We start from the raw sequence: 72089 nt of genomic DNA on the forward strand, positions 1-72089 counted from the left end.
CAATGGACATTAGACCAGTGGAAATTTGTCCTTTGGTCTGGAGTCCAAATTTGAGATTTTTGGTTCCAACCGCTGTGTCTTTGTGTGACGCGGTCTGGGTGAACGGATGATAGATGTATTTCCTACCGTGAAGCATGGAGGAGGAGGTGTGATGATGCCTTGCTGGTGACACTGTCTGTGATTTATTTAGAATTCAAGACACACTTAACCAGCATGGCTACCACAGCATTCTGCAGCGATACACCATCCCGTCTGGTTTGCGCTTAGTGGGACTATCATTTGTCATTTTCAACAGGACAATGACCCAACACACCTCCAGGCTGTGTAAGGGCTATTTTACCAAGAAGGAGAGTGATGGAGTGCTGCATCTGACCTGGCCTCCACAATACCCCGACCTCAAACGAATTGAGATGGTTTGGGATGAGTCGGCCCGCAGTTAAGGAAAAGCAACTAACAAGTGCTCAACATATGTGGGAACTCCTTCAAGACTGTTAGAAAAGCATTCCAGGTGAAGCTGGTTAAGAGAATGCCAAGAGTGTGCAAAGCTGTCATCCAGGAAAAGGGTGGCTATTTGAAGAATCTCAAATATAAAATATTGTTTAACACTTTTTTGTTACTAGTGATTCCTTATGTGTTATTTCATAGTTTTGATACCTTCACTATTTTTTAACAATGTAGAAAATAGTAAAAATGAAGAAAAATCCTTGAATGAGTAGGTGTTCTAAAACGTTTGACCGGTAGTGTACATATGACGAATGAGATAACCCATTTCTTATCAAGACAGTAGATATTGTTTTCATTCTTATTTCATTCTTTGGATAAAAAGATTGGCATACATATCTGTTACAGGTCAAACTTTATCCCTTTACAACAAGTTAAATATCTGTTATGGGTCATACTTATGGGTCACGTGATGTATTGTTGTCTCTACCTTATTGCCTTTTGTGCTGTTGTCCGTTGCCCAATAATGTTTGTGCCATGTTGTGCTGCTACCATGTTGTGCTGCTACCATGTTAATGTCATGTTGTGTTGCTACCATGCTGTGTTGTCATGTGTTGCTGCCTTGCTATGTTGCTGTGGTGTCTCACTTGTCATAATGTAAGTTTTGTCCTATATATATTTTTTTTTTTTTCCTTTTTAATTCCAGCCGACTTTTGCCACCATTGTAAATACTTTGTCCTTTTACAAGTCAAATATCAAAATCCTGAATGCACACACACACACACACACATACACATGCACGCACACGCACACACACACCACACACACAAACACACACACATGGGCGTCTCCTGGATAGTATACATTTTAACGTGCCATTACAGAAGGAAATCTTAAATCCACTGTTGTGGTATCGTATCTCAGATAGGACTGTAATACATGAAGTAAACAAGAGAGAGTAATACCAGCTCTCCCTGTCCAAGTTCAACCATTAACTATATTAGGATGAAATAAGTTGAACAATACCAGGTCTCTCCCTCCATGGCCAACCATTAACTATATTAGGATGAAAGAAGCTGATTAACTAAAGACTATGAACTGTCTGTGACACCGTGTGTCAGCGTGCGTGCTTGCTTGCATGTGTGAGGATGTTTTCAACTTTGACACTGTAATCCAAAGTTCTCCCGGCCAGTTCAGTCAACATGTCTGACACATATTTTGGGATGGGACAACATCATGTAGTGTGGATCAAACTAAAGACAATTCTACAACAATCATAACACCTCCTCTGTCTCCTTATTCAATTAGACAAGACAAAGCTGCCCTTCCTCCCGGGGAAGTCCTGCCCACTCCGAGACCGTTGACAACTCCACGGTGTCACGGACTTCTCCACGGTGTCTCCCACCCACAGTGCAAAGAACTTTGCCGTGACCCTGGACAACACCCTGTTGTTCTCCACAAACATCAAAGCAGTGACTCACTCCTGCAGGTTAATGCTCTACAACATCCGTAGAGTACGACCCTACCTCACACAAGAAGAGAAACATCTGTAGATTACCACCCTACCTCACACAGGAAGAGGAACATCCGTAGAGTACGACCCTACCTCACACAGGAAGAGGAACATCCGTAGAGTACGACCCTACCTCACACAGGAAGAGGAACATCCGTAGAGTACGACCCTACCTCACACAGGAAGAGGAACATCCGTAGAGTACGACCCTACCTCACACAGGAAGAGGAACATCTGTAGAGTACGACCCTACCTCACACAGGAAGAGGAACATCCATAGAGTACGACCCTACCTCACACAGGAAGAGGAGCATCCATAGAGTACGACCCTACCTCACACAGGAAGAGGAGCATCCATAGAGTACGACCCTACCTCACACAGGAAGAGGAGCATCCATAGAGTACGACCCTACCTCACACAGGAAGAGGAACATCCGTAGAGAACGACCCTACCTCACACAGGAAGAGGAACATCCATAGAGTACGACCCTACCTCACACAGGAAGAGGAACATCCATAGAGTACGACCCTACCTCACACAGGAAGAGGAACATCCATAGAGTACGACCCTACCTCACACAGGAAGTGGAACATCCGTAGAGTACGACCCTACCTCACACAGGAAGAGGAGCATCCATAGAGTACGACCCTACCTCACACAGGAAGAGGAACATCCATAGAGTACGACCCTCCCTCACACAGGAAGAGGAACATCCATAGAGTACGACCCTTCCTCACACAGGAAGTGGATCAGGTCCTAATCCAGGCACTTGTCCTCTTCCATCTGGACTACTGCAACTCACTGTTGGCTGGGCTCCCCGCTTGTGCCATCAAACCCCTGCAACCCTCCCACCCAAAGGGAGGGCAGCTCCCATTCAGCACAAAAGTTCAAAGTTGTTCTCCGTCCTGGCAGCCCAGTAGGGAAACCAACTTCCCCCTGAAGCTAGGACAGCAGAGTCCCTGTCCATCTTCCCCCTGATGCTAGGACAGCAGAGTCCCTGCCCATCTTCCCCCCTGAAGATAGAACAGCAGAGTCCCTGTCCATCTTCCCCCTGAAGCTAGGACAGCAGAGTCCCTGTCCATCTTCCCCCCTGAAGTTAGGACAGCAGAGTCCCTGTCCATCTCCCCCCTGATGCTAGGACAGCAGAGTCCCTGTCCATCTTCCCCCTGAAGCTAGGACAGCAGGGTCCCTGTCCATCTTCCCCCCTGAAGTTAGGACAGCAGAGTCCCTGTCCATCTCCCCCTGATGCTAGGACAGCAGAGTCCCTGTCCATCTCCCCCCTGATGCTAGGACAGCAGAGTCCCTGTCCATCTTCCCCCTGAAGCTAGGACAGCAGAGTCCCTGCCCATCTTCCCCCTGAAGCTAGGACAGCAGAGTCCCTGCCCATCTTCCCCCTGAAGCTAGGACAGCAGAGTCCTTGTCCATCCTCCCTCTGATACTAGGACAGCAGAGTCCCTGCCCATCTTCCCCCTGAAGCTAGGACAGCAGAGTCCCTGCCCATCTTCCCCCTGAAGCTAGGACAGCAGAGTCCCTGCCCATCTTCCCCCTGAAGCTAGGACAGCAGAGTCCCTGCCCATCTTCCCCCTGAAGCTAGGACAGCAGAGTCCCTGCCCATCTTCCCCCTGAAGCTAGGACAGCAGAGTCTCTGCCCATCTTCTGAAAACATCGAAAATCAAATCACATTTTGTTTGTCACGTGCTTGTTGTTGGGGGTTTTAGGCTGGGTTTCTGTACAGCACTTTGAGATATGAGCTGATGTAAGAAGGGCTATATAAATACATTTAAATACAAAACAATAAAACCACAAAATGAACAGTCCTGGACGGTGAAACAAAACACAGAACAGAAAATAAGCACCCACAACTCAAAAGTGAAAACAGGCTGCCTAAGTATGGTTCTCAATCAGGGACAACGATTGACAGCTGCCTCTGATTGAGAACCATACCAGGCCAAACACAGAAATCCCAAATCATAGAAAAAAGAACATAGACAACCCACTCAACTCACGCCCTGACCATACTTAAAACAAAGACATAACAAAAGAACTAAGGTCAGAATGTGACAATGTCAAATCTTTTCAATCATTCAAATGTATTTATAAAGCCCTTTTTACATTAGCAATTGTCACAAAGTGCTTATACAGAACCAAACTTAAAACCCCAGAAAGCAAGCAATGCAGATGTAGAAGCACGGTGGCTAGGAAACACAAACGTATATATTTTCGACAGATACGATCTAAACCATGCAAGAACTTGTCTGTGTCGGCCAATTAGGGTTTCCAATCTCTCCAAAAGAATGTGGTGCTCTATGGTGTCAAAAGCAGAACTAAGGCCTAGAAGAACAGATGCAGAGCCTTGGTCTGACACCATTAAAAGGTCATTTACCACCTTCATGAGTGCAGTCTCAGTTCTCGGATGGGGTCTAAAACCAGACTGAAGCGCTTTGTATACATTATTTGACCTCGGGAAGGCAGTGAGTTACTGAACAACAGCTGTTTCAAAACATTTAGAGAGGAATGGGAGATTCGATATAGGCCAATTCATGTTTTTTATTTTTTATTTGGGGTCAAGGTTTGGCTTTTTCAGGAGAGGCTTTATTACTGCCACTTTTCAGCCTCCTGAGAGGGAAGAGGCGTTGTCGTGCTCTTTTCACAACTGTGTTGGTTTGTTTGGACCATGATAGATCCTTGGTGATGTGGACACCGAGGAAGCTCACAACCTTCTCCACTTCAGCCCGTCAATGTGAATGGTGGCGTGCTCGGCCCTCCGTTTCTTGTAGGCCATGATCAGCAGCTTTGTCTTGCTCATGTTGAAGGACAGGTTGTTGTCCTGGCACCACACTGTCAGGTCTCTGACCTCCTCTCTATGGGCAGTCTCATAAATCATAATCTGGGTCAGGTGGGCATCATTTCAAAGTTTACTATATTGCCAATATACCCAGCTAAGTTATAAAACATGATATTACAGTGTTAGGATTTCACAATGCAATTCAGAGAAACAGATGGTAATTCTTATGCGCATAGAAAGCAGTCATGAGGCTTTCAGGCAAATGCTCTTTCACAATAAACAACCATTCTGTCCAGGGTAACCCAGGGTACGACGTCATGTCATCTTGTAGCTGTACATCTAACATCGTGATCATAAACGTCGACACTGAATATGGCAGTTTTTACCCCCAAGCCATATGACTCCTGAACAGGTAACCCAGACTATTTGCATTGTGTGCCCCCCATCCCAACCCCTATTTTACACTGCTGCTTACTCTCTGTTTATCATATATGCATAGTCACTTTAGCTATACATTCATACTACCTCAATTAGCCAGACTAACGGGTAACCCCGCACATTGGCTACCCGGATTATCTGCATTGTGTCCCACCACCAACCACCCGCCAACCCCTTTTACACTAATGCTACTCTCTGTATATCATATATGCATAGTCACTTTAACCATATCTACATGTACATACTACTTCAATCAGCCTGACTAACCGGTGTCTGTAGTACAATCACATTGAGGTGCTTAATTGTTACTCAGAAGTGATTTGATGTTGAGATAAAAACGGCTGCATTGGACCTTTAACTTTGAGCTCATTCTTGTTCTATTGTTTAACTCCGCCTATAGACCCTTTAACCCCGCCTATAGGCTCGATCACAGACCTTCCCTCCCTTGTCTTGTCTGTCGCTTATTGGTTGAATCCTTTCCCTCCGACCCCAGCGGACTTCGAGCAGTTAACAGCACAGATGATGAAAACATATCGACATACTACAATGTATATACGGCATACAAGGCAATGTAGATCGCGTTCAGGATTCCAATAATTTAACTTGACATTTGAGTGAATGACATCATTTGGTCTGGTAAATCCTCGCCGTGCAATCGGAAGCAGCATGTTTCGATTAGTTTATCTGACTTCTGAGTGTTTCATGGATTCTTTGCGGGAATTTTGTTCAGTAGTCTACTCAGAATAAAGAGGTAAGTTGACGTTTTGTAACTGAAGTTTATTTGTTATTAGTCTGACCGACTTTGCACCGCTAATGATTATTTGAAGATGATTGATCATGTCAATCACGATATTAGAATGTGGATTTCTTTTCACAGGTCACGATTGCTTAGAGAATATTTTGTTGAACTTCAGTGACCCATTGGTGCACGCAGCCACGTGAAAAGTAACGCTGATACTTTGTATCGATGGATGCAATCATGAAACTGTCGCAACAACTGCCGCGTTCAAAATAACTGGGAACTCGGAAAACTCCGACTTCAGTTTTTAAGACAAATGAGAAATTGCACAAAATGAGCTCCCACTGGGAAAATTAATTTTGTACGGTCATCCAACTCGGAATTCCACGATGGGAACTCGGCATCTTTCTGTGGCTCTGACTTTCCGAACAGAAGATCACTAACGTTATGATTTTTCCAGCGGTCTTGGAAGCGCCAAACGTCCACTAGAGCACGTTTTGCATGGCCTGGTGCCCGGGTGGATGGAGATTTCACTTCATGACCAATGGAATGGTCTAAATAATTTAATTCCGCCCCTCCGGTGCACCGGGCCATGCAAAATCGATCCGCCCATTGTAGCGCGTTGAATCACCTCGCCAGACACTGTTCACATGCTAGTTGGAACAACGAAACTCAGACATTTCCGACTTGCTAATTGGTTGTAGTTATACACTCGCTGCGTTCAACCAGTTAGCAAGTCAGATACAAACTTGTAAGCAAATATGTTACTCAATTGCATTGATATAAATGTATTTCAAGTCCATCTCAGAAAGCCATACTAGTTTCAGATTCCCAGAGCCCTGACACAGTAGGCTTACCCCATTACCACAATGGTGTTAAAGTTTTCCTGAAAATGTATGGGGGCTCCGAGTCCAATAGTGGGCTACAGGAGCCTAACGTTCTTCCTTATAGTCTAAGGATCTTACATATTCTAGTTAAAGGAGAATTGGCTCTGGAAACCAAAACGGCTAAATACTCCATCTAAACATGAATCGATTCTCAAAGGTGGTGTGGTTTTAGAAACATAACTTCCTCTACTTTCATATCACATCAAAATAATGTCACGAATGCAAAATACATTTACTGCTCCCAGTTTTAACCTGGTTTAACAGTTGCAGCCGACAGTTTTTTCAGTGACAACAGGTGTGTGGTGTCTGTCTTCCCTTTACACACAGGTGTTCAGAGACGCAGATGGCTAATTAGCACAGGTAGTCAGTTCTGTCTTCCGTAATCAAGCGCTGTAAAATGGAAATATGTCCGTGTGGGAACGTTAACCCTATAAAGGTCTGTATCAATTTAACTTTTTAAAATGTATTTTGTATTATTTCTTGCTGTTATGAAAGATAATGTCCGTATGCTTTCCAAACCACAAACTCTGTCTGTTAATGTTTAGGCCGAGCGTTGCGCTCTTTAACAAAACTTCCCTGTACAGAAGACTCCTTCATCCAAACACTAATGGAATGCAACTCAGAATCATGATCACGGGTTAGGGAGCTTCAGGATGGCTGCATCAGTTGGTTGAATCTTATAAACCTGTGCATGGTTTTACATAGTGGCATTTGCATACTTTCCCTAAGAGGCTATTCATGCAAACAGCTATTAGACTATTCTGTGTCAAAGGTAGCCTACGTATTTGCAAATGCATCAACTTAATTTGCTTTAGAAAGTTGAGCTTCTTTGCAAACCTTTCTTTGTTGCAGCAGGAGGTATGACAATGACATGTCAGAGGCTAGACATGTAAATTCACTATCTCGACTCCATTGGCACGTCTAGCATATACAGTATGTGTGTATATATACATATGTACAGTACCAGTCAAAAGATTGGAAACCTACTCATTCAAGGGTTTTTCTTTATTTTTACTATTATCTACATTGTAGAGTAGTGAAGACGTCAAAACTATGAAATAATATACAGTTGAAGTCAGAGTTTATATTCACTTAGGTTGGAGTCATTAAAACTAGTTTTTCAACCACTCCACAAATTTATTGTGAACACACTATAGTTTTGGCAAGTCGGTTAGGACATCTACTTTGTGCATGATGCAAGTAATTTTTCCAACAATTGTTTACAAACATATTATTTCACTTATAATTCACTATCACAATTTCAGTGGGTCAGAGGTTTACATAAACTAAGTTGACTGTGCCTTTAAACAGCTTGAAAAATTCCAGATAATAATTTCATGGCTTTAGAAGCTTCTGACATCATTTGAGTCAATTGGAGGTGTACCTTTGGATGTATTTCAAGGCCTACCTTCAAACTCAGTGCCTCTTTGCTTGACATCATGGGAAAATCAAAAGAAATTAGCCAAGACCTCAGAAAAGAAATTGTAGACCTCCACAAGTTTGATTCATCCTTGGGAGCAATTTCCAAACGAGGTACCACGTTCATCTGTACAAAATTGTCTGTACAAACAATAGTATGCAAGTATAAACGCCATGGGACCACGCAGCTGTCATACCACTCAGGAAGGAGACGCGTTCTGTCTCCTAGAGATGAACGCACTTAGGTGTGAAAATCCCAGAACAGCAAAGGACCTTGTGAAGATGCTGGAGGAAACGAGTACAAAAGTATTTATATCCACAGTAAAACGAGTCCTATATCGACATAACCTGAAAGGCCGCTCAGCAAGGACGAAGCCACTGCTCCAAATCCGCCATAAAAAAAGCCAGACTACGGTTTGCAACTGCACATGGGGACAAAGATTGTACTTTTTGGAGAAATGTCCTCTGGTCTGATGAAACAAAAATAGAACTGTTTGGCCAGAATCACCATCGTTATGTTTGGCGGAAAAAGGGGGATGCTTGCAGGCCAAAGAACACCATCCCAACCGTGAAGCATGGGGGTGGCAGCATCATGTTGTGGAGTCAATCACCACCTTCCGGAGACACCTGAAACCCCACCTCTTCAAGGAATACCTAGGATAGGATAAAGTAATCCTTCTCCCCCCCTTAAATGATTTAGATGCACTATTGTAAAGTGGCTGTTCCACTGGATGTCAGAAGGTGAATTCACCAATTTGTAAGTCGCTCTGGATGAGAGCGTCTGCTAAATGACTTAAATGTAAATGTAAATGTGCTTTGCTGCAGGAGGGACTGGTGCACTTCACAAAATAGATGGCATCATGAGGATGGAAAATTATGTGGATATATTGAAGCAATATCTCAAGACATCAGTCAGGAAGTTAAAGCTTGGTCCCAAATGAGTCTTCCGAATAGACAATGACCCCAAGCATACTTCCAAAGTTGTGGCAAAATTGCTTAAGGGGCAAGGTATTGGAGTGGCCATCACAAAGCACTGACCTCAATCCTATAGAAAATGTGTGGGCAGAACTGAAAAGCATGTGCGAGCAAGGAGGCCTACAAACCTGACTCAGTTACAACAGCTCTGTCAGGAGGAATGGGCCACAATTCACTCAACTTATTGTGGGAAGCTTGTGTAAGGCTACCCAAAACATTTGACCCAAGTTAAACAATTTAAAGGCAATGCTACCAAATACTAATTGAGTGTATATAAACTTCTGACCCACTGGGAATGTGATGAAAGAAATAAAAGCTATCTAGTATTATTACTATCATTTCAATTCTTTAAAAAAGTGGTGATCCTAACCGACCTAAAACAGGGATTGTTTACTAGGATTAAATGTCAGGAATTGTGAAATACTGAGTTTAAATGTATTTGGCTAAGGTGTATGTAAACTTCTGACTTCAACTGTCTATATTAGTCATGAATCAATTGGACATTTTTAATAAGAAAGGAAGATGTTCCTAACCAAATACAGTTTGTTTTGTTTCCTCAGATGTATAAACTGAAGGTAGAAGCCTAAGTATTATTGTTTATTAGTTTACTCCAATTGGGGGAAGGGTTGTTGGGGAATATTTTTACCCCAAAAAGATGACAGCTTTGCACACTATTGGCATTCTCTCAACCATCTTCACCTGGAATGCTTTTCCAACAGCATTGAAGGAATTCCCACATGCTGAGCACTTGTTGGCTGCTTTTCGTTCACTCTGCGGTCCAAGTCATCCCAAACCATCTCAATTGGTTTGACGGCGGGTGATTGTGGAGGCCAGGTCATCTGACGCAGCACTCCATCACTCTCCTACTTGGTCAAGTAGCCCTTACACAGCCTGGAGGTGTGTTGGTCATTGTCCTGTTGAAAAGCGCAAACCAGATGGGATGGCGTATTGCTGCAGAATGCTATGGTAGCCATGCTAGTTGTGTGCCTTGAATTCTAAATAAATCACAATGTCACCAACAAAGAACCCCCCACAACATCACACCAACTCCTCCATGCTTCACGGTTGGAATCACACATGTTGAGACCATCCATTCACCTACTCTGTGTCTCACAAAGACATGGTGGTTGGAACCAAAAATCTCACATTTGTCCATTACTCGTGTTTCTTGGCCCAAGCAAGTCTCTTCTTATTATTGGTGTCCTTTAGTAGTGGTTTCTTTGCAGCAATTTGACCATGAACGTCTGATTCACAGTCTCCTCTGAACAGTTGATGTTGAGATGTGTCTGTTACTTGAACTCGGTGAAGCATTTATTTGGGCTGCAATTTCTGAAGCTGGTAACTCTAATGAACTTATCCTCTGCAGAAGAGGTAACTCTGGGTCTTCCTTTCCATGAGAGCCAGTTTCATCATAGCGCTTGATTTTACAAAAGTAATAATGGACTATTGTTTCTCTTTGCTTATTTGAGCTTTTCTTGCCATAATATGGACTTGGTCTTTTACCAAATAATCTTCTGTATATCACTACTACCTTGTCACAACACAACTGATTGGCTCCAACGTCTTACGAAGGAAAGAAATTCCACAAATTAACTCTAACATCTACTTGATCCGTGTGTGTCCCCTCTAACTGCACTGTCCAATTTACAGTGAAAGAATACCATGATACTGTTTGAGGAGAGTGCACAGTTATGAACTTTAAATGTATTAATAAACCAATTAGGCACATTTGGGCAGTCTTGATACAACATTTTGAAGAGATGTGCAATGGTTGATTGGATCAGGGGCGGCAGGGTAGCCTAGTGGTTAGAGCGTTGGACTAGTAACCGGAAGGTTGCAAGTTCAAATCCCCAAGCTGACAAGGTACAAATCTGACAAAGACACAGTGAACTCTAAGGTCCACCCCTGAACTCACTGCAGGAAGGATAATTATTAATTGGTCACGCTGGTCAGACTGACCCTGAACCTGCTTTTCTACGTGTCAATAAGTAATATGTCATGAATCATAAGCCAACATCTCTCTTCAGTTGGTGTGTGTGTGTACATCTATTCTCCTGACGTGTGGCTAGCTAACCACCCGTCCCTCCTACCTGAGGTGTTGGAGAGATGAGACTGTAGAGCGCCTCAGCGTGGGCTGTAGAGCGCGTGGTATGTAGAGCGCCTCAGCTTGGTATGTAGAGCGCGTGGTATGTAGAGCGCCTCAGCGTGGTATGTAGAGCGCGTGGTATGTAGAGTGTAGAGCGCCTCAGCGTGGTATGTAGAGCGCGTGGTATGTAGAGTGTAGAGCGCCTCAGCGTGGGCTGTAGAGCGCCTCGGCGGCGTGGGCTGTAGAGCGCCTCGGCGGCGTGGGCTGTAGAATACCCCTATGCATTAGATGGGGCGACCTGTCTACGTCTCTGGTTAGCTTGTGGCCCACATGAGTTAAATGTAGGTGACTGTTTACTTCACCATGAAGGTATTTCCATGTCCTCTTCAAAGAGGTTGATAACACATCTCAGTATTACAGTATTACTGACAAAGTGGTGTTTCCTTGAGAAGGTTTGAAATACATTCTTCAGTTTACTCCCCCTCAATATGTTCTGAAGTTACAGTTCTGTGGTGAAGGGGGATTTAATCACGTTTGTGTGAAGCAGAGATGACAGAGGGCAGAACACATGTGGAGTCTCCATTCCAACCTCACCACAGTAAATGGCGTGAGTCATACGTGTTGCCTATTGCCTTATATAGCAAAACACAAGACAGGAATGGGCTGGAGACTTACAGCACTGTTTGGAGATGTAGAAGGTGGCCCTTTAAACAGAGGCGGCTTTAAACTACTGTACTTTACTTCTTGTCCAGCTATTTTGGAACAAATGCTATTTTATGGTGATCTGTTTTTTTCTTCCTGACAAGCTCCCAAGGCCTTGTGATGTTGTACTTGTCTTCTCTCTGAACAGGAAGAGGTGGATGCTTGTATTTTCAACAGATGTACTTATTCTTGTTGACTGTGAGTTGAGATGTTTTGTTGTTGCTCGTAAGTGAACAGAGGTAGCCTGGTTCCTAGTCTGTTTGTGATAATATTCCACTCCTGTTTGACATATGACACGGAGTGGAATGTTAGCACAAAACAGGTCTGGATTTCAGGCTAGATCAGAAGAACTAAAACGTTGAACTTTTGACCTGAGTGACCTCATGTCTGAGACCTCTTTTTAACAGAAACACTCTATATTATTGTGTTTTTTGCTTGTGTTTGAAAGACATGAACATTGATATTCATCATATTTGTAACCATAGAGCTGATCAAATGGGGACAGAGGAGCGAGTAACTCACTAGAACTTCAACTTTTTAAATAATTTGAACCGAACGACCTCATATCTGTTAAGCACTTTGAACAGCATTTGTAGTGAGAAATGTGCTGTATAAACATCTATTCTCTCCTGTGTCTCAGATCCTGGTCTATTATCGGACCACCACAGAGTCAACACATGATGAGCAACAGCAGTAAACTAGTCCAGCCAAGCTTCACTGTCACCCCGGTGGTCCAGAGCAAGATGCCCCGGCTGGAAGGGCCCATCATTGGTAGCGTGGCGTCTACAGAGGCAGGGGGCTCTCTAAACCAGCCAGCCTGGCTCACTACCCCTCTGCCTCCCACCACACACCCCAGACCCATGCTCTGCAGAACAGGGCCTACTTCACCTATGACCTCGGGGGTCACGACCTCTCTGACCCTGACCTCCGACCTTCCTGGAGCCCCTCTGAGGGGTGGCTGCTGAACAGGAGGAATGTGGGGGTTTCCCCTCAGAGCACGGAGGAGGGGTCGTTACGAAACCACATAGTTTACAGCAGGGCAGAGGCTTTTTCTACTGAGACTAGTAGTGTTAGTGGTAGTAACACTGTCTCTGCTACTGCTCAGGACACTCCAGCTACGCAGGGTTTTACCTACTACACCAGGAGCCCAGGCGGGCTGAGGAGTCCCACCAGCGGGCCTGGGACCATCGCTGTGCCCATTGCTGTGAGGAAGCAGCCCCCTGTTGGAGGAGTTAGCCTCTCCCCTCAGTCTGAGAACTCTGTCTGCCTGAGTCTGGCTGTTCCCAAACCGCTCTACGGACACCCCTCCCCCTGCTGTTCTGAGCTGGGCTGTACTGTAGGACAGAGGCACAGTCTGGAGCAGAGGGGGGGAGTACACAGGATCCATCCCCATCTTAATGTGTATGAGGGGTGGATGTGTAGTCCTAGCTCCCACCACCACCCCAGGGCTCTGCAGCCGGAGCACGGTGTTGAGACAGAGAGACTATCAGACAGACTGCCTCTAAAAGATGGCAAGGACCACCAACACCACCCCAATGGAATCCCCAACAGAGCAGCATCGGCACAAAGGTTTCCTGTCTTCATGGAACCAACCTACAGCATTGGTTACCCATGTTCCCCGGCCCGTGCTGTACGAAGCCCCTCCTCATTTACATGTGACCCCCTCTCTTCACAGTTAAGCGCCTCCCCCTATGGGGCTGATCAATGCCAACGTCTACAAATCCCCTCTAAACGTCCAACCTATCACAGCTTGGTCTCTTCCTCTCACCCCTCCTGCTCTTCCTCTCACCCCTCCTGCTCTTCCTCTCACCCCTCCTGCTCTTCCTCTCACCCCTCCTCCCATCCCTCTCACCCCTCCTCCCATCCCTCCTGCCATCCCTCTTGCCATCCCTCTCATCCCTTCCACCCTACAACATACAAACCCATGACCCCTTTGCACCATGGCGTTCCGGTAACATCACAGGTTTATCAGGGCCGCTCTCCTCCCACTGTGACCAAATACAGCCAGCTCCCAGTCACACAGCCCATGTTTTACTACCATCCGCAGGCAAATGTGGAGGGAGAGAGTGAGAGTTGTGGAGTAGGGTTTAAAGATGCAGGAGGAGGAATGCACAGAGACAGAGACTGGGAGGATGTGATGGTCCCTAAAGGTTCTAAACGACCCTTACCTCCCAGTCCCACCCAGACAGGACCCCATCTAGCTTCTCATCTTCCCAGCACAGCAACCCCCTCCCACTACCTTGTCACCCAGTCTATGTACAGTACTGATGTCCCCATGTCTAGCCACATGGCTCCTAGTAGCCACCCATACCTCAGGAGTTTTGACCAGCCCTCCTATCATCAATTGTACAGGATGCCCCTGAATGCAGCAGGTCAGATGAGAGCCCCTGCTATAGCCCCAGAGAGACCCTGTGCCTCTCCATCTCTCCCCAGCAGCCTACAGTGGACTGAGAGACCCCTGGACTACTCCCTGCCTCAGTACAGATCTCCAGTCACCTCTCCTCAGGTCTCCTCCCCCAGGAGACACCACCTATCTCGGGGACACTCTGACTCCACACTTCCTGGAGCCCCATTGACTGTCTCCACCACACTGTCACGGGCTGACTATGGCCATCACAACCACCCAGCCAACCACCACCACCACAGCAACAACCATGCTACTACAGCCATGTGTACAACTCCTGTAAACTATGGCAACCATAACCACCACACAACTACAGCCAACCAGAACAACCACCAACCCACAACTACACGAAACCATCACAACGCCACGTGTCCGGGAATGACTGGTTCTACTGTAGTGAGGCTTCGAGACAGTCCTGTCCCTCAGTCTAATGTGCATGGAGACATGATCACTACTGGTACCGAAACGCTGAAGAGATGGGTCTCGGACTCAGACCGACCCATCAACATAGACTCTCCCTCACCAAAACACACACAGGACAATGGGGATGACGTCATTGATGTGGAACTGTATCAGAAACGACAGAAGATGAAGACGAACGGAGAGGGAGATATAGCAGAGGGAGATATAGCAGAGGGAGGGAGAGCAGAGGGAGGGAGAGCAGAGGTGAACGGAGAGGGAGGCGGACTCGATAGCTGTCAGTCTCCCTCTCCTCCCATGCCAGTCATCAACAATGTTTTCAGCCTGGCCCCATATAAGGCTTACCTAGAGGCTGCTGGCATGCTGTCTCTACCTGTTAGAGGATCTCAGAGAACTGACCACCATCCTGCTGGACACTGTGTGCTCAAACCTGAGACCCAATCACACCCTCACAGACGACATCAACACAGACAGGAAACAGGCCCTACATCTGACCCACACAGGCCTGAGAGAGACCCTGAACGAGAGGAAGGGAAGCCTGTATCAATCAATCACAGGATTGATAACCATGTAGTCCGACCAGCCTCAGAACAGCAGAGGCCTGTAGTCCAGCAGATGATTCTGGGTACTGTAGTCAGATCAGACACTACACAGAAGAAGCCTGTAGTGCCTGTTTTTAGTGAACCACCGCAGGAACCAGAGAGGGAGGTGGAAGTGAAGACTGACGATCTGCAGATTAAAGTGGTTAAGGAAGAGGAGGAGGAACCACAGCAAGAACCAGAGAGGGAGGTGGAAGTGAAGACTGATGACGACATGCAGACTAAAGTGGTTATTAAGGAAGAGGAAGAGATGGAGGTGGCAGCAGCAACAACAGAGCCGGGTGTGTTTGTAAATGATCTCACCGTGGGTGTTATTAAGAAATGTGAATCTGATCAACTGGACAGTAAATTGTCAATAGCGTCAGATAAATATATTTCTATTATGTCGGCTACAGATAGATGTGTGATGGAAGGATCTTTTACTTACAACGAGCACCACCATCAGTCCCAAACTCAGCACCACCATCAGTCCCAAACTCAGCACCACCATCAGTCCCAAACTCAGCACCACCATCAGTCCCAAACTCAGCACCACCAGCCCCTGTCCAACCACCATCCATCCCAGCCACAGTCCAACCACCATCCATCCCATCCCCAGTCCAACCACCATCCATCCCAGCCCCAGTCCAACCACCATCCATCCCAGCCCCAGTCCAACCACCATCCATCCCAGCCCCAGTCCAACCACCATCCATCCCAGCCACAGTCCAACCACCATCCATCCCAGCCACAGTCCAACCACCATCCATCCCAGCCCAACCACCATCCATCCCAGCCCAACCACCATCCATCCCATCCCCAGTCTGAGCACCATCCATCCCAGCCCAACCACCATCCATCCCATCCCCAGTCTGAGCACCATCCATCCCAGCCCAACCACCATCCATCCCATCCCCAGTCTGAGCACCATCCATCCCAGCCCAACCACCATCCATCCCATCCCCAGTCTGAGCACCATCCATCCCAGCCCAACCACCATCCATCCCATCCCCAGTCTGAGCACCATCCATCCCAGCCCCAGTCCAACCACTATCCACCCAATCCGCCGCAGCCCCACCTACATCCCAAATCAACAACTCCACCCCAACCCCTCTCAATAAGGCATAGGATAGTTGGCGCGTTCACCCATAACATGCACCACCCTCCCCAGGCCCATCAGAAGCCCTATGACCAGACTGCTACACCACACCCCAAATCATCCAGCCCTCCCCAATCCATCAACCCAGCCACCACCAAACTGAACCTTCAAAACATCCCTCCTCAATGTCTCAAACTATCCACTTATAAGATCGTCCTGCCAGATAACATGCTCCGGGCTGTTGCTCCCCCTCCCTGCTCTACAGAGGTCCCACAGTCACCCACTGACGCTACAGCTGTAGCCAAATCCAGCCGCAGCCCTCATGCCCTTTCAGACAGCAACTACAGCTCCCGACCAGCCAGACAGCACTTCCTAGAGCTGCACCTCTTACTTTGTAACCTGGTTTCCAGCTGTGTGTCCCACACCTCACCCACAGAGCTCCAAACCTGGCTGTCCCAGCTGGACATCTCCCTTACCTCCACCGCCATTTCCCCACCCAAGGCCCAGAAGGTGACCTCTCTGCTGGGTTCTGAGGCCAGGGAGGTGTGGCTGAGGGGACCAGAGACCCAGGCTGCCCTCCAGAATGTGCTCCAGAGACTGGGGCAGTATGTAGCCCAGAAGCAGTGTCCCTTCCCCCATGTGATGAGGGCAGGCGCGGTGTTTGTTCCCATGCTGGTGGTCAAGGAGCTGCTCTTCCCTCAGGTCCAGGGGGTCTACATCGACCAGGTTCTCCAGGTACAGTTGTGACGTACTGGATCTCGATCTAATCTTAAATCAATACATTTTAGCACCACATATAATACATAACGTCACTCATTTCATTACACGTGACAGGTCACTCATTTCATTACACGTGACAGGTCACTCATTTCATTACACGTGACAGGTCACTCATTTCATTACACGTGACAGGTCACTCATTTCATTACACGTGATTTCATTACACGTGACAGGTCACTCATTTCATTACACTCATTTCATTACACGTGACAGGTCACTCATTTCATTACACGTGACAGGTCACTCATTTCATTACACGTGACAGGTCACGTGACAGGTCACTCATTTCATTACACGTGACAGGTCACTCATTTCATTACACGTGACAGGTCACTCACTTCATTACACGTGACAGGTCGTGACAGGTCACTTCATTACACGTGACAGGTCACTGACAGGTCACTCATTTCATTACACGTGACAGGTCACTCATTTCATTACACGTGACAGGTCACTCATTTCATTACACGTGACAGGTCACTCATTTCATTACACGTGACATTTACACGTGGTGACGTGACAGGTCACTCACTTCATGACAGGTCACACGTGACAGGTCACTCACTTCATTACACGTGACAGGTCACTCACTTCATTACACGTTCGTGACAGGTCATTTCATTACACGTGACAGGTCACTCATTTCATTACACGTGACAGGTCACTCATTTCATTACACGTGACAGGTCACTCATTTCATTACACGTGACAGGACGTGAGGTCACTCACTCATTCATTACACGTGACAGGTCACTCATTTCATTACACGTGACAGGTCACTCACTTTCATTACACGTGACAGGTCACATTCACATTTCATTACACGTGACAGGTCACTCATTTCATTACACGTGACAGGTCACTCATTGTCATTCATCACTCATTTCATTACACGTGACAGGTCACTCATTTCATTACGTGACAGGTGACAGGTCACTCACTTCATTACACGTGACAGGTCACTCACTTCATTACACGTGACAGGTCACTCACTTCATTACACGTGACAGGTCACTCACTTCATTACACGTGACAGGTCACTCACTTCATTACACGTGACAGGTCACTCACTTCATTACACGTGACAGGTCACTCATTTCATTACACGTGACAGGTCACTCATTTCATTACACGTGACAGGTCACTCATTTCATTACACGTGACAGGGCACTCACGTGACAGGGCACTCATTTCATTACACGTGACAGGTCACTCATTTCATTACACGTGACAGGGCACTCATGTCATTACACGTGACAGGGCACTCATGTCATTACACGTGACAGGTCACTCATTTCATTACACGTGACAGGTCACTCATTTCATTACACGTGACAGGTCACTCATGTCATTACACGTGACAGGTCACTCATTTCATTACACGTGACAGGTCACTCATTTCATTACACGTGACAGGTCACTCATTCATTACACGTGACAGGTCACTCATTTCATTACACGTGACAGGTCACTCATTACACGTGACAGGTCACTCATTTCATCATTTCATTACACGTGACAGGTCACTCATTTCATTACACGTGACAGGTCACTCATTTCATGACAGGGCACTCATGTCATTACACGTGACAGGTCACTCATTTCATTACACGTGACAGGTCACTCATTTCATTACGTGACAGGGTGACAGGTCACTCATTTCATTACACGTGACAGGTCACTCATTTCATTACACGTGACAGGTCACTTGACAGGTCACTCATTTCATTACACGTGACAGGGTCACTCATGTCATTACACGTGACAGGTCACTCATTTCATTACACGTGACAGGTCACTCATTTCATTACACGTGACAGGTAACTCATTTCATTACACGTGACAGGTAACTCATTTCATTACACGTGACAGGTCACTCATTTCATTACACGTGACAGGTCACTCATTTCATTACACGTGACAGGTGACAGGTCACTCATTTCATTACACGTGACAGGTCACTCATGTCTCATTTCATTACACGTGACAGGTCACTCATTTCATTCGTGACAGGTCACTCATTACACGTGACAGGTCACTCATGTCATTACACGTGACAGGTCACTCATTTCATTACACGTGACAGGTCACGTGACAGGTCACTCATTTTCATTACACGTGACAGGTCACGTGACAGGTCACTCATTTCATTACACGTGACAGGTCACTCATTTCATTACACGTGACAGGTCACTCATTTCATTACACGTGACAGGTCACTCACATTACACGTGACAGGTCACTCATTTCATTACACGTGACAGGTCACTCATGTCATTACACGTGACAGGTCACTCATTTCATTACACGTGACAGGTCACTCATTTCATTACACGTGACAGGTCACTCATTTCATTACACGTGACAGGTCACTCATTTCATTACACGTGACAGGGCACTCATGTCATTACACGTGACAGGTCACTCATTTCATTACACGTGACAGGTCACTCATGTCATTACACGTGACAGGGCACTCATGTCATTACACGTGACAGGTCACTCATTTCATTACACGTGACAGGTCACTCATTTCATTACACGTGACAGGGCACTCATTTCATTACACGTGACAGGGACTCATGTCATTACACGTGACAGGTCACTCATTTCATTACACGTGACAGGTCACTCATTTCATTACACGTGACAGGTCACTCATTTCATTACACGTGACAGGTCACTCATTTCATTACGTGACAGGTCACTCATTTCATTACACGTGACAGGTCACTCATTTCATTACACGTGACAGGTCACTCATGTCATTTTAGTGCATTTGGAAAGTATTCAGACAGGTCACCATTTCTACACGTGACAGGTCACTTTTCCACGTGACAGGTCACTCATTTCATTACACGTGACAGCCATTTCATTCTGAAACGTGGATTAACGTGACAGGTCACTCATTTCATTCCGTCATCAATCTGACAGGTCACATTTCAATGACCCCATACATGACATTTCACACGTGATACCCATTTCATAATGACATCATTTCAATACCCATTTCATTAATGACATCATTTCATTAACGTGACCACTCATTTCATAATGACATCACAATACACCCATAATGCACATCACAATACCTCATTTCATAATGACATCACAATACCCCATAATGACATCACAATACCCCATAATGACATCACAATACCCACCCCATAATGACAAAGCAAAAACAGGTTTAGATATTTTTGCAAATTTATAAAAAATATAAAACTGAAATATACCATTTACATAGTACTGAGTAAAGGGTCTGAATACTTTTGTTGAAGTACCTTTGACAGTGATTACAGCCTCAAGTTTTCTTGGGCATGACGCTACAAGCTTGGCACACCTGTATTTGGGGAGTTTCTCCCATTCTTCTCTGCAGATCCTCTCATGCTCTGTCAGGTTGGATGGGGAGCGTCACTACACAGCTATTTTTAGGTCTCTCCAGCGATGTTTGATCATGTTCAAGTCCGGGCTCTGGCTGTGCCACTCAAGGACATTTAGAGACTTGTCCCGAAGCCACTCCTGTGTTGTCTTGGCTGTGTGCTTAGGGTCGTTGTCCTATTAGTCTGGGGCGAAGATTCACCTTCCTGAGCTCCTGAGCGCTCTGGAGCAGGTTTTCATAAGGATCTCTCTGTACTTTGCTCTGTTCATCTTTCCCTCGATCCTGACTATTCTCCCAGTCCCTGCTGCTGAAAAACATTCCCACAACATGATGCCACCATGCTTCACCGTAGGGATGGTGCCTGGTTTCCTCCAGATGTGACGCTTGGCATTTCAGCCACAGAGTTCAATCTTGATTTCATCAGACCAGAGAATCTTGTTTGGCATCATCTGAAAGTCCTTTAGGTGCTTTTTGGCAAACTGATCTGCTTTTTACTGAGGAGTGGATTCAGTCTGGCCACTCTACCATAAGGCCTGATTGGTGGAGTGCTGCAGCGATGTTTGTCCTGCTGGAAGGTTCTTCCATCTCCACAGAGGATATCTGGAGCTCTGTCAGAGTGACCATCGGGTTCTTGGTCACCTCCATGACCAAGGCCCTATTCCCCCAAATGTTCAGTTTGGCAGGGCGGCCAGCTCTAGAAAGTCTTGGTGGTTCCAAACTTCTTCCATTTAAGAAAGAGGGAGGCCACTGTGTTCTTGGGTACCCTTCCCCAATCTGTGCCTCGACACAATCCTGTCTCTGAACTCTACGGACAATTCCTTCAACCTCATGGCTTGGTTTTTGTTCTAACATGCACTGTCGACTGTAGGACCTTATATAGACAAGTGTGTGCCTTTCCAAATCATGTCCAATCAATTCAATTTACCACAGGTGGACTCCAATCAAGTTGGAGAATTCAATTCCGAGTCTCATAGCAAAGGTTCTGAATACTTATGTAATTTTTTATACATTTGCAAAAAATATATAAAAACCTGTTTTCGCTTTGTCATTTTGGGGTATTGTGTGTAGATAGATGACATTTTTACATTTTCTTTACTCATTATAGAATAAGCCCATAACGTAACAAAATGTGGAAAAATTCAAGGGTCTGAATACTTTCAGAATGCACTGTATACAAAAGTATGTGGACACCCCTTCAAATTAGTGTATTCTGCCAGGAGAACGCTGCCTGCCTGAAAGCGTAGTTCCAATTTGACTGGCTGGAAGAGCCCTGACCTCAACCCCATTGAACACCTTTGCGATGAATTGGAACACCTACTGCGAGCCAGGCCTAATCGCTCAACATCAGTGCCCGACCTCACTAATGTTCTTGTGGCTGAATGGAAGCAAGTCCCCGCTGCAATGTTCCATCATCTAGTGGAAAGCCTTCCCAGAAGAGTGGAGGCTGTTATGCAGTGAAGGGGGAAGAAACTCAAAATGAATGCCCATGATTTTGGAATGAGATGTTGGATAAGCAGTTGTCCACATACTTTTGGTCATGTAGTGTATCACATTTCATTTGCTGTTTGTCTGATGAATTACCCATGTCAAGTCTCTGTACGTAAAGCACATTTCTGTCAAGACTATAAAGTAGCCTGGGTACCAGTTTGTTTTGTGCTAACATTCCACTCCATCTACTTGTTGGCATATGACACATAGTATGAGGAGTGGAATGTTAGCACAGAACAGTTCTGTATTTCAGGCTTACAATAAAGTTGATCTAATGTACTGACAGGAGCACAAGGTGGAGTTGAGACCTACCACCCTGTCTGAGGAGAGACACCTGGTGACGCTGCAGAAACGACCATGTTCCTCCAAGCTCCGCAGGCTCCTGTCACTCAAACACCTGCCTAACATCTACCCTGACGTTCTCAACCTCTACTATCACAGCTGTGTCTGCAAGAGCCTGGGTGAGTTAGCCGTTAGCCTGCTAGCCTGGCCCTTGATAGAGCCTGGGTGAGTTAGCTGTTAGGCAGGCCCCAGAGGGTTAGATCACAGTTGGCCAGAGAGGTATACTACAAAGCAGGATCAATGAGTAAGCTTACTTTGATAAATAAACGGAAATAGCTGTTGAGTGTCTGGTTCATTTAGAAAGCTAAACTTCTATCTGTGTTTGGTTGTTGAGCCCATTTTAGGATTATCAACAACAACAAAAATGTATTATTTCAGAATATTTAGATAAGTTAGCTGGCTAATTCATTGAATCTAGTTTGTAGTATACCACTCGAATGCTTGTATCTCAATCACTGGTGTACATACACATTAGTAAAGATACATGTTCTAGATAGTGGAAATCTAATTTACTTATCATTGACATTGTCCATATCCTTGACATCCGTCACAATGTCGGCCAGTCATTCATTTATTTATTTTGGTTCCCATTAGCTGTTAGAATCAGCTTTTCCTGGGGTCATGCCAAGAAATATTGTTATGTTTAGACCATAATGGACTGTCTCGTTAGCAGAACTGCACTGTTGGCTCTTATTTTTCTGATAAGAAAAGTATAGATAATTTCAAATTCCGTATAATAAGCAAACCGGCTGGCATGATTTTCTAGTTTTCAACAAATTAATTTATTGAAAAAATAAAGCAAGTGTCTTTTTTCCCCCTCACTTAGCTAGCAAATGCAGCTAGCTAGTTTAGTTACTCATACGGAGAGATGCTATGTTAGTTAGCTGGCTATGGCTATCCAACAGAGAGGGATGCTATGTTAGTTAGCTGGCCATGGCTATCCAACAGAGAGGGATGCTATGTTAGTTAGCTGGCCATGGCTATCCAACAGAGAGGGATGCTATGTTAGTTAGCTGGCTATGGCTATCCAACACTGGAACTCTTCCAAATCAAGGAAAGCTTTTGGTTTTATTAATTAATTGCCACCGGGGCAATAATAAACTGGTGTAGCTAATAAACTGCTTACTGACTGCACACTGTAACGTTACTGATTGTAGCTGGTTTACTAACGCATTAGTTCTATTAGCTATGTTGACTAGGACGTTACTTTAGCTAATACGGGGACAACGATCTAGGCTGTGTGTAGCGGTTTGGCTTGGAAAGATTTTTTTCGCCTGGTCACATACCGCTGATGTGTTGCTCATTTGAAGTCCACAAACAAAGGGAAAAGGTGAGAGGAGGAGAGTGCATAGAGGTTAGAATGAATACAACATGGCTGCTATGAAAGTGAACTGTGTTTTATGCGTGATCAGGGGTGTATTAATTCCGCCGATTCTGTTGAAAAACATTTTTTAAACCATCAGTCAATCAAATGTATTTATAAAGCCCCTCTTACATCAGCTGATGTCACAAAGTGCTGTACAGAAACCCAGCCTAAAACCCCAAACAGCAAGCAATGCAGGTGTAGAGGCACGGTGGCTAGGAAAAACTCCCTAGAAAGGCCAAAACCTAGGAAGAAACCTAGAGAGGAACCAGGCTATGAGGGATGGCCAGTCCTTTTCTGGCTGTGCCGGGTGGAGATTATAACAGAACATGGCCAAGATGTTCAGAAATGACCAGCAGGGTCAAAAAATAATAATCACAGTAGTTGTCGAGGGTGAAACAGGTCAGCACCTCAGGAGTAAATGTCAGTTGGCTTTTCATAGCCGATCATTGAGAGTATCTCTACCACTCCTGCTGTTTTTTTTATATGGGCCAGTTTCCCAGGTCTGATTAATGGTTTTTTTATATGGGCCAGTTTCCCAGGTCTGTACAGGAAAAATAGCCTATTTTTTTTATATGGGCCAGTTTCCCAGGTCTGTTTTTTATATGGGCCAGTTTCCCAGGTCTGGTTTTTATATGGGCCAGTTTCCCAGGTCTGGTTTTTTTATATGGGCCAGTTTCCCAGGTCTGGTTTTTATATGGGCCAGTTTCCCAGGTCTGGTTTTTATATGGGCCAGTTTCCCAGGTCTGGTTTTTATATGGGCCAGTTTCCCAGGTCTGGTTTTTATATGGGCCAGTTTCCCAGGTCTGGTTTTTATATGGGCCAGTTTCCCAGGTCTGGTTTTTATATGGGCCAGTTTTTTTATATGGGCCAGTTTCCCAGGTCTGGTTTTTATATGGGCCAGTTTCCCAGGTCTGGTTTTTATATGGGCCAGTTTCCCAGGTCTGGTTTTTATATGGGCCAGTTTCCCAGGTCTGGTTTTTATATGGGCCAGTTTCCCAGGTCTGGTTTTTATATGGGCCAGTTTCCCAGGTCTGGTTTTTATATGGGCCAGTTTCCCAGGTCTGGTTTTTTTATATGGGCCAGTTTCCCAGGTCTGGTTTTTATATGGGCCAGTTTCCCAGGTCTGGTTTTTATATGGGCCAGTTTCCCAGGTCAGGTGTCCCAGGTTTTTTTATATGGGCCAGTTTCCCAGGTCTGGTTTATATATGGGCCAGTTTCCCAGGTCTGGTTTTTTTATATGGGCCAGTTTCCCAGGTCTGGTTTTTTATATGGGCCAGTTTCCAGTTTCCCAGGTCAGGGTTTTTATATGGGCCAGTTTCCCAGGTCTGGTTTTTATATGGGCCAGTTTCCCAGGTCTGGTTTTTATATGGGCCAGTTTCCCAGGTCTGGTTGGTGGTGTTCTGGAGATTCCCCAGACATAGGAAGCTTACTTAGCCTGGACTAAAAAGTTGTTTCAATGGAGTTGAGACTCCTCTGTTATGTAAATGTTATTCAGTTGGTCTCCTTTTTGTTATTGGCACACACACTGAGCTTTGTTGTTTTTATTACCCTTTACTCACTTAATTACTTTCCTATTGTCGAGAGGTGAACCTGCAAGTAAACATTTCATTGCACTGTGTGCTCAATATGCTGTATATCATGTGTATTTGCAAAATAAGCAACCGTGAACCCCCCCAACCCTAACCCCCACACACACTGTCATGTTTGGTGATGAAAAAGTATGTGTTTGCAGAGGAAGGTACTGTGTGTTCAGTATGTCTCCAGTAATCAGTCTGTGATTGATCGAAATCTAAATCACTGATGATGTCATGTCTGTTTTTGTCACACGAACCCTTCTGTTAACCAGATCCAGGTTGGTTTAGAAAAGAACATTTGGCTTTAGCGAGGGACTGGATGTGGTTAAATCGTATGATCCTATTGGCTTGTTTGATTTGGGAGTCCATTCATTGCTAACCCCAGAATGGCAGTATTAAATGCAGAAAGAATGTCAACAACTTCAAGGCTTGCATGGTGTTAAATGTGTGCTGTTGCTACAGTATTATATTTCCCATTTCCCATATATAGGCCCTACTGTTGACCAGGGTCCATATATAGGGCTCTACTGTTGACCAGGGTCCATATATATATGGCTCTACTGTTGACCAGGGTCCATATATATATGGCCCTACTGTTGACCAGGGTCCATATATAGGGCTCTACTGTTGACCAGGGTAGGGTCCATTTTTAGGGCCCTACTGTTGACCAGAGTCCATATATAGGGATCTACTGTTGACCAGGGTAGAGTTCATATATAGGGCTCGACTGTTGACCAGGGTCCATATATAGGGCTCTACTGTTGATCAGGTTCCATATATAGGGCTCCACTGTTGACCAGGGTAGGATCCATATACAGGGCTCCACTGTTGACCAGGGTAGGGTCCATTTTTAGGGCCCTACTGTTGACCAGAGTCCATATATAGGGCTATACTGTTGACCACAATCCATATATAGGGCCCTACTGTTGACCAGGGTCCGTATATAGGGCCCTACTGTTGACCAGGGTCCATATGTAGGGCCCTACTGTTGACCAGGGTCCATATGTAGGGCTCTACTGTTGATCAGGGTTCATATATAGGGCTCTATTGTTGATCAGGTTCCATGTATAGGGCTCCACTGTTGACTAGGGTAGGGTCCATGTATAGGGCTCCACTGTTGACCAGGGTAGGGTCCATTTATAGGGCTCTACTGTTGACCAGGGGAGGGTTCATATATAGGGCTCCACTGTTGACCAGGGTCCATTTATAGGGCCCTACTGTTGATCAGGTTCCATACATAGTGCTCTACTGTTGACCAGGGTAGGGTCCATATATAGGGCTCCACTGTTGACCAGGGTTCATATATAGGGCTCTACTGTTGACCAGGGTCCACATATAGGGCTCTACTGTTGATCAGGTTCCATATATAGGGCTCTACTGTTGACCAGGGTAGGGTCCATATATAGGGCTCCACTGTTGACCAGGGTAGGGTCCATATATAGGGCTCCACTGTTGACCAGGGTAGGGTCCATATATAGGGCTCTACTGTTGACCAGGGTAGGGTCCATATATAGGGCTCTACTGTTGATCAGGGTCCATATATAGGGCTTTATTGTTGACCAGGGTCCATATATATAAGGCCCTACTGTTGACCAGGGTCCATATATAGGGCTCAACTGTTGACCAGGGTAGTGTCCATTTTTAGGGCCCTACTGTTACCCAGAGTCCATATATAGGGCTCTACTGTTGACCATGGTCCATATATAGGGCTCTACTGTTGACCAGGGTAGGGTCCATATATAGGGCTCTACTGTTGACCAGGGTAGGGTCCATATATAGGGCTCCACTGTTGACCAGGGTAGGGTCCATATATAGGGCTCTACTGTTGACCAGGGTCCATATATAGGGATCTACTGTTGACCAGGGTAGGGTCCATATATAGGGCTCCACTGTTGACCAGGGTTGGGTCCATATATAGGGCTCTACTGTTGACCATGGTAGGGTCCATATATAGGGCTCTACTGTTGATCAGGGTCCATATATTGGGCTCTACTGTTGACCAGGGTCCATATATAGGGATCTACTGTTGACCAGGGTAGGGTCCATATATAGGGCTCTACTGTTGACCAGGGTAGGGTCCATTTTTAGGGCCCTACTGTTGACCAGGGTCCATATATAGGGCTCTACTGTTGACCAGGGTCCATAGGTAGGGCCCTACTTTTGACCAGGGTCCATAGATAGGGCCCTACTGTTGACCAGGGTCCATATATATGGCTATACTGTTGACCACAATCCATATGTAGGGCCCTACTGTTGACCAGGGTCCATATGTAGGGCCCTACTGTTGACCAGGGTCCATATGTAGTGCCCTATTGTTGACCAGGGTCCATATATAGGGCTCTACTGTTGACCAGTGTTCATATATAGGGCCCTGCTGTTGACCAGGGTCCATATATAGGGCTCTACTGTTGACCGGGGTCCATATAGGGCTCTACTGTTGACCATGGTCCATATATAGGGCTCTACTGTTGACCAGGGTTGGGTCCATTTTTAGGGCTCTACTGTTGACCAGGGTCCATATATAGGGCTCTACTGTTGACCAGGGTCCATATATAGGGCCCTACTGTTGACCAGGGTCCATTTATAGGGCCCTACTGTTGACCAGGGTAGGGTCCATATATAGGGCTCTACTGTTGACCAGGGTAGGGTCCACATATAGGGCTCCACTGTTGACCAGGGTTGGGTCCATTTTTAGGGCCCTACTTTTGACCATGGTCCATATATAGGGCTCTACTGTTGACCAGGGTTCATATATAGTGCTCTACTGTTGACCAGGGTTCATATATAGGGCTCTACTGTTGACCAGGGTAGGGTCCATCCATATATAGGGCCCTGATGTTGACCAGGGTAGGGTCCATCCATATATAGGGCCCTGCTGTTGACCAGAGTAGGGTCCATCCATATATAGGGCCCTACTGTTGACCAGGGTCCATATATGGGGCCCTACTGTTGACCAGGGTCCATATATTGGGCTCTACTGTTGACCAGGGTCCATATATTGGGCTCTACTGTTGACCAGGGTCCATATATGGGGCTCTATTGTTGACCAGGGTCCATATATAGGGCTCTACTGTTGACCAGGGTCATATGGAATAGGAGGCCATTTCAGATGCTTCCTGGAGTTTTTTTACCATCCCATAATACTCGTGCTTCACTCCCAGCAGGTCACCGTGGTAACAGGCTGGTTCTGGAAATCCCCCTCTCCTGCGCTGTTATTTCCTTCCTTTAACAATGAGAGCTGAGTCTGTACTGAGTTGTTCCTCTATATGTATAGTCACACTACTGTACTGAGTCGTTCCTCTATATGCGTAGTCACACTACTGTACTGAGTTGTTCCTCTATATGTATAGTCACACTACTATACTGAGTTGTTCCTCTATATGTATAGTCACACTACTGTACTGAGTTGTTCCTCTATATGTATAGTCACACTACTGTACTGAGTCGTTCCTCTATATGTATAGTCACACTACTGTACTGATTCGTATAGTCACACTACTATACTGAGTTGTTCCTCTATATGTATAGTCACACTACTGTACTGAGTTGTTCCTCTATATGCATAGTCACACTACTATACTGATTCGTATAGTCACACTACTGTACTGAGTTGTTCCTCTATATGTATAGTCACACTACTGTACTGAGTTGTTCCTCTATATGTATAGTCACACTACTGTACTGAGTCGTATAGTCACACTACTGTACTGAGTCGTTCCTCTACATGTATAGTCACACTACTATACTGAGTCGTTCCTCTATATGTATAGTCACACTACTGTACTGAGTCGTTCCTTCATGTATAGTCACACTACTATACTGAGTTGTTCCTCTATATGTATAGTCACACTACTATACTGAGTCGGTCCTCTACATGTATAGTCACACTACTGTATTGATTCTATATGTATAGTCACACTACTGTACTGAGTTGTTCCTCTATATGTATAGTCACACTACTGTACTGAGTCGTTCCTCTATATGCATAGTCACACTACTGTACTGAGTTGTTCCTCTATATGTATAGTCACACTACTATACTGAGTTGTTCCTCTATATGTATAGTCACACTACTGTACTGAGTTGTTCCTCTATATGCATAGTCACACTACTATACTGATTCGTATAGTCACACTACTGTACTGAGTTGTTCCTCTATATGCATAGTCACACTACTGTACTGATTCGTATAGTCACACTACTGTACTGAGTTGTTCCTCTATATGTATAGTCACACTACTGCACTGAGTCGTTCCTCTACATGTATAGTCACACCACTGCACTGAGTTCCTCTATATGTATAGTCACACTACTGTACTGAGTTGTCTATATGTATAGTCACACTACTGCACTGAGTTGTTCCTCTATATGTATAGTCACACCACTGCACTGAGTTGTTCCTCTATATGTATAGTCACGCCACTGCACTGAGTCGTATAGTCACACTACTATACTGAGTTGTTCCTCTATATGTATAGTCACGCCACTGCACTGAGTTCCTCTATATGTCACGCCACTGCACTGAGTCGTAAAGTCTATATGCATAGTCACACTGCACTGAGTTGTTCCTCTATAGTATAGTCCACTGCACTGAGTCGTTCCTCTATAGTCACGTCACACACTGCACTGAGTCTTTCCTCTATAGTCACGTAGTCACACACTGTACTGAGTTGTTCCTCTATATGTATAGTCACACTACTGCACTGAGTTGTTCCTCTATATGTATAGTCACGCCACTGCACTGAGTCGTATAGTCACGCCACTGCACTGAGTCGTATAGTCTCGCCACTGCACTGAGTCGTATGCATAGTCGCCACTGCACTGAGTCGTAAAGTCACGCCACTGCACTGAGTCGTAAAGTCACGCTACTGCACTGAGTCGTAAAGTCACGCTACTGCACTGAGTCGTAAAGTCACGCCACTGCACTGAGTCGTTCCTCTATATGTATAGTCACACTACTGCACCGAGTCGGTCCTCTGTATGCATAGTCACGCCACTGCACTGAGTCGTATAGTCACGCCACTGCACTGAGTCGTATAGTCACGCCACTGCACTGAGTCGTATAGTCACGCCACTGCACTGAGTCGTATAGTCACGCCACTGCACTGAGTCGTATAGTCACGCCACTGCACTGAGTCGTATAGTCACGCCACTGCACGTATTGTCAAAGTCGGGGCAAATCATATTTTCACTTGCATTGATCTCAATGGAAGACTGAACTTTCATGGAAGTTAGGATTCACTCCTTTCTTTATCAAATGTTTAGTAGGCAAAAACGGCTCTCAGGTTTTATTAATGTGATTTCAGGTTCTTGAATATAATTTATAGTAATGGGAGAGATACTACTATAATTGTACTAATAAGCATGTTTTCCATTCCCTCTCCATTTTCGAACTGTTAACATTTTAATTTCATTTCAAATCCATTCCATTTATTGTTTTGCAGAGTCGCCGTCACCTGATGCTCCCCAAAAGACAGCCCAGGTATCTGCTGCTTTCTGCTCTGTTACCCCTCCGTTTACTACATCACTGGCTACGTTTCCATGCACACTAACAATCTGATATTAAACTGATTTTTGGCTGTAGGCTGAGTACGACATTAGTCACCTTTTCTCTGCTTATGTTAAATCGGCATACGACGATGCTAAAAAAAAATGTTTTTTTCAATCTTCTATTTATTTAAACAGGAAGGGCTCATTGAGATTTAAAATCTCTTTTTCAATACAAATGCCCAAATAAAAAGGTAGTAAACCCAAAATGGCTTTGTAAATAAAAGTATACCAGTGACTGGGCCTATGAGAGACTAGAGAAGGCCAGCCAACCCTGGTATACAAAGTGCAGTGGTGCGTAAGGGTTTTGCAGTTTAAAATAAATCTCAAAGTGCCATGGTAAAGGGTGTCAATTGATCTCAAACACTGAGCATTCATATAATGATGTAATTTTTAGGACATGTAAACAGCTTCATCAGAGTTACAGTGGCGTGTTTGATCTGAGCATGTGACAGCAGAGCCTCCCCCTCACTAGTTCTAACCACACAACTCAAGTTGTAGAGTGGTCTGGTTGGTGGTGGAGTGGTCTGGTTGGTGGTGGAGTGGTCTGGTTGGTGGTGGAGTGGTCTGGTTGGTGGTGGAGTGGTCTGGTTGGTGGTGGAGTGGTCTGGTTGGTGTTTGATCTGAGCATGTGCCAGCAGAGCCTCCCCCTCACTAGTTCTAACCAACTCAAGTTGGTAGAGTGGTCTGGTTGGTGGTGGAGTGGTCTGGTTGGTGGTGGAGTGGTCTGGTTGGTGGTGGAGTGGTCTGGTTGGTGGTGGAGTGGTCTGGTTGGTGGTGGAGTGGTCTGGTTGGTGGTGGAGTGGTCTGGTTGGTGTTTGATCTGAGCATGTGCCAGCAGAGCCTCCCCCTCACTAGTTCTAACCAACTCAAGTTGGTGGAGTGGTCTGGTTGGTGGTGGAGTGGTCTGGTTGGTGGTGGAGTGGTCTGGTTGGTGGTGGAGTGGTCTGGTTGGTGGTGGAGTGGTCTGGTTGGTGGTGGAGTGGTCTGGTTGGTGTTTGATCTGAGCATGTGCCAGCAGAGCCTCCCCCTCACTAGTTCTAACCACACAACTTGAGTTGTAGAGTGGTCTGGTTGGTGGTGGAGTGGTCTGGTTGGTGGTGGAGTGGTCTGGTTGGTGGTGGAGTGGTCTGGTTGGTGGTGGAGTGGTCTGGTTGGTGGTGGAGTGGTCTGGTTGGTGGTGGAGTGGTCTGGTTGGTGGTGGAGTGGTCTGGTTGGTGGTGGAGTGGTCTGGTTGGTGTTTGATCTGAGCATGTACCAGCAGAGCCTCCCCCTCACTAGTTCTAACCACACAACTTGAGTTGTAGAGTGGTCTGGTTGGTGGTGGAGTGGTCTGGTTGGTGTTTGATCTGAACATGTGCCAGCAGAGCCTCCCCCTTATGCGCGACTGCTTCACAAAAATAACATGTTTGAACTTTTATTTTGATTTGACGATTTTTCTGCATTTATCATAGTCTTATCATGCAGCCTGATTTCTGATGTCGTGTTAACAAGATTATTTAGGGAACCGTTCTTCTTGCAACACATGTAAACGTTTACATCAAACTATACCAATCTGACTTCACAATAATCATATTGTTGTGTGCATGTAACAATACTCACAAACAATCCAGTATCACACTAGTTCTAACCACACAACTCAAATGGAAATGTCAACTAACTACCTATGATTATTATGATTATTGAACCAATAACCCTTAGAGTTAATAACACTGTGATAACTGCTGTTAATATTCAACCATACTAACAGCAGCACTACCTTCTTCCTGTACATGCATCTTTATGTTTATATCATCATGGTGTGGCTGGTGACACTTCTGCTTCTTGAAAGTCCAATATCTTGAAAACTTGACTGCTGACATGCGAAACATTTCTAATGAAAACAATGGATTTTTCCCTTCTATAGGATTACTCATAGAACAGCTAGCCTGGTCCCAGATCGTGTTTGGCATGACCATGGGAGTTGGCTTTACAGCCCAAACAGATCTGGGATCAGGGTATAGAACAGCTAGCCTGGTCCCAGATCGTGTTTGGCATGACCATGGGAGTTGGCTTTACAGCCCAAACAGATCTGGGATCAGGGTATAGAACAGCTAGCCTGGTCCCAGATCGTGTTTGGCATGACCATGGGAGTTGGCTTTACAGCCCAAACAGATCTGGGATCAGGGTATAGAACAACTAGCCTGGTCCCAGATCGTGTTTGGCATGACCATGGGAGTTGGCTTTACAACCTGGGAAACAGATCTGGGATCAGGGTATAGAACAACTAGCCTGGTCCCAGATCGTGTTTGGCATGACCATGGGAGTTGGCTTTACAGCCCAAACAGATCTGGGATCAGGGTATAGAACAACTAGCCTGATCCCAGATCGTGTTTGGCATGACCATGGGAGTTGGCTTTACAGCCCAAACAGATCTGGGATCAGGGTATAGAACAACTAGCCTGATCCCTGATCGTGTTTGGCATGACCATGGGAGTTGGCTTTACAGCCCAAACAGATCTGGGATCAGGGTATAGAACAGCAGCATGTGATACAGTGCAACTACAACTCAGACGTTTGTGGTAAGGAAGGAAGTGGAGGACCATTTAGGGCCCTGTATTCTGTCCTCTGGGTTAGTGACCGGATGGAGTATGTGTCCATAACCAAGCTACCTCTCTCTCCTTTTAACATCTCTTTTTTTTGTCCGTTTCATTTCAAATGTCCATTTTGCCTTTTTATTTTTAACCAAGTCCCCCCCCCCCCAAAAAAAATAAAAAAATAAATTCACCTTTCATCTCAAACCTCCATTTGTCCCCTACAGAAATGTGTTGGAAAAAAACAACACTGACATCATATCACTAGCATCTCTAACTTTTTTTTTTATGAAGTAGATTTTAAACTTGATATTTATTTGGTAAAGTTTGGTTAAAAACACACACTAGTCTTTGACATTCTCAACAGTTGTGACTGATTTAATCTTTTGACCTCAGTGAAATCAGTTATGTTGACAAACTGAATCATCTAATCCAGCTAGATAGTTGGTTATTTCCTGTTCTCTTCTGAGTGCTGACTTTGTTAGTGTTCACATGTGGGTCACATGGGGGTCACATGGGAACTTGACTTCTATCTGACCCTTTTCTTCCTGTATTAGCAAAAAATAAATATTCAGACCTGGGTTCAAATAATTACATGAGGCTGGATTGTGCTTTGCCTTGCACAAAGGAACCAATGGAAGTTACAATTTACTAACCCTGCCCAAATGGAACTGTAGGCAGGCTAAAGCAAACGCAAAGTATTTGAAAGATGTTGAAACCCAGGTGTGTTGGTTTATTCATGTTGATCTTCCATAGCAGCAGACTGTGTTGTCATGTAGCCTGTATACTGCAGCACTATTAGTATTCTCACCTTTCACTCAGAGGCTGAGGTAAACACTGTTCAGTCATTGGGTGCCTGCCAAATGAGTCCTGGTCAAAAGTAGTGCACTATTTCAGGAATAGGGTGCATTTGGGACTCATTGTTTTCTGATTTTAATAGATGAACACTGTTTTAGTCTTTCAGCTAAATAAGAGTTGGGTGGAGGGACCTGGTGGAGGGGCCTGGTTGGTGGTGTGGCGGAGTGGTCTGGTTGGCGGTGTGGTCTGGTTGGCGGTGTGGTCTGGTTGGTGGTGTGGTCTGGTTGGTGGTGTGGTCTGGTTGGTGGTGTGGTGGAGTGGTCTGGTTGGCGGTGTGGTGGAGTGGTCTGGTTGGCGGTGTGGTCTGGTTGGTGGTGTGGTCTGGTTGGTGGTGTGGTCTGGTTGGTGGTGTGGTGGAGTGGTCTGGTTGGCGGAGTGGTGGAGTGGTCTGGTTGGCGGTGTGGTCTGGTTGGTGGTGTGGTGGAGGGGCCTGGTTGGCGGAGTGGTGGAGTGGTCTGGTTGGCGGTGTGGTGGAGTGGTCTGGTTGGCGGTGTGGTGGAGTGGTCTGGTTGGCGGGTGGTGGAGTGGTGTGGTGGAGTGGTCTGGTTGGCGGTGTGGTGGAGTGGTCTGGTTGGCGGTGTGGTGGAGTGGTCTGGTTGGCGGTGTGGTGGAGTGGTCTGGTTGGCGGTGTGGTGGAGTGGTCTGGTTGGCGGTGTGGTGAGTGGTGTGGTGGAGTGGTCTGGTTGGCGGTGTGGTGGAGTGGTCTGGTTGGCGGTGTGGTGGAGTGGTCTGGTTGGCGGTGTGGTGGAGTGGTCTGGTTGGCGGTGTGGTGGAGTGGTCTGGTTGGCGGTGTGGTGGAGTGGTCTGGTTGGCGGTGTGGTGGAGTGGTCTGGTTGGCGGTGTGGTGGAGTGGTCTGGTTGGCGGTGTGGTCTGGTTGGTGGTGTGGTGGAGTGGTCTGGTTGGCGGAGTGGTCTGGTTGGCGGAGAGGTGGAGTGGTCTGGTTGGCGGTGTGGTGGGTGGTCTGGTTGGCGGTGTGGTGGAGTGGTCTGGTTGGCGGTGTGGTGGAGTGGTCTGGTTGGCGGTGTGGTGGAGTGGTCTGGTTGGCGGTGTGGTGGAGTGGTCTGGTTGGCGTTGTGGTGGAGTGGTCTGGTTGGCGTTGTGGTGGAGTGGTCTGGTTGGCGGTGTGGTGGAGTGGTCTGGTTGGCGGTGTGGTGGAGTGGTCTGGTTGGCGGTGTGGTGGAGTGGTCTGGTTGGCGGTGAGGTGGAGTGGTCTGGTTGGCGGTGTGGTGGAGTGGTCTGGTGGGGTGGTCTGGTTGGCAATGTGGTGGAGTGGTCTGGTTGGCAGTGTGGTGGAGTGGTCTGGTTGGGGGTGGAGTGGTGAGGTGGAGTGGTCTGCTGGAGTGGTCTGGTTGGCGGTGAGGTGGAGTGGTCTGGTGGGGTGGTCTGGTTGGCGGTGAGGTGGAGTGGTCTGGTTGGCAGTGTGGTGGAGTGGTCTGGTTGGCAGTGTGGTGGAGTGGTCTGGTTGGCAGTGTGGTGGAGTGGTCTGGTTGGCAGTGTGGTGGACTGGTCTGTTGCAGTTCTGTGTCTTGTCACTGTGGCAGTTTAGTCCTCCCTACACCAGACCACTCCACCACACCGCCAACCAGACCACTCCACCACACCGCCAACCAGACCACCCCACCAGACCACTCCACCACACCGCCAACCAGACCACCCCACCAGACCACTCCACCACACCGCCAACCAGACCAGACCCCCCCACCAGACCACCACACCGCCAACCAGACCACCCCACCAGACCACTCCACCACACTGCCAACCAGACCACTCCACCACACCGCCAACCAGACCACTCCACCACACCGCCAACCAGACCTCTCCACCACACCGCCAACCAGACCTCTCCACCACACCGCCAACCAGGCCACTCCACCAGACCACTCCACCACACCACTCCACCTCACCGCCAACCAGACCACTCCACCACACCGCCAACCACACCACTCCACCTCCCTGCCAACCACACCACTCCACCTCACCGCCAACCAGACCACTCCACCACACCACTCCACCTCACCGCCAACCAGACCACTCCACCACACCGCCAACCAGACCACTCCACCTCACCGCCAACCAGACCACTCCACCTCACCGCCAACCAGACCACTCCACCACACCGCCAACCAGACCACACCGCCAACCACACCACCTCACCGCCAACCAGACCACCTCACCGCCAACCAGACCACTCCACCTCACCGCCAACCACACCACTCCACCTCACCGCCAACCACACCACTCCACCTCACCGCCAACCACACCACTCCACCTCACCGCCAACCACACCACTCCACCTCACCGCCAACCAGACCACTCCACCACACCACTCCACCTCACCGCCAACCAGACCACTCCACCACACCGCCAACCACACCACTCCACCTCACCGCCAACCAGACCACTCCACCACACCGCCAACCACACCACTCCACCTCACCGCCAACCAGACCACTCCACCACACCGCCAACCACACCACTCCACCTCACCGCCAACCAGACCACTCCACCTCACCGCCAACCAGACCACTCCACCACACCGCCAACCAGACCACTCCACCACACCGCCAACCACACCACTCCACCATCACCGCCAACCAGACCACTCCACCTCACCGCCAACCAGACCACTCCACCACACCACTCCACCTCACCGCCAACCAGACTCCACCACTCCACACCGCCAACCACACCACTCCACCTCACTCACCGCCAACCAGACCACTCCACCACACTGCCAACCAGACCACTCCACCACACCGCCAACCACACCACTCCACCTCACCGCCAACCAGACCACCACTCCACCACACCGCCAACCACACCACTCCACCTCACCGCCAACCACACCACTCCACCTCACCGCCAACCACACCACTCCACCTCACCGCCAACCAGACCACTCCACCACACCGCCAACCACACCACTCCACCTCACCGCCAACCAGACCACTCCACCACACCGCCAACCACACCACTCCACCTCCCTGCCAACCAGACCACACACGTCTTTCTGTCATCCCCGTTAATGTCTTTCTGTCCTCCCGTTAATGTCTTTCTGTCCTCCCGTTAATGTCTTTGTCCTCCCGTTAATGTCTGTCTGTCCTCCCGTTAACGTCTTTCTGTCCTCCCGTTAACGTCTTTCTGTCCTCCCGTTAACGTCTTTCTGTCCTCCCGTTAACGTCTTTCTGTCATCCCCGTTAACGTCTTTCTGTCATCCCCGTTAACGTCTTTCTGTCATCCCCGTTAACGTCTTTCACTCTTCTTCATATCTCTTGATCATTTTTGGTGAACTGCAATCAAAGAACAATGTGATTTATCCTCCTGTCATTTCAAGTTGACACATTAGGCTTATGTTGCCTGTGTTTCAGGTGTAGAGCCATGTGACACGGCCAGGACACCAGAAGGAACGCTGTGTTCAGATGATCTTTGGAATAGCTCTGCCAGTGGGCTATGTTCACTGGCCACTAACACTGGACCATGTTCACAACCCACCAACCGCTGTGACATTGGAACACAGACCACCACCTCACCACAACACCTGGAGGAATGTGTCAGTCTGTCTCCGTCTCAGACCCCGAGCTGCAGAGCCACAGCTAGCCTCTCCTCTCAGAGACAGGACCCGAAGAGAGGATCATCATCATCCTCACACTTTAAGATGAAAGAGGGGAAAGGCAAGAAGAAGAAGAAGAAGAGCTTCCCCAAACCTCTGTTTGTAGGGACGAGGGATCGCACGGTGTTGGAGGGTGGTGGGAACACAGAGCAGGCTGGAGACTGGAGCATTCTAAAGAACACTGTTAATCAGGAGGAGGAAAGGAACGGCCGGCCGGTGTGGAGCAGTGACAATGCTGGCAGCGACTCTGACAGGAGGGATGGAAAGAGTGATGGAGAGAAAAGGGGAAAGGGGGATGGAGAGCGGAATGGAGGCAAAAAGCTGGAGGAAGACGAGGAGCCACCAGCCACACCCCTGCTGGAGGAGGAGTCTAACTCCTGGACGTGCCCTTTGACCTCAGACGAGCTGTCTTCGTCTCCTAGCAACAGGGATCGAGCCTCCACACTATTGTCCGTGCCGTCCTACAAGACCCCATCCTCAGGTTCAGCCTGGTCCCAGGGCCTCAGGACGAAGAGCCAGTCAGGGATGATCCTCAAGCTGAGGAAGGTGTTGTTTCCTGAGGGACGTAAAGGACAACAGACGCGATACCAGGCTGTCTCTGTCTCAGACCGAAACAGTCAGCCTCTTCTCTCAGACAGCCAGCCTCTCCTCTCAGAGACAGAGGATGGGGAGGCCAGGGGAAAGAGGGACAGGGAGGGGGACAGAGGCCAGGGGAAAGAGGGACAGGGAGGGGGACAGAGGAGAGGCCAGGGAAAGAACCAGGGATGGATGTCTTTCCAGGAGGATGTCCTCCAAGCTCCCCCAGCGAGGGCTGCATTTCGGGGGCTTCTCTTCTACCCTGCGCCACCTCACCACCTTCTCATCCTTCAGCCGACTGCCCTCCTCTCTGTCCTCCTCCCTGCGCCGCTCCGTCATGAAGATCAAGTACTGCCCCTTCTTGTCTGCCTGCCACAGCTCTGACCACCGCCGGCGCCGCTGGATCCTTCGCTCCGCCGTGCAGCGCGCCCGCTCCGTCATGAAGATCTACTACCCAGACCTGGTGGGGAGACGGATACAACACCTCTACGAGGAGGGGGACGGGACGGAGGTGTGGTACAGGGGTCTGGTGGTGCAGGTACATGAGCCACACCCTAACCCACTGAAGACTGTGTTCCAGGTGAAATATGACTCTGAACCAGAGTGGCAGTACTACTTGGAGCTGCTCATAGACTATGAGAAGGGTTGGCTAAAAATAGAGGACTGAGACAGGGCCGAGACAGGACTGAAGGCTAACTGGGCGTTTTGTCTTGTTTGGTTTTTGAAGAATGGCTGGCTTGAAGAAGAGTGAATCCTGGTGAAACATTATTTTTCCTGTGTGTGTGTGTGTGTGTGTGTTTTCACTGGTTTGTGTATTTTGACTGTGTTGTTTTTCAACATTTTGATATGTGTATCGGTGCTTTTCTCTGGGCCACTTTGTTTTTGCATCGCCTGGTGCCCCGGGTGGGTGGAGATTTCACTTTAGGACCAATGGAATGGTCTACAATATGCAACTTCCACCCCACCCTGTTTACCGGACGACGCAAAACAAACTCGTCCAATGATCCTCAAGTTGGTCTTTGCTAGTTTGTTGTTAAACTGTCAGCTGCTGGCTGCCTCCCAAAGGAATGCTGTTGGACAGGATGGAGATGATTTTTACTTAAGACCGATTGGTTAAACTGTGCTCCTTGCAACATGGAAACATAAATCTACCACCCATTATGTTAAATTGTTTGTATTTATTCATCCTATCAGTTAACTGTAATTGTCTCCGGTTCACAAAATAATCTTGTTAGACAAGATTTAGGCAGTTTGAATGAATCTTTCCTCTGGAAAAATGTCTAACAGTCTTAATTTATGTTAAGCTAGTAAGGCCATCACAGATGGCATCTCAAATGGCACCCTATTCCCTATATAGTGCACTATTTTAGACCCAAATGGCACCCTATTCCCTATATAGTGCACTATTTTAGACCCAAATGGCACCCTATTCCCTATATAGTGCACTATTTTACCCAAAAACTATTTAAAAAGACAAATGGCACCCTATTTATTTTTAAAAGGCGTTGGTCTAAATCCAAAAAAGAAAGGAAGTTGACATGAGCACCACCATGCCTAACCCCGTACCTAACACCATCCCTAAACCCGTACCTATCCCCCCTACCTAACACCACCCCTAACCCCGTACCTATCCCCCCTACCTAACACCATCCCTAACCCCGTACCTATCCCCCTACCTAACACCATTCCTAACCCCCTACCTAACACCATCCCTAACCCCTAATCCCCTACCTAATGTAACAGCATAACTTTAAACCGTCCCCTCACCCATACCCGGGCGTGAACCAGGGACCCTCTGCACACATCAACAACAGTCACCCACGAAGCATCGTTACCCATCGCTCCAGAAAAGCCGTGGCCCTTGCAAAGCAAAGGGAACCACTACTTCAAGGTCTCAGAGTAAGTGACATCACCGATTGAAACACTATTTAGCGCACACCACCGCTAACTAAGCTAGCCGTTTCACATCCGTTACACTAACACCATCCCTAACCCCCTACCTAACACCATCCCTAACCCTGTACCTATCCCCCGTACCTAACACCACCCCTAACCCTGTACCTATCCCCCGTACCTAACACCACCCCTAACCCCTAACCCCGTACCTAACACCACCCCTAACCCCGTACCTAACACCACTCCTAGCCCAATACCTAACACCATGCCTATTCCCCCACCATACTCTACCAGGGTTTCCAGCACCCAGCTTTGACCTACTACTATGTTGGTATTGTACTTCAGACTGTGTAGGCAGGTTGCTAGGGATTCAAACCTTCTCAAACAGCCTCATTCATACTGTTAGAGGGGCTTCCACAATAATGTGATTTGTACCACATACAAGATAAAGTTTTGGGTTCTTCACACACCACAGTAAGACATCATCCCATTACGAAACCTTTTCAAGGTGTTTTATTAAATGAAATCCAGCTTTGCTTTTATATTTACAAGACCATCAGACTTGATTGAGATGTTTTGTCTTGTAGTAATGTTTGGCTGCCTGTATTTTAGGAAAACATGAATCATAAGGTCCTTTGTTGGTCAGTACGTACCAACATAACAGCAGGTGGGGGTGTGTTGGGACACAGCAGCTCCGAGCCCGTCTGCATTCATGATTTCTATAACTGGTAGCCAACCGTTGAAATGTTGAATTAAACTCAGAACCACTTGTTTCAAACATGGTCCTGTTTTATCAATTGCTGTGCTGATCAATGGACAGTTCTTGACTTCCGGTCAAAATAATGTGTAGCTTAAAGTGAAGTTTGTACATGTACTGACTTTTGTTTTTGCAATGAAGATGTTGACGTACCAATATTACACATTTACAAATGATTAATTTCCATAATTTTAATAGCAGGACACTGTAAAATCTATTATTCCTCTAAAGAGTATGAATCGAGCTGTTTGAGAAGGTTTGAATCCTAAGCAACCTGCCTACACATAGTTTGAAGAACAATACCAACATCATACTTTCGGAATGCATGGTATAGTTTAAAACCCCTTGACTTTGTCCACATGTAGGTATGTTACAGCCTTATTCTAAAATGGATTCAATAAAATATGTTCCTCATCAATCTACACACAATAAATACCCTGTAAACCAGTCAGGATTGAGGGGGAGATGAATGGAGAAAAGTACCGAGAGCTCCTTGAAGAAAACCTGCTCCAAAGCTCTCAGGACCTCAAACTGGGGGCGAAGGTTCACCTTCCAACAGGACAACGACCCTAAGCACACAGCCAAGACAATGCAGGAGTGGTTTCGGGACAAGTCTCTGAATGTCCTCGAGTGGCACAGCCAGATTACGGATTCTCTGGAGAGACCTGAAAATAGCTGTACAGTGACACTCCACATCCAACCTGACACGAGATTGGGAGGATCTGCAGAGAAGAATGGGAGAAACTCCCCAAATACAGGTGTGCCAAGCTTGTAGCGTCATACCCAAGAAGTCTCAAGGCTGTAATTGCAGCCAAGGGTGCTTCAACAAAGTTCTGAGTAAAGGGTCTGAATACTTATGTAAATGTCTTTTTTTTTTCTTTGCAAACATTTCTCAACCTGTTTTTGCTCTGTCATTATGGGGTATTGTGTGTAGATTGAGGAATAAAAACAATTTAATCAATTTTAGAATAAGGTTGTAACAAAATGTGGAAAAAGTCAAGGGGTCTGAATACTTCCCGAATGCACTTTATATACAAAAGTATGTGGACACCCTTCAAATTAGTGGATCTGGCTATTTCAGCCACACCGTTTGCTGACAGGTGTATAACATCGAGCACACCACTCAACCTCACTAATGCTCTTGTGGCTGAATGGAAGCAAGTCCCCGCAGCAATAATCCAACATCTAGTGGAAAGCCTTCCCAGAAGAGTGGAGGCTGTTCTTTATAGCAGCAATGTTCCAACATCTAGTGGAAAGCCTTCCCAGAAGAGTGGAGGCTGTTATAGCAGCAATGTTTCAACATCTAGTGGAAAGCCTTCCCAGAAGAGTGGAGGCTGTTATAGCAGCAATAATCCAACATCTAGTGGAAAGCCTTCCCAGAAGAGTGGAGGCTGTTATAGCAGCAATGTTCCAACATCTAGTGGAAAGCCTTCCCAGAAGAGTAGAGGCTGTTATAGCAGCAATGTTCCAACATCTAGTGGAAAGCCTTCCCAGAAGAGTGGAGGCTGTTATAGCAGCAATGTTCCAACATCTAGTGGAAAGCCTTCCCAGAAGAATGGAGGCTGTTATAGCAGCAGAGGGAGGACCAACTCCATATGAATGATTTTCGAATGAGATGTAGTGTAGCTAACCTAACATTACCTAAAAATGTAACGAAAGCAAACCAATGTTATTTGTTGACTAGACTTTACTGCAAATGAGAAAGAACAATACACTAATATTGCAGTTAGCCATGATAGTCTTTATAATAGAACGCTTGTGACCACATAAATATTGCATTTGGGGAAAAAACATCTTAAAGTAGAAATAGAATTAAACAAACAGGCATTCTATTGTTGCTCTATTATAGTGGTCACTATAGTAGACATCAATCAAGTGCACAAGGCTACATGTGTGCAAAAATAACATTCACGGAGTTAAAAAAAATATATATAATCCCCCCCTCACTCACACACACAGGTGTTACTGTCAAGTTCAACACAACAAAAACTATCTTTGGGCTACACTGCACATAATACACTTTCTGCCTGTGGACATCTGTTCTACAATGTGCCAACAAAAGTGAGAAAGAGGGAAAGTGTGTGGTGTTTCTTTCACCTCTATAGTGGCATCCAGTTTAAACCAGGTCCAGCTACACTTGATCCCTGAATCCACTTGTTTAACAAGCAACGCCTCATTTTCACCTCATTCTATCATTCTGTAAATTAACCACATGCTGTAGAGGGAAACAGATAGTGGTTAGTTTGTTAGCTAGTTAACATTTCACACAGGTCTTGTAAGCAACTAACTCGTTATAACTTGAACGGGAAGGAGTCGTATACCAGTTAATACTATAGCGAATTAGTTAGGTTACTAATGTTAGCTAGCTAACGTTACAACATCAGATGAGCTAACGTTAACTCTGACTGTATTAGCCAGCTAATTTTCACACCATAAACTAAATTATTTGATCAGATGAGTAGGCTAATGTTGCTCAGCATTACTCTGGCTAGCTAACGGAGAATCCGATCCAGCTAGCAAGATACTTAACAATGCTAATACTTGTTCCACCACACTTTCTCCCTCAGCTAAAACTTTCCAAATGCCAGTTGTTTTTCGATTACAGTACGCTTCATCACCTTCTCACCACCGTCTCCGTGGTCAGGCTTCTCACCTAACGTCACCTCTTCATGATCGTTCAGGGTACGCGCTGCTGTAACTGCCTTTCCAGTCTTTCCAGAACGCGCAATGATGCTGTGACTAGCACATTGATTGTCTCTTCTCTCTTCAGTCACTTGCTGCGTTGCACTCTGCTTACAGCCAGTAGTGATCTTTTCTCATCGGATCCACACGAATCACGTAGGTCACCTATTTTGGATTCAAAACGGAAAATTTTGCCAAAAGGTGACTAGTTTGCATCCCTGAACAGGATAATGACCCAACACACCTCCAGGCTGTGTAAGGGCTATTTGACCAAGAAGGAGAGTGATGGAGTGCTGCATCAGATGATAGGGCCATGATCACCCGACCTCAACCCAATTGAGATGGTTTGGTTTGAGTTGGACTCCTTCAAGACTGTTGGAAAAGCATTCCGGGTGAAGCTGGTTGAGAGAATGCCAAGAGTGTGCAAAGCTGTCATCAAGGCAAATGGAGGCTACATAGAATAATCTCAAATTTATTTTGATTTGTTTAACACTTTTTTGGTTACTACATGATTCCATATGTGTTATTTCATAGTTTGATGTCTTCACTATTATTCCACAATGTAGAAAATAGTAAAACATAATTTAAAAATCCTTGAATGAGTAGGTGCGTCCAAACCTTTGACTGGTTCTGTAATTATTCGACCCTTTACTCAGTACTTTGTTGAAGCGCCTTCAGCAGCGATTACAGCCTTCTTGGGTATGACGCTACAAGCTTGGCCCAAGTCCTACTATATGTAGTAGGTCTTGTTCCAAGTCCTGCCACAAGCAACTAAACTTGTCCACATTATATACTATGTAAATAAGGAATAAACAATATGTAGAAAACTATTAAAGGGCCAATGTCGTCAAATGTGATAATCCTTTTATATGTTTTCACACTGAGGATGGAATAATACTGTGAAAATGATAATGCCCCATTGAACAGTAAGGTACTTAATTGTTACCCAGAAAACCACCTTTTAAATGTTTACGGTCACTGAATGTAAAGTTGAAATGTTGACAAGTAGCCAGCATACAGACATGGTTCCCTATCTAGTGCCCTAGCTCTGGTATAAAGTAGTGCAGCACCCTATTCCCTATCTATGGTCTAAAGTAGTGCAGCACCCTATTCCCTATCTATGGTCTAAAGTAGTGCAGCACCCTATTCCCTATCTATGGTCTAAAGTAGTGCAGCACCCTATTCCCTATCTATGGTCTAAAGTAGTGCAGCACCCTATTCCCTATCTATGGTCTAAAGTAGTGCAGCACCCTATTCCCTATCTATGGTCTAAAGTAGTGCAGCACCCTATTCCCTACCTAGTGCCCTAGCTCTGGTCTAAAGTAGTGCAGCACCCTATTCCCTACCTAGTGCCCTAGCGCTGGTCTAAAGTAGTGCAGCACCCTATTCCCTATCTATGGTCTAAAGTAGTGCAGGACCCTAACCCTAGTGCTCCTGTGGTCTAAAGTAGTGCAGCACCCTATTCCCTACCTAGTGCCCTAGCGCTGGTCTAAAGTAGTGCAGCACCCTATTCCCTACCTAGTGCCCTAGCGCTGGTCTAAAGTAGTGCAGCACCCTATTCCCTACCTAGTGCCCTAGCGCTGGTCTAAAGTAGTGTACTACATAAGGAATAGGGTTCCATTTGGGAACTAACCCTGCTGCTCCAGTTTCAACTGTTCTGCCTGCGGCTATGGAACCCTGACCAGTTCACCGGACGTGCTACCTGTCCCAGACCTGCTGTTTCCAACTCTCTAGAGACAGCAGGAGAGGTAGAGATACTCTTAATGATCGGCTATGGAACCCTGACCAGTTCACCGGACGTGCTACCTGTCCCAGACCTGCTGTTTTAAACTCTCTAGAGACAGCAGTGATTGGCTATGAAAAGACAACTGACATTTACTCCTGAGGTGCTGACTTGCTGCACCCTCAACAACTACTGTGATTATTATTATTTGACCATGCTGGTAATTTATGAACATTTGAACATCTTGGCCATGTTCTGTTATCTCCACCCGGCACAGCCAGAAGAGGACTGGCCACCCCTCATAGCCTGGTTCCTCTCTAGGTTTCTTCCTAGGTTCTGGCCTTTCTAGGGAGTTTTTCCTAGCCACCGTGCTTCTACACCTGCATTGCTTGCTGCTTGGGGTTTTAGGCTGGGTTTCTGTACAGCACTTTGAGATATCAGCTGATGTAAGAAGGGCTATATAAATACATTTAATTTGAAGAGCCTGTAGGCTAGAGCACATTGGCCTTATGATCAGTCTCATAGACAGCTATAGCCGCAGACACAGTGCTGCAAGACAGCCTTAACAAAATGGCACTTCTTAGTGAAGAGAAATCCATTCAAATCCAAAAATCACCAGTTTGCCACATGGGCAGGGGAACAAAAGAAGCCATTGAAAACACCTTACATTCAATTCAAGTCACAACTACACTGAACAAAAATATAAATTATTGCATGTTGAGTTTTATAAGATTTTACTGAGTTGCAGTTCATATAAGGATATCAGTCAATTTTTTAAAAATCAATTAGGACCTAATCTATAGATTTCCCATAACTGGGAATGCAGACATGCATCTGTTGGTCACAAATACCTTGGAAAAAAATAATTGGGGAGTGGATCAGAAAACCAGTCAGTATCTGGTGTGACAACCATTTGCCTCATGCAGCGTGACACATCTTTGTAGAGTTGATCAGGCTGTTGATTGTGGCCTGTGGAATGTTGTCCCACTCCTTAATGGCTGTGGGAAGGTGATGGATATTGGCAGGAACTGGAACACACTGTCTTACACGTCGATCCAGAGCATTCCAAACATGTCTGGTGAGTATGCAGGCCATGGCGGAATTGGCACATTTTCAGCTTCCAGGAACTTTGTACAGATCTCTGCGATATGGGTCCGTGCATTATCATGCTGAAACATGAGGTGATGGTGGTGGATGAATGGCACAACAATCAGGATCTCATCACGGTATCTCTATGCATTCAAATTGCCATCAATAAAACACAATTGTGTTTGTTGCCCATAGCTTATTCCTGCCCATAGCATAACCCCACTGCTTCATGGGGCACTCTGTTCACAAAGTTGACATCAGCAAACCGCCCCCACACAACGCCATACACGTGGTCTGCGGTTGTGAGGCCAGTTGGATGTACTGCCAAATTTTCTAAAATGATGTTTGAGGCGACTTATGGTAATGAAATTAATATAAAACTATCTGGGAACAGCTCTGGTGGACATTCCTACAGTCAGAATGATAATTGCACACTCCCTCAAAGCTTGAGACATTTGTGGCATTGTGTTGTGTGACAAAACTGCACATTTTAGAGTGGCCATTTATTGTACCAAGCAGAAGGTGCACCTGTGTAATGATCATGCTGTTTAATCAGCTTCTTGCTATGACACACCTGTCAGGTGGATGGATTATCTTGTCAAGGAGAAATTATTACTAACAGGGATGTCAACTAATTAGTGCTCAACACTTGAGAGACAGAAGCTTTTTGCGCACGTGGATCTTTATTCTAACTCATGAGACAATCAGGAGCATGTTTCACATCTCCATATGCTAGACTAGTATTCATTCATTTCTTCATTATTTCAACAAATAAGAAGCATTTTGGGTTGAGGTCCTATCAACTCCAACTGTCTGGGGAAAAAATAATCAATTTGGTGTCTTCTGACTCTTGACTGAAGATGTTCTGGCTCTATGTGCAGCAGCTGATCTAGATGTTCTGGCTCTATGTGCAGCAGCCGATCTAAATGTTCTGGCCCTGTGTCTAGCAGCCGATCTAGACGTTCTGGCCCTGTGTCTAGCAGCCGATCTAGATGTTCTGGCCCTTCTAGATGTTCTGGCCCTGTGTCTAGCAGCCGATCTAGATGTTCTGGTGATCAGCAGCTGATCTAGATGTTCTGGCCCTGTGTCTAGCAGCCGATCTAGATGTTCTGGCCCTGTGTCTAGCAGCCGATCTAGATGTTCTGGCCCTGTGTCTAGCAGCCGATCTAGATGTTCTGGCCCTGTGTCTAGCAGCCGATCTAGATGTTCTGGCCCTGTGTCTAGCAGCCGATCTAGACGTTCTGGCCCTGTGTCTAGCAGCCGATCTAGACGTTCTGGCCCTGTGTCTAGCAGCCGATCTAGACGTTCTGGCCCTGTGTCTAGCAGCCGATCTAGACGTTCTGGCCCTGTGTCTAGCAGCGATCTAGGTGCTCCATGGCTCCCGTCAGTCAGACTGTCAGTCAGTCTTATGAAGGCTTCAGACTGTTGTGGTTCAGAAAGTTTTATTTGAGACAACTGTACGACTACAACTATTAATTAAGATTAATTGTCAGATTCAACAGAATATCTCTTTGTTTCTTGGGACCTAGAACAAGCATCTCTGTTTTGTCCGAGTTTAAAAGTAGAAAGTTTGCAGCCATCCACTTCCTTTTGTCTGAAACACAGGCTTCTAGCGAGGGCAATTTTGGGGCTTCACCATGTTTCATTGAAATGTACAGCTGTGTGTCATCTGCATAGCAGTGAAAGTTAACATTATGTTTTCGATGGACATCTCCAAGAGGTAAAATATATAGTGAAAACAATAGTGGTCCTAAAACGGAACCTTGAGGAACCCCCGGAATTTACAGTTGATTTGTCAGAGGACAAACCATTCACAGAGACAAACTGCTATCTTTCCGACAGATAAGATATAAACCAGGCCAGAACTTGTCCGTGTAGACCAATTTGGGTTTCCAATCTCTCCAAAAGAATGTGGTGATCGATGGTATCAAAAGCAGCACTAAGGTCTAGGAGCACGAGGACAGATGCAGAGCTTCAGTCTGATGCCATTAAAAGGTCATTTACCACCTTCACAAGTGCAGTCTCAGTGCTATGATGGGGTCTAAAACCAGACTGAAGCATTTCGTATACATTTTTTGTCTTCAGGAAGGCAGTGAGTTGCTGCGCAACAGCCTTTTCTAAAATTTGAGAGAAATGGGATATTCGATATAGGCCGATGGTTTTTTATATTTTCTGGGTCAAGGTTTGGCTTTTTCAAGAGAGGCTTTATTACTGCCACTTTTAGTGAGTTTGGTACACATCCGGTGGATAGAGAGCCGTCTATTATGTTCAACATAGGAGGGCCAAGGACAGGAAGCAGCTCTTTCAGTAGTTTAGTTGGAATAGGGTCTAATAGGAGCTAATTTCTTATGAGAAATGTTTTTAGATTTTAGGGGTGTAACTGCATCTAGGGTATTGCACAAGGTTAAATTGAGTTCCTCAGTAAGGTGGTTAACTGATTTTTGTCCTCTGACGTCCTTGGGTAGGCAGAGGGAATCTGGAAGGGCATCAAGGATTCTTTGTGTTGTCTGTGAATTTATAGCACAGCTTTTGATGCTCCTTGGTTGGGGTCTGAGCAGATTATTTGTTGCAATTGCAAACGTAATAAAATGGTTGTCCGATAGTCCAGGATTATGAGGAAAAACATTAAGATCCACAACATTAATTCTATGGCACAAAACTAGGTCCAAAGTATGACTGTGACAGTGAGTAGGTCCAGAGACATGGTCCAGAGAGATGTTGGACAAAACCCACTGAGTTGATGATGGCTCCGAAAGCCTTTTGGAGTGGGTCTGTGGACTTTTCCATGTGAATATTAAAGTCATCAAAAATGTGAATATTATCTGCTATGACTACAAGGTCCAATAGGAATTCAGGGAACTCAATGAGGAACACTGTATATGGCCCAGGAGGCCTGTAAACAGTAGCTATAAAAAGTGATTTAAATTGAAATTTGCTATCGTAAATGTTAGCAACACCTGCGGGATGCAAAGGGGATATGGTCACTATTGTAACCAGGAGGTGAGGCCTCATGTAAACACAGTAAATTCATCAAGCTTAAGCCATGTTTCAGTCAGGCCAATCACATCAAGATTATGATCAGTGATTAGTTCATTGACTATAACTGCCTTTGAAGTAAGGGATCTAACATTAAGTAGCCCTATTTTGAGATGTGAGGTATCACAATCTCTTTCAATATTGGCAGGAATGGAGGAGGTCTTTATCCTAGTGAGATTGCTAAAGTGTACACCGCCATGTTTAGTTTTGCCAACCCAGCTCGAGGCACAGACACGGTCTCAATAGCTGGGCTGACTACACTGACTGTGCTAGTGGCAGACTTCACTATGCTGGCAGGCTGGCTAACAGCCTGCTGCCTGGCCTGCACCCTATTTCATTGTGGAGCTAGGGGAGTTGAAGCCCTGTGTATGTTCGTAGATCAGATGAGAGCACCCCTCCAGCTAGGATGGAGTCCGTCACTCCTCAGCAGGCCAGGCTTGGTCCTGTTTGTGGGTGAGTCCCAGAAAGAGGGCCAATTATCTACACATTCTATCTTTTGGGAGGGGCAGAAAACAGTTTTCAACCAGCGAGTGAGTTGTGAGACTGCTGTAGAGCTCATCACTCCCCCTAACTGGGAGGGGGTCAGAGACAATTACTCGATGCCGACACATCTTTCTAGCTGATTTACACGCTGAAGCTATGTTGCTCTTGGTGATCTCTGACTGTTTCATCCTAACATCGTTGGTGCCGACGTGGATAACAATATCTCTATACTCTCTACACTCGCCAGTTTTAGCTTTAGCCAGCACCATCTTCAGATTAGCCTTAACGTCGGTAGCCCTGCCCCCTGGTAAACAGTGTATGATCGCTGGATGATTTGTTTTAAGTCTAATACTGCGGGTAATGGAATCGCCAATGACTAGTGTTTTCAATTTGTCAGAGCTAATGGTGGGAAGCTTCGGCGTCTCAGACCCCGTAATGGGAGGAGTAGAGACGAGAAGGCTCGGCCTCAGACTCCGACTCGCTGCTTAATGGGGAAAACAGGTTGAACGTTTCTGTCAGCTGAATGAGCGACACCGGTTGAGCATTCCTACAGCATTTCCCTCCAGAAACCATGAGAAAAATGTCTGGCTGTGGGGACCATGCGAGGGGATTTATACTAACGTTATCATCTGTACTTACTGGTGGCACAGACGCTGTTTCATCCTTTCCTACACTGAAATGACCCTTGCCTAACGATTGCGTCTGAAGCTGGGCTTGCAACACAGCTATCTTTGCCGCAAGGCGATCGTTCTCCTGTATATTATGAGTACAACGACTGCAATAAAAAGGCATCATGTTAATGTTACTACTTAGCTTCGGCTGCGATTTTCTAGGTTAGCTGGCCAGCTATTGTCGTTCTTTTAACGTAGCTAGCCAGCTAGCCCCCGAATAGCAGCACTGTAGAAACTATTACAGTACAACGGTTTGATTTGTTTGATCGTAGCTAGCTAGCTACATAGCCGTCTTTGTATCTAAGACAATTGTGTAGCCTAGAGCGATTTTCTAGGTTAGCTAGCCAGCTATTGTCGTTCTTTTAAGGTAACGTAACGCAATCAACCTGCTAGCTAGCCAGCTAGCCCCCGAATAGCAGCACTGTAGAAACTATTACACTCGACGGAACGACTTGATTAGTGTAGTGTCAACATCGCAGCCACTACCAGCTAGCCTACTCCAGCAGTACTGTATCATTTCAATCATTTTAGTCAATAAGATTCTTGCTACGTAAGCTTAACTTTCTGAACATTCGAGACGTGTAGTCCACTTGTCATTCCAATCTCCTTTGCATTAGCGTAGCCTCTTCTGTAGCCTGTCAACTATGTGTCTATCTATCCCTGTTCTCTCCTCTCTGCACAGACCATACAAACGCTCCACACCGCGTGGCCGCGGCCACCCTAATCTGGTGGTCCCAGCGCGCACGACCCACGTGGAGTTCCAGGTCTCCGGTAGCCTCTGGAACTGCCGATCTGCGGCCAACAAGGCAGAGTTCATCTCAGCCTACGCCTCCCTCCAGTCCCTCGACTTCTTGGCACTGACGGAAACATGGATCACCACAGATAACACTGCTACTCCTACTGCTCTCTCTTCGTCCGCCCACGTGTTCTCGCACACCCCGAGAGCTTCTGGTCAGCGGGGTGGTGGCACCGGGATCCTCATCTCTCCCAAGTGGTCATTCTCTCTCTCTCCCCTTACCCATCTGTCTATCGCCTCCTTTGAATTCCATGCTGTCACAGTTACCAGCCCTTTCAAGCTTAACATCCTTATCATTTATCGCCCTCCAGGTTTCCTCGGAGAGTTCATCAATGAGCTTGATGCCTTGATAAGCTCCTTTCCTGAGGACGGCTCACCTCTCACAGTCCTGGGCGACTTTAACCTCCCCACGTCTACCTTTGACTCATTCCTCTCTGCCTCCTTCTTTCCACTCCTCTCCTCTTTTGACCTCACCCTCTCACCTTCCCCCTACTCACAAGGCAGGCAATACGCTCGACCTCATCTTTACTAGATGCTGTTCTTCCACTAACCTCATTGCAACTCCCCTCCAAGTCTCCGACCACTACCTTGTATCCTTTTCCCTCTCGCTCTCATCCAACACTTCCCACACTGCCCCTACTCGGATGGTATCGCGCCGTCCCAACCTTCGCTCTCTCTCCCCCGCTACTCTCTCCTCTTCCATCCTATCATCTCTTCCCTCTGCTCATACCTTCTCCAATCTATCTCCTGATTCTGCCTCCTCAACCCTCCTCTCTTCCCTTTCTGCATCCTTTGACTCTCTATGTCCCCTATCCTCCAGGCCGGCTCGGTCCTCCCCTCCCGCTCCGTGGCTCGATGACTCATTGCGAGCTCACAGAACAGAGCTCCGGGCAGCCGAGCGGAAATGGAGGAAAACCGCCTCCCTGCGGACCTGGCATCCTTTCACTCCCTCCTCTCTACATTTTCCTCCTCTGTCTCTGCTGCTAAAGCCACTTTCTACCACTCTAAATTCCAAGCATCTGCCTCTAACCCTAGGAAGCTCTTTGCCACCTTCTCCTCCCTCCTGAATCCTCCTCCCCCTCCCCCCCCTCCTCCCTCTCTGCAGATGACTTCGTCAACCATTTTGAAAAGAAGGTCGACGACATCCGATCCTCGTTTGCTAAGTCAAACGACACCGCTGGCTCTGCTCACACTGCCCTACCCTGTGCTCTGACCTCTTTCTCCCTCTCTCTCCAGATGAAATCTCGCTTCTTGTGACGGCCGGCCGCCCAACAACCTGCCCGCTTGACCCTATCCCCTCCTCTCTCCTCCAGACCATTTCCGGAGACCTTCTCCCTTACCTCACCTCGCTCATCAACTCATCCCTGACCGCTGGCTACGTCCCTTCCGTCTTCAAGAGAGCGAGAGTTGCACCCCTTCTGAAAAAACCTACACTCGATCCCTCCGATGTCAACAACTACAGACCAGTATCCCTTCTTTCTTTTCTCTCCAAAACTCTTGAACGTGCCGTCCTTGGCCAGCTCTCCCGCTATCTCTCTCAGAATGACCTTCTTGATCCAAATCAGTCAGGTTTCAAGACTAGTCATTCAACTGAGACTGCTCTTCTCTGTATCACGGAGGCGCTCCGCACTGCTAAAGCTAACTCTCTCTCCTCTGCTCTCATCCTTCTAGACCTATCGGCTGCCTTCGATACTGTGAACCATCAGATCCTCCTCTCCACCCTCTCCGAGTTGGGCATCTCCGCGCGGCCCACGCTTGGATTGCGTCCTACCTGACAGGTCGCTCCTACCAGGTGGCGTGGCGAGAATCTGTCTCCTCGCCACGCGCTCTCACCACTGGTGTCCCCCAGGGCTCTGTTCTAGGCCCTCTCCTATTCTCGCTATACACCAAGTCACTTGGCTCTGTCATAACCTCACATGGTCTCTCCTATCATTGCTATGCAGACGACACACAATTAATCTTCTCCTTTCCCCTTCTGATGACCAGGTGGCGAATCGCATCTCTGCATGTCTGGCAGACATATCAGTGTGGATGACGGATCACCACCTCAAGCTGAACCTCGGCAAGACGGAGCTGCTCTTCCTCCCGGGGAAGGACTGCCCGTTCCATGATCTCGCCATCACGGTTGACAACTCCATTGTGTCCTCCTCCCAGAGCGCTAAGAACCTTGGCGTGATCCTGGACAACACCCTGTCGTTCTCAACCAACATCATGGCGGTGGCCCGTTCCTGTAGGTTCATGCTCTACAACATCCGCAGAGTACGACCCTGCCTCACACAGGAAGCGGCGCAGGTCCTAATCCAGGCACTTGTCATCTCCCGTCTGGATTACTGCAACTCGCTGTTGGCTGGGCTCCCTGCCTGTGCCATTAAACCCCTACAACTCATCCAGAACGCCGCAGCCCGTCTGGTGTTCAACCTTCCCAAGTTCTCTCACGTCACTCCGCTCCTCCGCTCTCTCCACTGGCTTCCAGTTGAAGCTCGCATCCGCTACAAGACCATGGTGCTTGCCTACGGAGCTGTGAGGGGAACGGCACCGCAGTACCTCCAGGCTCTGATCAGGCCCTACACCCAAGCAAGGGCACTGCGTTCATCCACCTCTGGCCTGCTCGCCTCCCTACCATTGAGGAAGTACAGTTCCCGCTCAGCCCAGTCAAAACTGTTCGCTGCTCTGGCCCCCCAATGGTGGAACAAACTCCCTCACGACGCCAGGACAGCGGAGTCAATCACCACCTTCCGGAGACACCTGAAACCCCACCTCTTCAAGGAATACCTAGGATAGGATAAGTAATCCTTCTCACCCCCCGCCCCCCTTAATGATTTAGATGCACTATTGTAAAGTGGCTGTTCCACTGGATGTCAGAAGGTGAATTCACCAATTTGTAAGTCGCTCTGGATAAGAGCGTCTGCTAAATGACTTAAATGTAAATGGCTGTTGGAGGTCCTGACGAACCACGTCCAGATAAAGCGTTCGGAGTGAAAAAGTAGAAAGAAGTAAAGTTGAATGAAAAAAGTTGAATGAGAGAAAAACCCAAAATATAAACGGTAATTAAAAAGTAAAAACTGTAAAGTTGTCAGGTAGCAAAGTAAGGTTGGCAACAAAATGCACAGCAACACGTAAACAAGTCTGCAAGTTGTGACCGGAAATGGCGTCAGCAACGTCAGCAACACTACCTAACAAACTGTAGAGTTAGGCTGATCAGGTATCAAAAAATGTCTGCAGCATTGAAGGTCCCCAAGATCACAGTGGCCTCACGCATTCTTAAATGGAAGACGTTTGGAACCACCAAGACTCAATCCGGGGAGAAGGGCCTTGGTCAGGGAGGTGATCAAGAAACCGATGGTCACTCTGAGAGAGCTCCAGAGTTCCTCTGTGGAGATGGGAGAACTTTCCAGAAGGACAACCATCTCTGCAGCACTCCACCAATCATGTCTTTATGGTAGAGTGGCCAAAGAGAAGCCACTTCTCAGTAAAAGGCACAACAGCTCACTTGGAGTTTACCAAAAGGCACCTGAAGGACTCTCAGACCATGAGAAACAAGATTCTCTGGTCTGATGAAACCAAGATTGGCCTGAATTGGCCTGAAATCTTTGAACTGAATGCCAAGCGTCACGTCTGGAAGAAACCTGGCGTCACCCCTATGGGGAAGCATGCTGGTGGCAGCATCATGCTGTGCGGATGTTTTTAGTGGCAGGGACTAGAAGACGAGTCTAGTTTTAGAATAAGGCTGTAACATAACAAAATGTGGAATAAGTCAAGGGGTCTGATTACTTTCTGAAATCACTGTATGTATTTGGCGTTTTACATGGATTTTTTGGTCTGTTGTACAGTTAATATTCTACCTGCTGTATTGAAATAGGATGTAACTATAGATGTGAGGGAGGAGAGGATGAAACAGTGGCTGGTGCCAGAGGCAGGGTAGCCTAGTGGTTAGAGCGTTGGACTAGTAACCAGCAAGTAGCCTAGTGGTTAGAGCAGGGTAGCCTAGTTCTTAGAGCGTTGGACTAGTAACCAGCAGGTAGCTTAGTGGTTGGTTAGAGCAGGGTAGCCTAGTGGTTAGAGCAGGGTAGCCTAGTGGTTAGAGCAGGGTAGCCTAGTGGTTAGAGCAGGGTAGCCTAGTGGTTAGAGCAGGGTAGCCTAGTGGTTAGAGCAGGGTAGCCTAGTGGTTAGAGCGTTGGACTAGTAACCGGAAGGGAGGCACCAAACCCCTGCTACCCTGTTCTAACTGTATCACCAGCTCTGTTCAACAGAGATATTCTCTAGACCAGTGGTTGTCTATCCTTGTCCTGGGGACCCCAAGGGGGGCACATTTAATTTTTTCCCTAGCACTAGACGGCTGATTCAAATGATCTGACTAAATTCTTGATAATGAGTTGGTGTGGCGAGAAAAGAGAAAAGAGATTCTTTGATTCAGAGGTGTGTCCACAAACCTCTATGTATTCCCATTGGTCCTTCTGGTAGCAGCACCCTCCGCTCTCACAGTATCTACATGTAGAAGAGAAAAGTGTATTGGGCCAGATGTCTAATTAGGGCTTCAGCAGCAAAGCTTGTAAAACCCTATTGTATTTGGTTCAGCCAGGACCAGGTGTCAACCCCTATTATATTTGGTTCAGCTAGGACCAGGTGTAAAACCCTATTGTATTTGGTTCAGCCAGGACCAGGTGTCAACCCCTATTATATTTGGTTCAGCTAGGACCAGGTGTCAAACCCTACTGTATTTGGTTCAGCCAGGACCTGGTGTCAAACCCTATTGTATTTGGTTCAGCCAGGACCAGGTGTCAAACCCTATTGTATTTGGTTCAGCCAGGATCTGGTGTCAAACCCTATAATATTTGGTTCAGCCAGGATCTGGTGTCAAACCCTATAATATTTGGTTCAGCCAGGATCTGGTGTCAAACCCTATAATATTTGGTTCAGCCAGGATCTGGTGTCAAACCCTATTATATTTGGCTCAGCCAGGACCAGGTGTCAAACCCTATTGTATTTGGTTCAGCCAGGATCTGGTGTCAAACCCTATTATATTTTGTTCAGCCAGGATCTGGTGTCAAACCCTATAATATTTGGTTCAGCCAGGACTAGGTGTCAAACCCTATTGTATTTGGTTCAGCCAGGACCAGGTGTAAAACCCTATTGTATTTGGTTCAGCCAGGACCAGGTGACAAACCCTACTGTATTTGGTTCAGCCAGGATCTGGTGTCAAACCCTATAATATTTGGTTCAGCCAGGATCTGGTGTCAAACCCTATTATATTTGGCTCAGCCAGGACCAGGTGTCAAACCCTATTGTATTTGGTTCAGCCAGGATCTGGTGTCAAACCCTATTATATTTGGTTCAGCCAGGATCTGGTGTCAAACCCTATTATCAGCCAGGATTTGTCAAACCCTATAATGTTTTCAGCCAGGATCTGGTGTCAAACCCTATAATATTTGGTTCAGCCAGGATCTGGTGTCAAACCCTATAATGTTTGGCTCAGCCAGGATCTGGTGTCAAACCCTATAATATTTGGTTCAGCCAGGATCTGGTGTCAAACCCTATAATGTTTGGTTCAGCCAGGATCTGGTGTCAAACCCTATAATGTTTGGCTCAGCCAGGATCTGGTGTCAAACCCTATAATATTTGGTTCAGCCAGGATCTGGTGTCAAACCCTATAATATTTGGCTCAGCCAGGATCTGGTGTCAAACCCTATAATATTTGGTTCAGCCAGGGCCAGGTGTTCTAATCTGTTCCAGTATTATTACTCTTTGTTCAGAAGGAAACATTTAAATGCACATTCCTGTGAGATGGTAAGGCCTAGGAGGTTGCAACCTCTTATGCAATGCCATGCTAATTAGCCACTTTGAAGGCTCACACCCCTCACCCCGTTTCGCCTACTACTGACCAATAAACGTTCACATGGCCGTAGTTTGGCACATAAGTTCATATAGATCAGAGACACATATTTGTATTGTAACAAAACTTGATGCACATGTTCTGAACACTGTCAAGACTCAACATATGTAAGCACATTTAGACAGGCCGCACATACATATACAGTACTGTGCAAAAGTTTTAGGCAGGTGTGAAAAATATGATGTAAAGTAAGAATGCTTTCAAAAATAGACATGTAAATAGTTTTTATTTATCAATTAACAAAATGCAAAGTGAGTGAACGAACAGAAGAAAAAAGTACATCAAATCAATATTTGGTGTGACCACCCTTTGCCTTCAAAACAGCATCAATTCTTCTAGGTACACTTGCACACAGTTTGAAGGAACTCGGCAGCTAGGTTGGCCCAAATATCTTGGAGAACTAAGCACAGTTATTCTGTGGATTCAGACAGCCTCAGGTGATTCTCTCTCTTCATGTAATCCCAGACAGACTTGATGATGTTGAGATCAGGGCTCTGTGGGGGCCGGTACCATCACTTCCAGGACTCCTTGTTCTTCTTTATGCTGAAGATGGTTCTTAATGACTTTGCTGTATGTTTGGGGTTGTTGTCATGCTGCAGAATACATTTGGGGCCAATCTGATGTCTGATGGAATTGCATGATGAATAAGTATATGCCTGTACTTCTCACCATTGAGGAGACCATTCATTCTGACTAAATCCCAACTCCATTAGCAGAAATGCAGCCCTAAACTTGCAAGGAACCTCCACCATGTTTCACTGTTGCCTGCAGTCATTCGTGTACCGGCGAACAAACTGCCTTCTGCTACAGCCAAACATTTCACAACTCATCAGTCCAGAGCAGCTGCTGCCATGTTTCTGCACCCCAGTTCCTGTGTTTTCATGCATAGTTGAGTGGCTTGACCTTGTTTCCACGTCGGAGGTATGGCTTTTTGGCTGCAAGTCTTCCATGAAGGCCACTTCTGACCAGACTTCTCCAGACAGTAGATGGGTGCACCAGGGTTTCACTGTTTTCTGCCACATCTGAGCTGATGGCACTGCTGGACATCTTTCGATTGCGAAGGGAAGTATGCATGATGGTGTCTTTCATCTGCTGCAGTAAATTTCCATGGCTGACCTCTAGTGCTCAACGTTGCCCGTTTATTTGTGCTTCTTCAACAGAGCTTAGACAACAACAAGACAAGGTAGTTATACTGCATCAGCAAGGTCTCTCCAGGCAGAAACTTCAAGGCCGACAGGGATTTTCAGATGTGCTGTCCAAGCTCATAGGGTTAGTGCTGTGGAAGTGATGTGGCCCGGGCCGTGCTGAACACCTCCCGGAGGTCCTGGTGCTCCGCGGGAATGGCGGAAATGTCCGGGGCACCGTCCGAGCCCCCAGGAAGACGTCCCGGGGCAGGTTGTTCTGACTTCAGGCAATGGGCATTGCAGAACGGACCCCAGCCTGTGATGGCACCAGTAGACCAGTTAATGAGGGGATTGTGTCGTTGGAGCCAGGAGAATCCCAATACCACGGGATTCAGAGGGGACTTGATGAGCAGGAACATGATAGCCTCGCTGTGTTTCCCCGACACCCGTAGGTTGATGGGAGTGGTGTTGTGGGTGACTCGGCTTATAGAGTGCCCGTCTAGCACTCTAACATCCATGGGGACGGAGAGGGGCTGAGTGGGGATGTTCAGCTCGGACGCCAGGATAGCGTCCAAAAAGCTCTCATCGGCCCCAGAGTCAATGAGAACCTGGAGAGATTTGTACTGGTCTCCCCACAGCAGAATGGCATGAATAAGGGGTGCGAGCAGGGGAAGCAGGAACGTTCGGGCCATCTTCGGCAGCCCTCGGGGCAGGTCGGGAAACCTCGGGTTCTCTCGGCAAATGTACATTACACCAGGGCCATCAGTAGACACAATATAAGTAACCTGAATGCCTCCACTGACCTTACAGCTATTGTGTACAGTAATCATGTGCCTATGAACCAGATGTATCCTGTTAGCACTAAGGCAGTGTGTCCTAGTAGGAAGTCCACTGTGAGCAGCTCACCCTGCACTAACATAAATAACATGAACACATCTACTGCTGCTAGGCTTCCCAGTAAAGCAAGTACATGTTAACACATGTAGCTTAACCTCTCAGAAAAGATAGAAATGCCAATGGTGGAGGTGTTGCTGTTTATATTGAGCCACATTCCTGTAAAGCTTAGAGAGGATCTCATGTTAAATAGTGTTGAAGTAACATGGCTACAGGTTCATCTGCTTCACCTAAAGCCCATTCTGGTGGGAAGCTGCTATAGATCACCAAGTGATAACAGTCAGTATCTGGATAATATGTGTGAAATGCTTGATAATGTATGTATAAACAGAGAAGTTTATGTTCTGGGTAATTTAAATATTGACTGGCTTTCATCAAGCTGCCCACTCAAGAAAACACTTCAAACTGTAATCAGAGCCTGCAACCTGCTTCAGGTTATCAGTCAACCTACCAGGGTCGTTACAAACAGCACAGGAATGATATCATCAACATGTATTGATCATATATTTACTGATGCTGCAGATATTTGTAGTAGTAGTATGCAATGATCACAATATAGTATCCATAGTATGCAATGATCACAATATAAAAGCCATATCTAGGAAAACCAAAGTTCCAAAGGCTGGGCCTAATATAGTGTATAAGAGGTTATTCAATAAGTTTTGTAATGATTCATATGTTGATAATGTAAAGAATATGTGTTGGTCTGTGGTGTGTAATGAGGAGCAACCAGACGCTGCTGGTCTGTGGTGTGTAATGAGGAGCAACCAGATGCTGCACTTGACACATTTATGAAATTGCATATTCCAGTTGCTAATAAGCATTTACACATTAATAAAATGACAAAAAACGGTTAAATCCCTGTGGATTGATGAGGAATTTAGAAGTTGTATCAAATCAAATTTTATTTGTCACATACACATGGTTAGCAGATGTTAATGCGAGTGTAGCGAAATGCTTGTGTAACATGGCAGCGTGGTTAGTGTTGAGGGGAATGATGCAAAAGGAATGGCAAATAAGTCTGGATGCATAACCGATTGGCAAACTTATTGCAAATTGAGAAATCATGTGACTAAACTTAATAAAAATATGAAATTACACTATGAAATAAAGATACGTGAAATAAAGAATGATAGTAAAAAGATTTGGATACAATTCAATTCTGAGGAAAAAGGCAAACTCAGGTCCATCATTCATTGAAACAGATTGCTAATTCTATTATTATTATTTTTCAATACATCATACGCAATTCAACTGACATATGCAATACAATGAAGTGAAACAATTAAAATAAAAAATTTATTTTAGTGTTGGCAAGTGGGAATGACCCTCAAATTGGCTTCGTCTCGTAGTGAGGTGCTATAAAACGTAGCGAGCGTCATAGCTAAATATATGTTTTGGGTATATTCTGAAATGGAATACATGAGCAAACTATACAACTAGCGAGCCAGAGATGGGTAACGTTACCTGACAGGAGCGCTAGCTAGGCTACGTTAGCTTGCTAGGTACAGTTGTAACAGTATGGCTTTGGACCAACAGTATGGCTTTGAACAACTGACACCCACGAAGCATCGTTACCCATCGCTCCACAAAAGCCGCGGCTTTGGGTAACGATGTTTCGTGGGTGACTGTTGTTGATGTGTGCAGAAGGTCCCTGGTTCGCGCCCGGGTATGGGCGAGGGGACGGCTTAAAATTATACTGTTACACATTCATAGTTTTTAGTATGGCTGTTTTTAAGCTCAACTTCAACATTTCCACCATTTCGTCAGATCATCATTCTCCCTTTCTTGGGCAAGGAACATTTTAAAGTAGACTTGGATCTGACGAGGTAAAAACGTAATTTAAGTGTTGGGGGTTTTAGGACTGTTTACTTTGCGTTTGGACCGGAACCCGAATGTGGGATTCACACCTGATCACGTGATTTGTTTGAGTCTGAAAGCGTATGCCTGTATCACGTGACTCTCTTCCAGTTCAGTCTTCCTACTTTGAACGCCAGGACCGTACAGCACACTGTACATCCGCAAGAACACCAATTTGACATTCTAGACTCACGTGATACAATGGAAGAGAAAACTATCTCCAACTCCAGGCGTTGTTCTAAACAATGGCTTTGGTTCATGGTTTTGTTCATGTCCTTCTCTGTAATCTACGTGGATGCGGTGTGGCCGATGCCTCAGATGATCAGCTCTTCCATGGCCCGATACACACTAAATCCAAGGGAGTTTATTTTTCAGTACTCTAGTGGATCATCCGCTCAACCCGGTTGTTCTCTTCTGGACTCGGCTTTCGAGAGATACTTCCCGCTCATCTTCACGGATTATAGGGCAGGTAATAACAACATTTTAAATAAATGTATAACAGTTTTAAGTTCTGTGAATCAGTCCTCATCGTTCATTGGTCACGGTCAGTTGTTGGGAGTATTCTGATTTTGAAAACCATGTTGCCAACCATTGTAGAGCAAAACAAAAGGGACCTTTGGTTTGGTACCTATTCATCATGTGACTTTTAGTTCAATGAACACTGCAGAGCCCCAGCAACACTGCAGAGCCCCAGCAACACTGCATAACACCTGTTATTTAAAAGGAATTAATTTAAGAATATGCCTGCTTAATGACCTAACCTTTATTAGAAGCAGAGTTTATTTGGTTATATTTGAGAGTTTTCACATATTTCACATATTTTATGACTACCATTTTAGATTTTTGAGTAGTACAGGTGAGCTATTTCACATAATTCATCATGTTCATTGATGTTTATGTTCATATGTTTGTGTTTGATTCAGCCAGACCCAGACAGCACAATGAATGGTTTAGGTTCCCTTTCACCGTTGTGGTCCATGTGGAGAGAGCAGAATGTGAGGGCTATCCAGACGCAGACTCCTCAGAAAGCTGTAAGTGATGAAACACTAAAACACACTCTGTCCTGACACTTCCACTGTGCAGCCCCTGCTGAGTAAATACACATAGTGGTGAAAGAGTACTGAAATATCCTTCTCCAGTAGAAGTAATATTACTGGTTTAAAAAAAGACTCAAGTAAAAAGTAGCTCATGTAAAAAGTATTCAGAGTAAAAGTAATGTGGTTACTTTTAAAGGGTACTTTCATAAATCAGATTTTATTTGTCACATACACATGGTTAGTAGATGTTAATGCGAGTGTAGCGAAATGCTTGTACTTCTAGTTCCGACAATGCAGTAATATTTAACAAATAATCTAATAAATTCACAACAACTACCTAATACACACAAATCTAAAGGGGTGAATGAGAATATGTACATGTAAGCATATGGATGAGCTGTGGCCGAGTGGCATAGGCAAGATGGTATAAAGATGGTATAAAATACAGTATATACAGTGGGGAGAACAAGTATTTGATACACTGCCGATTTTGCAGGTTTTCCTACTTACAAAGCATGAAGAGGTCTGTAATTTTTATCATAGGTACACTTCAACTGTGAGAGACGGAATCTAAAACAAAAATCCAGAAAATTAATTTGCATTTTAATGCATGACATACAGTGGGGCAAAAAAGTATTTAGTCAGCCACCAATTGTGCAAGTTCTCCTACTTAAAAAGATGAGAGGCCTGTAATTGTCATCATAGGTACACTTCAACTATGACAGACAAAATGAGGAAAACAAATCCAGAAAATCACATTGTAGGATTTTTAATGAATTTATTTGCAAATTATGGTGTGAAATAAGTATTTTGTCACCTACAAACAAGCAAGATTTCTGGCTCTCACAGACTTCTTCTTTAAGAGGCTCCTCTGTCATCCACTCGTTACCTGTATTAATGGCACCTGTTTGAACTTGTTATCAGTATAAAAGACACCTGTCCACAACCTCAAACAGTCACACTACAAACTGTAAGTATTTGATCACCTACCAACCAGTAAGAATTCCGGCTCTCACAGACCTAAAGGACACCAATAAGAAGAAGAGACTTGCTTGGGCCAAGAAACACGAGCAATGGAGAGCAATGGACATTAGACCGGTGGAATTCTGTCCTTTTGTCTGAGTCCACATTTCAGAGTTTAGGTATCAACCTTCGTGTCTTTGTGAGACACAGAGTAAGTTAACGGATGACCTCCATGTGTGGTTCACACCCTGAAGCATGGAGGAGATGGTGTGGGGGTCCATGGCTGGTGACACTGTCATTTATTTAGAATTCAAGGCACACGTTACCAGCAAGGCTACAACCGCATTCTGCAGCGATACGCCGTCCCATCTGGTTTGGGCTTAGTGGGACTATCATTTGTTTTTCAACAGGACAATGACCCAACATACCTCCAGGCTGTGTAAAGGCTATTTGACCAAGAAGGAGAGTGATGGAGGGCTGCATCAGATGACCTGGCCTCCACAATCACCCGACCTCAACCAAATTGTGTTATTTCATTTTTTAATTTTTTTTCACTTATTTAACTTGGTAGGCCAGTTGAGAACAAGTTCTCATTTGCAACTGCGACCTGGCCAAGATAAAGCAAAGCAGTACGACAAAAACAACAACACAGTTACACATGGAGTAAACAATAAACAAGCCAATAACACAATAAACAAGTCAATGACACAGTAGAGAAAAGAAAGTCTATATACAGTGTGTGCAAAAGGCATGAGGAGGTAGGCAATACATAGGCCATAGGAGCAAATAATTACAATTTAGCAGATAGCATTAGTTTTGATGTCCTCACTATTATTCTACAATGTAGAAATAAAGAAACTCATGAATGAGTAGGTGTTCAAAAACCTTTGACTGGTATTGTACCTTAAATTAATCTGCTGATGTTATTACTAATATATCCAACATGCTGTAAACTATTGTCTTAGCAATGAATTGTTTTTAATTCTCATCATCCAACTATGACACACCCCTCACTATTGTCATTGGTTGCATTCATTGCACTGTACATAACCTGGTTCAAGCATTCATTCACCCTGAAGAAGGCACAGCTATGGATAGTTTGTATACAGTGTCCGACTCTCCTTATTTATTTTCATAACCTACACTTTTACTGGCCTTAGTCAGCACCAACTGTGTTGGGGCGTGTGCGCCAGCTCATGCTTTTTATTAGTTAAAACCATCAGAAATACTATTTCAGACATCCTCCAATTGCTACATTTGCACACAAGCCAGGTGTTCCTCATGTGTGCTCAACTAAAATGTATAACAATAAACATTATGTAACAAAGTTAAAACAATTCACACAATTAAACAATGATGGTGCACAAATTAGCGGGAAACAGAGCGTATTCTGGAGAGAGACGTACCTATACCCCCACACACCTTGTGTCTCCATATGACGTTGAGAAATAGTGCATTATGGGTAGTGTAGATGATATCCGGATATAAGTTAATAAATATTCACAAAAATAATGTTTGTAGTTATAGGTAACCAGATTGCTATTACAACTAAGTTAATAACACACACTTACTGTGGTGAGTAAGAACTCATGCTTCTGAAGGATTCAAATTGATTATGGGGGTCTTCTGAAGACCCCCTCCATTGATTATGTTAATTGCTTACATGTCATTGTACTTATGCTCACCGTATAGCTGAATATTGAGGCCTCTGTCTGTGTCTAGCTCTTTGCCAGAACGCGCAGCCCCGCGTCTGTGTCTAGCTCTCTGCCAGAACGCGCAGCCCCGCGTCTGTGTCTTGCTCTCTGCCAGAACGCGCAGCCCCGCGTCTGTGTCTTGCTCTCTGCCAGAACGCGCAGCCCCGCGTCTGTGTCTAGCTCTCTGCCAGAACGCGCAGCCCCGCGTCTGTGTCTAGCTCTCTGCCAGAACGCGCAGCCCCGCGTCTGTGTCTAGCTCTCTGCCAGAACGCGCAGCCTCTTGTCTGTCTAGCTCTTTGCCAGAACGCGCAGCCCCGCGTCTGTGTCTAGCTCTCTGCCAGAACGCGCAGCCCCGCGTCTGTGTCTAGCTCTCTGCCAGAACGCGCAGCCTCTCGTCTGTGTCTAGCTCTCTGCCAGAACGCGCAGACTCTCGTCTGTGTCTAGCTCTCTGCCAGAACGCGCAGCCTCTCGTCTGTGTCTAGCTCTCTGCCAGAACGCGCAGCCTCTCGTCTGTGTCTAGCTCTCTGCCAGAACGCGCAGCCCCGCGTCTGTGTCTAGCTCTCTGCCAGAACGCGCAGCCCCGCGTCTGTGTCTAGCTCTCTGCCAGAACGCGCAGCCCCCGTCTGTGTCCAGCTCTCTGCCAGAACGCGCAGCCCCGCGTCTGTGTCTAGCTCTCTGCCAGAACGCGCAGCCCCGTGTCTGTGTCTTGCTCTCTGCCAGAACGCGCAGCCCCGCGTCTGTGTCTAGCTCTCTGCCAGAACGCGCAGCCCCGCGTCTGTGTCTAGCTCTCTGCCAGAACGCGCAGCCTCTTGTCTGTCTAGCTCTTTGCCAGAACGCGCAGCCCCGCGTCTGTGTCTAGCTCTCTGCCAGAACGCGCAGCCCCGCGTCTGTGTCTTGCTCTCTGCCAGAACGCGCAGCCCCGCGTCTGTGTCTAGCTCTCTGCCAGAACGCGCAGCCTCTCGTCTGAGAAAAGGGACTGAGGGTGATAGAGAGACAGTGTCTGTTTTTCTCTGAAACAAGGGCAGATTTGCATGCCACTGAGACAGGTTCTCAGAAACCTTGTGTTAACAATAACTTGTTCTTTGAGCTGCACATGCAGGGTTTGACATATGAGATCGCACCGTAAGGTGTGACCTCGGGTATATAAGATCATGTCTTTCTTTTGTTCGGGGCAGAACTCAGGAGAGACATCAGTTGTATGTCTGATGTTTGATCTTTAACTTCTGTCTACAGCTGTATTTTGATTAAGATAGTTCTGATTTATAAGTGCACATTTTGAGTATTCCTTATTTGTTCAGTAAATAACGGAGCCCAGAAAAGTGGAACCAACATGTCCTACCCTTTAAAACAGGGGTGGCAAACTCATTCCATGGAGGGCGGAGTGTTTGCGGGTTTTTGTTTTTTAGAACCTAGACAACCAGGTGTGGTGAGTTCCTTACTAATTAGTGACCATAATTAATCAATCAAGTACCAAAGTATCAAGGGTGGAGCGAAAACCCACAGACACTCAGCGCTCTGTGGAATGAGTTTGACACGTTCTTTAAAATAAAAAAAACTTTATCTTGATAATTAGTGAATTGGCATGTCTGAACCTGAACGTCGTTAATCATCACATTGAAAAGGAAGAGAGGAAATGAATGAAGTTCACTCACCCACCACTTGGCTCACCCACCCCTTGACTCACCCACTCACTCAAACTCCCTTTTTCACTGAAATGAATGTAGGAACTAAGTTCATTCACTCACCCCCTCACTCAAAGTCCCTCTCACTCACATTGTTCAGAAAGAGTACTGAAATATCCTACTTCAGTAGAAGTATTTCTACTTTAATTCGATTTTATTCCAGTAGTATTAAAAATGACTGACTTTGAAAAATACGAGTACTCTGAAAAGTTACTAAATTACAGTAACGTGAGTGTTTGTAATTAGTTACTTTACACCTCTGAATACACAAGGCTGATTTGAATCTTTCTTTCTTGTGCTATAGACAAGCTGAGTGTGTGTTCTGGCCAGGCAGCACTGAGGGCTGAGACGGTATGGGGCGCACTCAGAGGTAGAAACACAAGTGATCAATACGATACAAATCAGTGATCAATACAATCAAAGATGTCCGTTGATGATGTAACCACATGTCCTCTGGTAAATAACAGGTTTGGAGTCATTCAGTCAGCTGGTCTACCAAGATGACTTTGGGGAGGTAAGTCATAACTGAACAGTCAACATTGTGTTTTATTTTATTTTACCTTTTATTTAACTGGGCAAGTCAGTTAAGAACAAATTCTTATTTCCAATGACGGTCTAGGAACATTGGGCTAACTACCTTGTTCAGGGGCAGAACGACAGATTTTTACCTTGTCAGCTCGGGGATTCAATCTGCAAACTTTCTGTTACGTCCAACGCACTAACCACTAGGCTACCTGCCTCCCCTCCACACTAACCACTAGGCTACCTGCCGCCCCTCCACACTAACCACTAGGCTACCTGGCTAACCACTAGGCTACCTGCCGCCCCTCCACCCTCCACTCTAACCACAGGCTACCTGCCGCCCCTCCACACTAACCACAGGCTAGGCTACCTGCCGCCCCTCCACACTAACCACTAGGGCTAACCCTAGGCCTGCCGCCTCCCCTAACCCAGGCACTAACCTAACCACTAGGCTAGGCTACCTGCCGCCCCTCCACACTAACCACTAGGCTACCTGCCGCCCCTCCACACTAACCACTAGGCTACCTGCCGCCCCTCCACACTAACCACTAGGCTACCTGCCGCCCCTCCACACTAACCACTAGGCTACCTGCCGCCCCTCCACACTAACCACTAGGCTACCTGCCGCCCCTCCACTCTAACCACTAGGCCCTCCACACTAACCACTAGGCTACCTGCCGCCCCTCCACACTAACCACTAGGCTACCTGCCGCCCTGGTAGCCTACTGTGTGTGTACTTGTACTACTGAATACCAGAATTCCTCACAAGTAGGGAAAAAAACTCACTAGTGAAGACATTGTGGTCGTTCTTCACTTTTAAAAAGGTTATTAGGGTTGGAATTAGGTTTATAATTAGGTTTAGGGTTAGGGATTTTGGTGTTTAGGTTAGGGGTTATACGGTTTTCAATCTGATTTTTACATTTTTACTCACCAAAAGGTGTGTGTGTGTGAGTGAGAGAGAACTGAACAGTCAACATGCTGCCAACAATATGATTTGCAAAAATGGATCAAACTTGATCTGATCATTTCTGTTCTCTATCAATCTGATTTATTTCAGTATTTTGTGAATGAGACTGAGATAGAAGACTTTCCCCGCTTCCAGTTCCGAGGGATATTATTGGATACGTCACGTCACTACCTGCCTTTACACGCTATTCTGAAGACCCTGGTAAAGATATATATTTACACATACAGTATCAGTCAAAAGTTTGGACACATCTACTCCTTTCAGGGTTTTTCGTTATTTGTACTATTTTCTACATTGTAGAATAATAGTGAAGACATCAAACCTATGAAATAACATATATGGAATCATGTAGTAACCAAAAAAGTGTTAAAAAAATCAAAATAAATTGTAGATTCCTCAAAGTAGCCACCCTTTGCCTTGATGACAGCTTTGCACACTCTTAGCATTTGTCTCAACCAGCTTCATGAGGTAGTGACATGGAATGCATTTCAATTGACAGGTGTGCCTTGTTAAAAGTTAATTTGTGGAATTTCTTTCCTTAATGAGTTTGAGCCAATCAGTTGTGTTGTGACAAGGTAGAGTTGCTCTAGTCGGCTGGCCCTCGCTACATATTCATCGCCAGACCCACGCCATTTGCACACACTGTATATTGACTTTTTTTTTCTATTGTGTTATTGACTATGTTTGTTTATTCCTTGTGTAACTCTGTGTTGTTTTTGTCGCACTGCTTTGCTTTATCTTGGCCAGGTCGCAGTTGTAAATGAGAACTTGTTCTCAACTAGCTTACCTAGTAAAATAAAATAAAAAACAGCCCTATTTGGTAAGAGGCCAAGTCCATATTATGGCATGAACAGCTCAAATAAGCAAAGAGAAACGACAGTCCATCATTACTTTCAGACATGAAGGTCAGTCATTACAGAACATTTCAAGAACTTTTAAAGTTTCTTTAAGTGCAGAGGCAAAAACCATCAAGCGCTATGATGAAACTGGCTCTCATGAGGACCGCCAAGCAATGGAAGCCCCAGAGTTACCTCTGCTGCAGAGGATAAGTTCATTAGAGTTTCCAGCCTCAGAAATTGCAGCCCAAATAAATGCTTCACAGAGTTCAAGTAACAGACACATCTTAACATCAACTGTTCAGAGAAGACTGTGAATCAGGCCTTCATGGTCAAATTGCTGCAAAGAAACCACTACTAAAGGACACCAATAAGAAGAAGACTTGCTTGGGCCAAGAAACACGAGCAATGAACATTAGACTGGTGGAATTCTGTCCTTTTGGTCTGATGAGATTTTTGGTTCCAACTGCCTTGTCTTTGTGAGACGAAGAGTAGCCGCATGTGTGGTTCCCACCGTGAAGCATGGAGGAGGAGGTGTGATGATGCTTTGCTGGTGACACTGTCTGTGATTTATTTAGAATTCAAGACACACTTAATGAGCATGGCTACCACAGCATTCTGCAGCGATACACCATCCCATCTGGTTTGCGATTAGTGGAACTATAATCTGTTTTTCAACAGGACACTGACCCAACACACCTCCAGGCTGTGTAATGGCTATTTGACCAAGAAGGAGAGTGATGTAGTGCTGTATCAGATGACCTGGCCTCCACAATCACCTGACCTCAACCCAATTGAGATGGTTTGGGATGAGTTGGACCGCAGAGTGAAGGAAAAGCAGCCAACAAGTGCTCAGCATATGTGAGAACTCCTTCCAAACTGTTGGAAAAGCATTCCAAGTGAAGCTGGTTGTGAGAATACCAAGATTGTTGAAAGCTCTCATGGCAAAGGGTGGCTACTTTGAAGAATCTAAAATCTATTTTGATTTGTTTATCACTTTTTTTTTGGTTACTACATAATTCCATATGTGTTGTTCTTTTATAGTTTTGACGTCTTCAATATTATTCTACAATGTGAAAAATAGTACAAATAAAGAAAAACCCTTGAATGAGTAGGTGTGTCCAAACTTTTGACTGGTTCTGTATATACATTTGAGTTCTAACATTGAGGTCCAGTTGTCAGCTCACGTTACGCCTTCTCCTCGACTACAAAGCACTTTGAATGGTGGATTTCCATTGAGACTGATTTTTAGTCCTGGACGAGGCTTAATCTGACTCGGACAGGGTATATATAAATGATACTCACTTCAGATCCTTATCCTTGTTTACTAGGATGCGATGTCCTACAACAAGTTCAATGTTTTCCACTGGCACATCGTGGACGACCCCTCCTTCCCCTACCAGAGTAGCACCTTCCCTGACCTCAGCAGCAAGGTGAGAGGAGAGGACCTGTAATGGAGCTGAACATTTATAATGCCTTATGATGCTGTTATAAAACATAAAGGCTTATGACATGTTAAACCAGCAAGGTGAGAGGACTGGAGCTCTCTGGCCTGGGATATGGTAAAGCATTAATAATGCCTTATGATGTTATAATACACTATAAAGGCACATTATAAACATGCTTATAACCAGTAATAAAGCTGTATAACTGCAGGACTTAAGTAAAGTGTTGAAGGAAAATGTAGAGTGTTAAGCTCTCAGGTTCTCTTTTTTAATGTTTTATTTCACTTGGAAAGTGGAAGAATCATAATTAGTTGGGTAACATAGATAATTCCTATCTGCATAATATGCTGATGTGAGATACTTATTAGAATGTGTCCCTTTGGACTCTGGTGTTGGCCGTTGCACTTCTTCCCTCAGCTGGGACTCAGTCACCTGGGGCCCAGAGAGGGGAGAGGTCAGGCTTGTCTTTCACATGTTCCTGGTGCTATGCAGAATATCATTCTTAAACCACGTGAAGGGAGGGTGTGATTAATGGGGAACCAATTACTGGATTCCACAATGTCTGTGCGCCAGTCACTCCCTCCTTTGGCCTTGGGGGAGATAAGGTCTGAGACTACATGTGTGGGGTAGTGTCTGGAGTTGACAATTGATTTATGCCATTGGTCGAGTTGGTGTTTTTGTGCTATGAAGTACCAGGAACCCTTTCGCTTTCTGGCCCTTGGCTCTAACCACTAGGCTACCTGCCGCCACTGTAGTTTCCCCTTCCACTTGAGGAAACTGGATAGACACAGGTGGTTCTGATAGAGTTGCTGAAAAGATGTTCTGCAGCTGAACTGTAAACCTGGTCCCAGTTCTGTTTCACAATTCTATAAGGATTTGGCAGGTGAACAGAAACAGATAGGTTTTGTTCAGCTGATGTTGTGATTGGCTCTTTGTCCAAGGGTGCTTTACCTTACCTGCGTGTGCCTCTCAATAAATAACCACTAGAGTAAATAACCACTAGAGAAGCTTTAACCAAGTTTAATTCTGCCCAAAGGTTCTGTAATTCAGACAACATTTGTCTCATCCAGATATGTATATCCCACTTAAGACACTTCTCCTTCTCTCCAATCCTTCTTATGATTTAACAGGAAAAGAGTAACAAGATCCCAAACCCTTATTACTCCCTTCAGGTGACCTGTCCTCACCTCCTGACCTCAACCCCTCCTTCACCTAATCTACAGATGTCCGTCTCCCCTGTATCAACACGGTGCTCTACTCCCGTCCCCCAACACATTCCACAGCTATCTGTCCTCCTACAGAGGCATAAAACCCAGTCTCTTTCATTTCCTATCTCAATGTTCAAAGTTTAGCCAATTCCAACAATACAATCAGGGTTAAAGTGGCTGAGCAGCAAGATAAAAAAATAAATAGATAGTAGCAGCAACGCATGGCGTGTGTGTTAGCAGAGAGTCATTT

General features: G+C 46.0%; 2 protein-coding genes across 4 annotated transcripts in view; both read left to right on the top strand.

Moving 5' to 3' along the window:
• Positions 1-5667: 5667 nt before the first annotated feature.
• On the top strand, positions 5668-39251 carry c22h15orf39 (chromosome 22 C15orf39 homolog). Its single transcript, XM_064930655.1, has 5 exons — positions 5668-5929; positions 12627-17222; positions 22424-22598; positions 37767-38778; positions 38879-39251. The coding sequence occupies exons 2-5, from the start codon at positions 13401-13403 to the stop codon at positions 39249-39251; spliced, it is 5382 nt and encodes a 1793-aa protein (XP_064786727.1). The 5' UTR covers positions 5668-5929; positions 12627-13400.
• Positions 39252-61601: 22350 nt separating this feature from the next.
• The window catches only part of LOC135508867 (beta-hexosaminidase subunit alpha-like), a 21233-nt gene continuing 10745 nt past the window's right edge, over positions 61602-72089 (top strand). For all 3 annotated transcript variants that reach the window (XM_064929069.1, XM_064929071.1, XM_064929070.1), the window contains exons 1-6: positions 61602-61954; positions 62409-62516; positions 67166-67231; positions 67329-67375; positions 68441-68551; positions 70518-70619. In XM_064929069.1, the coding sequence (XP_064785141.1) occupies positions 61687-61954; positions 62409-62516; positions 67166-67231; positions 67329-67375; positions 68441-68551; positions 70518-70619 (702 nt within the window). In that variant the 5' untranslated portion in view covers positions 61602-61686. The remainder of the gene's footprint in view (positions 61955-62408; positions 62517-67165; positions 67232-67328; positions 67376-68440; positions 68552-70517; positions 70620-72089) is intronic.

Source organism: Oncorhynchus masou, chromosome 22, assembly GCF_036934945.1.
Source record: "Oncorhynchus masou masou isolate Uvic2021 chromosome 22, UVic_Omas_1.1, whole genome shotgun sequence".
Taxonomy (NCBI): Eukaryota; Metazoa; Chordata; class Actinopteri; order Salmoniformes; family Salmonidae; genus Oncorhynchus; species Oncorhynchus masou.

What these genes read in the sequence shown, in the direction of transcription:
- c22h15orf39 (XM_064930655.1), top strand. Translation starts at nt 13,401, where the DNA reads ATGTGTAGTCCTAGCTCCCACCACCACCCCAGGGCTCTGCAGCCGGAG. An exon ending in ACATCGACCAGGTTCTCCAG is followed by an intron (nt 17,223 to 22,423) that starts GTACAGTTGTGA and finishes ATGTACTGACAG; the next exon opens with GAGCACAAGGTGGAGTTGAG. An exon ending in CTGTGTCTGCAAGAGCCTGG is followed by an intron (nt 22,599 to 37,766) that starts GTGAGTTAGCCG and finishes CCTGTGTTTCAG; the next exon opens with GTGTAGAGCCATGTGACACG.